General features: G+C 41.4%; 4 protein-coding genes and 1 long non-coding RNA gene across 5 annotated transcripts in view; 3 read left to right on the top strand and 2 right to left on the bottom strand.

Annotated features, from left to right (window-relative positions):
- Positions 1-9,120, top strand: part of LOC133468688 (uncharacterized) — a 13,018-nt gene extending 3,898 nt beyond the window's left edge. Inside the window, exons 2-3 of the long non-coding RNA XR_009785549.1 lie at positions 3,878-3,987; positions 8,229-9,120. This is a non-coding gene — a long non-coding RNA (uncharacterized LOC133468688). The remainder of the gene's footprint in view (positions 1-3,877; positions 3,988-8,228) is intronic.
- An 8,167-nt stretch (positions 9,121-17,287) lies between these two features.
- stmn4 (stathmin-like 4) lies at positions 17,288-28,620 on the top strand. The gene is made up of 6 exons (XM_061754655.1): positions 17,288-17,436; positions 22,324-22,386; positions 22,474-22,569; positions 22,638-22,843; positions 25,713-25,904; positions 27,220-28,620. The coding sequence occupies exons 2-6, from the start codon at positions 22,374-22,376 to the stop codon at positions 27,277-27,279; spliced, it is 567 nt and encodes a 188-aa protein (XP_061610639.1). The 5' UTR covers positions 17,288-17,436; positions 22,324-22,373; the 3' UTR covers positions 27,280-28,620.
- A 4,369-nt stretch (positions 28,621-32,989) lies between these two features.
- il17a/f3 (interleukin 17a/f3) lies at positions 32,990-34,652 on the bottom strand. Its single transcript, XM_061754673.1, has 4 exons — positions 34,571-34,652; positions 34,260-34,471; positions 33,282-33,425; positions 32,990-33,199 (listed from the first exon to the last, which is right to left on the bottom strand). Exons 1-4 carry the CDS (start codon positions 34,643-34,645, stop codon positions 33,088-33,090), a joined length of 543 nt encoding a protein of 180 aa, XP_061610657.1. The 5' UTR covers positions 34,646-34,652; the 3' UTR covers positions 32,990-33,087.
- Positions 34,653-36,082: 1,430 nt separating this feature from the next.
- On the bottom strand, positions 36,083-47,978 carry mcm3 (minichromosome maintenance complex component 3). The gene is made up of 17 exons (XM_061754750.1): positions 47,765-47,978; positions 47,441-47,553; positions 45,201-45,409; positions 44,981-45,111; positions 44,514-44,752; positions 44,237-44,345; positions 43,450-43,603; positions 42,312-42,443; positions 42,034-42,242; positions 41,785-41,959; positions 41,570-41,696; positions 39,732-39,882; positions 38,920-39,060; positions 38,722-38,840; positions 38,566-38,639; positions 36,689-36,788; positions 36,083-36,602 (listed from the first exon to the last, which is right to left on the bottom strand). The coding sequence occupies exons 1-17, from the start codon at positions 47,837-47,839 to the stop codon at positions 36,404-36,406; spliced, it is 2,457 nt and encodes an 818-aa protein (XP_061610734.1). The 5' UTR covers positions 47,840-47,978; the 3' UTR covers positions 36,083-36,403.
- Positions 47,979-50,286: 2,308 nt separating this feature from the next.
- Positions 50,287-53,231, top strand: paqr8 (progestin and adipoQ receptor family member VIII). Its single transcript, XM_061754902.1, has 2 exons — positions 50,287-50,302; positions 51,015-53,231. Exons 1-2 carry the CDS (start codon positions 50,287-50,289, stop codon positions 51,875-51,877), a joined length of 879 nt encoding a protein of 292 aa, XP_061610886.1. The 3' UTR covers positions 51,878-53,231.
- Positions 53,232-71,865: the final 18,634 nt, after the last annotated feature.

Genomic DNA, 71,865 nt, shown 5'->3' with positions numbered 1-71,865 from the left:
CCCAGTCCCTCTAGTGCAATATCATCATTCTACACTTTCTCAATGCTGCTAAAGTGACAAGCAGCCACATAGTATTTATGGGTGCTATACGGTGAAAGCCTGGAATCTTCCATAGTAAATATTTCAAGACCAAAAGGTTTTTTTGCTAACATGTGCCCTGTGTAATGTGAGATCATGGAAAAAAAATTAAAGAGGTCAGTATTCATACAACATAGGGGGTAGCACTTTAGCAGGGCATTACATTGCACCCCCATCCACTAGACACAAATTTGGAATTGATACTGGTTCATCTTCAGAAGTTTGCATTTAGTAATGCCATCCATCCATTTCCTGAGCCGCTTACCCTCACAAGGGTCAGTGCTGGAGCCTGTCCCAGCTATCATCGGGCAGGAGGCGGGGTAGCCTAGGTTGCGCTTTTGCTCTGTTAGCATTGTTTTTAAGTATAAACGTCCCAAGTTCATAGAACAAACTCACAGCTCTCTAGACCAGGGAAGGGCAACTTAAATGATGGTGTGGGCCACAATTTTTTTTTTTCAGCGACACCGGGGGGCCACATGGGACTGCAATTTTCTTGGTCAAGTCTACTCTTACGGCAGCTTTTCACCATTATGTCATTACTCTCTCTTTCTGCTGATTTTCATCAAGGCATCACCAATCATCGGGCCCTATAAGAAGTGATTTCTGCTATCTTGTGGTGAATGGTATTATTACAACTTAAAACTGCTTACGGTAAAAGAAACGTAAAGTATTTATTGTCACATGTGGGGAGTAGCTGGACCCAAGAGCAGGCGGAGGCAGATGTAAAATGATTAACAGTTTATTGAGGAAAGGTTATGGAGGTGGTCCTGGATGTGTTGGCAGGCGGCAGCGTGGACAGAACAGGCAGCTGGCTTGGTGGCAGGAATGATGTGGGTCAGGAACACAGGGGAGCACTGGGAACAAGGAGACACAAGAGTTAACAAGGGAAGACAGGAACAGTATAGCTTACTTGACAAGGTGGGCCGTGGTACCGCTAGGAGAGGCTGCAATACTTTGGCAAGAATTTCCAGGAACAGGCAGGCTTATATACACCGGTGGTGATGAGGCTGATTGAAGACAGGTGCTGAAAACAGCGAGGGGAGGGGGGAGAGAGAGGACACAAAGCGCCCCTCCCGGCTCCAATAATGGAACTGCAGGGCAGTATATGACATTTATAATTTTTAAAAAACTAATTTGGGGGCCCCTATGAGTGTGGGCCACATGTTTCCTTCACCCCGTTTTAAAAAAAATAAAAATAAAAAATAATTACTCCCCCGCCCCCAAATTATTGAGGGACCACTCCAAGTGTGCTTATAGACCGCATCGCTGATCTAAACAGTGAATTTGTGGATGCAGTGGCTATGAGGTGCGTGTTTGTGGTTGTTTTCCAAGCTGTTTTATAGGAAATTTGCAGTCGCTTTTTCGATTCAAGACTCGAAGCACAGCCACCTCAAGCGCTGACCCTTGTCATCATGGTAACAATATCTATACTGTACTCATCACTGGTCCCGCAGTAAATGGGATGGGGTGAGGGCTGGCTCACTTGCAAGAGATAGGACTGCTTGCTCAAATTGGGCTAAATTGAGCAAGACAAAAACAGGGTGTGCAAAGTATGGCATAATTCTTAACCCTCTTAATGAAAGCATGTCACACATGTTAAGACACCTTTTTGGGATGTGGGAGGAAACCAGAGTGCCCAGAGAAAACCCACGCAGGCACGGGGAGAACATGCAAACTCCACACAGGCGGGGCCGGGGATTGAACCCAGGTACACAGAACTGTAAGGCTGACGCTCTAACTAGTCGGCCACCGTGCTGGTTTTGTCATACTAAGGTCCGGAAAAGGCCACTCTGACAGCTACTTCTGAACCAGTTGTCCATATTTGGCTAAGTCTGCCCCCTTTCCTGTGATTGGTTGACGTCGTGTAGAAGACCCACTTGTGAGAGTGAGTGAGTTATGTTGACAGCGCTGGCTCGGAAGTAAAGAGGTAGGCGGAGATCTTCGCGAGTGACATAGGTAAGCTAGAGAAATTCAAAAGACCTCTCAGGCCTCTCAGCTGAAAAATGTCTGGAACTCAGGAATGCGTGGACGATTTTAATTCCTATTTCACATGTTTACTAAGGTACCATAGAGCCAATACAACAATCCAAATACTATAAAAAGTTGGTTTGGTAAAATATGGGACCTTTAAGGTACAGCAAATACAGTAAGTATATATTTTTAAAAACAATAGTGGCTGAGCAAAGTTTAATTATGATTTTCACTTATTTTGCTTTCACTACATAAAGTACCTGAATAGCTCAGTATACAAAAAAAAAGCTACAAATAATTATTTTTTAATCTTCATAAAACTCTGGTAAAAAGTGATCTTTCCCTGGGAGTCAATTTTGAGGAGGTCTGCAAACAATTTCTCACAGGAAGACAAATGCTGTTTTTCAATAATATGTGACAACGGGTGGCCAAGGTGTTGAGGTCCAATGTTAAATCATTTTCTGGCACCACAGACGGTTCCATCGTGACTCTACCAGTAAAAACTGAACGTATATTGACTATAATTAACTAACTCTTTTATCCAGATCACCAAAATGTGTGTCATGTGCCACCCCTTCACAAAGTTTCATGCAAATTATGCAGTTACAGAGGCCCTTGGTTTACCATGCATTCTGATGCCTCTGATAAACCTGAATGTACCAACACTCTCTATTGCTAGCTTATGATAATGCAATAGCGGACATGATTACAGTAAATATTTGTATAAAAACACATATACTGTATGCTATGAACATAAATGTAATCAAAGGAAAAATGGAGAACAATTTCTTAACCCTACTCCTGTGGTTGGCTTGCTCACCAGAAGTGATGCAAGCTAGTTATTTGCATACCGTTCACAACCGAGGACCATGTATAATATATGATATCAGAAGAATTTGCTTTATTGGCCAAGTACTGTATGTAAAATGAAATATATATATATAAGTACTGTATGTACAAAGAAATACAGGAGGCGTCTTGAAGCTGTCATTGCAAACAAAGGCTTTTGTACAAAGTATTAAATAAATACCAGATGGCGTGTTCAATACTTTTTCCCTTTGTCATTTCACATTATTAGACACAACTTAATTTCTGAGTTTATTTGTTTTACTTTCTTTGTATGTATGGATTACTTGGGTTGTTCCCAACATCTGGTGAAATTTTCATGTTAATAGCACATTTGGAAATATATTTAATGAGAAAATGGTGACGTGTTAAATACTTATTTTAGCCACTGTATATACTAGTTTTTGGGTAATCCTGTTGACGAAATAACAAAACAATAAATTGAATCAAAAGTTACAAAACTATCATTAGTTACAAAAACGTTACAAAATGTATCCATCCATTTTCTGTACCGCTTATCCTCACTAGGGTCGGGGGCGTGCTGGAGCCTATCCCAGCTATTTTCTGGTATACCCTGAACTGGTCGCCAGCCAATATATATATATATATATATATATATATATATATCTTTTTTTAAACTTGCCAGAAATCTCTTCTGAATACCTTGGTGACTTTTACTGGACTGAAAGTAGTTGCGCCATTACAACTCTTTGTTGTTGCCTAATCCATGATATGACCTTTTTACCCACATAACAGCAGACGCACCTAATACGTCTAGAAATATAGTTCATGGAACACATTTGGCAAGTGTGCAAACCTCACTTTTGCCCTTTTTCCCCTGCACATCACTGAGTCTGCACGGGCGGACATTTGGTAGAGGCTATACGTTTCCAAGTCATGCATCAATCAACTTATCTGTGTGTTTTCACAGAGCAGGTCTGTCACTAATGCAGTATTTCATCTCCCCCGCTCCCCCCTGCAGATCCAGCTACTGTGATGTAGAGCCAGAGAAGGAGGGAGGGGCAGGAGGAAGGCTTGAGTCCTTCCTGCCCATAAACGGCACCGCTGGGGAAACACCAGGGAACTGTAAAGGTAAAAAGTAAGCTACAAAGGGAAACACCTAAGAATTTTTACTGACAAACTGACTGTATTTTTTTTTAGGGTACTTTCACAGTTCATGGTCAAGCTTATTCTCTTACTGATTTGTTAACAATCTCACTAATGCCTAGATCAGACTACAAGATTTTAGCCCCGATATTGACTCGCGGGCGATTTCCCATCCCGACATATTATGTCAGGAACAACAAAACTTCTTGTAGTGTGACATAATCCACGACCAACGATTTGGCCCTACGATACCCTTATGACGGCAAAATAAAAAGTCAAGCATTAGGATAAGCGGTACGTGACATATCAACGACAACTCTCCGACAACGCACCTTGACGTCGACCAATAGGATTGCGCATTGTGACCGGCGCGTCGCCACCCGTGCTTGCTGTTGTCAACGTACATGACAACATTCCTTCACGCGTACAAACCAATGTTTACCGAAACTTTAGAGCATGATTCGACACGACGCGCGCATGTTTACATACAACCGTTAGTGCTAGCACTAGCTTGCTAGGCTACATAACGTTTTGCTTCCTGCTGCGAGCTGTATCTTATTACAAGTAAAAGTATGTGAACATACCTCAAGCAACCCTTGAATGAACATCCTCTCCCCAGCACTGGTGACGACCCCCAAACGTTTTCCCCAGTTTTGTTCTTTTTTTCCCCATACAATACACTAGCGCAATCCATTGTTGTTCACGTCGCCATGGTAGCGGGTGTATGTGGTCGCATTGACCGGTGACACATTTTCTGGTTCTGCCTCTCCGACAGTGTTTGATTTGACAAGATAAAGCCCAGTGATCGTAAAAGTAGGGATGCGGTGGTATCGGAATACTTGTCGTGTAGTGTTGACACTGTCTACCCGAGATACGGCAACATTTTATGCCAGTAGTCTGACATAATGCAATCGTGAAAGACCAAATTTGTCTTGTAGTCTAATCCAGGCATTATACTGTATGTCTGTCATGACAGCTGCATATATTTTTATATCAACAGTGAAAAAAAGAGTAAGAGACTGATAAAGTGCCTTTTTATCAAATGATCATCCGATATTCTCCATATAATAAGCCGATGTATCATCAAAATTATTTCAAAGATGTCATTTTAAAATTATAAGTAAATATTGTTACTTTTAAATATGTAGTGAAGAGTACTGACATTTAAAAGTGCTTGTTATTCATTGATAATTTCACAATAGGAAGTCAAAACTCGACATTTGTAACTGCTGATGCAACCACTGTGACAATCGTAGCCACCCTGACAAAACAATTAGCGTCACTCAGCATCGTAATGTTACTGTCATGTTACTTTATACTGTATTTACCAATTCAGCATTGACATGTTAGTCCCACTACATATCTCCCAACTGTATTGGGCAGATGTGAGGAACGTAGCGCATCATCTGATCACTGAGCACCTCTTTAAAGCAATGATTCATGGGAAGCACTCTTTCAAAGTGAAAGGTGATCAAAGGCGTGGTAGAGGTCTGTTTTCGCTTTATGATTTTGTGCGTGTGTGTGTGTGTCTGTGTGTGTTGTCGAATGGCAGGCCCCGTGATCCGATGGTGGAATTCTATTTTCCACAAGCCCACATCTGTGTTTGTTAATGGGCCGAACTAATGCAAAATAATCTCTTCAGAATGTTTTACCAAATAAATGTGGAGTATAGGTAGCATAACCGTTATCAGTGACATATATAATTACTTTCGCTATGCTTGAATGATTTGATTGCTGTTCTGTTCAGTATAAATATACCAAAATGTTAAATGTACCTGGCTTTATGCCTGGGGTAGGAAATATTTTCTCATTTTAGAAGCTTACACACCAATTGAATTTGTAAAGCACATGTTTGCTATTTACGTATCTTGTCCTTTTTAAAATATAAGCACACTCTTGATTACTGCAAAGATTCAATTATTGTACAAATATGGTACAGTTATTTTGTTACAGGTTAATATGTCCCAATAATAGAAAATAATAGAAAACAAATATTCAGAATATATGGCTAAACTGATGGGTTTTGTTTGGCTTTGTTTTGTTTTTACTCAAGTAGACATTACTTTACACATTACACTGCGTGTACACATCGATAACTTCACCGAGCAGTTAAGTACCGTATGTGCCGGTTATCAGAAGCTAGCACTGTTAGCTAACACTAAAATGTGCTTCTAATAAAACTCAGTGCATACCTTTTGGTGTGGCTCATTTAAAGAAGCATCTTCAGAAACAAGTATTTGTTTAATGTCAGCGGGCAGGCACCCAACTATTTGTATTGAAGCCGTTAAAAAGTTCAGTGTTCTACAATACTGTATTTACTATCATATTTTTAAAGCCCGCTGTCCAGCATTAATATACATTGTCACCGATAAAAGTTTGCTTTAAGAGTTTGTGTTTTTAGATTTTTTGTAAATATCAAATTCATCTTTCCATTATTCGACCACCCACCAAAGCGTCCATCCTTATATTCACTCAGTGACCAAATTCTTTCATCCAAATACAAAAGAAGAAAATCCATTGACCTACGCATTCACTCACTTACCATACCATCCATTCATCCATTTAATAATCCACCTATCAAATCATCTACTCATCCATTCACCGAGCTATCCAACCATCCATTTGTCTTTCCGTCAATTTACCCACCGACTAAACCACCCGTAATCCTTCCGCCTACAAAATTATCTATTCACCTGCTTACCACATCATCCCGAATACTTCTGTCCATTGTCGCAAATTGAGATTTTCAAGCTCGGAGTTACATTGCGGAAGCCACTTTAAGTTATAATTTGCCCTTAAATCAGCCTTTTCGTTTTGATTTATTCTTGGCGTTATAGTTTGACTCCGTCCTTACCGAAGAACTACTGGACCAGAGGTCACCAGAAGCCTTAAATGGAAGATACATTTTGTTAAAGGACCATGACGGTTCCACCAAACGAAGTTGATCTGAAAAAAGGAAGCCCTAGTCCATCCCCTGGAGAAACGTTCACCCTTTCGCCCAGAGAGGTCAAATGTCAGTTCAGTCCTACCCAGGCGCTTGTTTGTTCAGTGGGTCACCACCTGGATCTGTTTTTAATGCTCGATGGCAACCTCAAATGTGCCTTTGTTACAACAGGGGGAGGTTGACACCATTTATCAAAGATGTGAGAGGAAAACAAAGTTACTTTTTGTCAGTTTAATCATGATTGTGGGTTCTTTAATTGTTTGATTTGCTCATTATTCTTTATATTAGCTCTAGCTTTGTATTTATTTCCTATCCACCCATCCAGAGAGGTACGACTAATGTCAATGGTTAGCCTGCAGTACAACTACTCGTTCAACTTAAACTAACATGTCACGTCACTGGCAGAGTGCTGTTTATTTAACAGAGTTTGGACTGTTTACTTTGCCATGTGAACTGAGAAGAGTACTTAAGGAGTTTCGATCTCTGCCAAGGCCTATAGTCTGCTTCTTATTGAGTGACAAAACCACCACTAAACACAATACAATTGTAGGGGTTGATTTTCAAAATAAAGAAAGTGGAAGAACAAATCCTTCACTTAAAGTGAAACCACTGATACAGTAAACATATTACAATAATCCTAAAATTAGCACAGGTGAAAATGATGTTTCTAGAAAGATAAGATTAAAGAAATAACTACTAGATGGAAAGGGTTTTTGGCATTTGGCAGACAAAAGGTGAAGTATGAATAAAGTCAGTTCGTACAGTCAATGTAGTGAGATGACAACCGACTCCATTGGATGCGAGACAGTATTGTTTCATTCTGTCCACGTCAAGTGAACAGTCCCTCTGCAACAGTGCCCCCTTGTGTCCAGGCGACACTTACCACATCATTGCATCTCCCCTTTTCCTTCCAATCGCAGTGTCTGGAAACTGCATATCTATTTAGGTATGGACACCGATACCAAGTAAATACAGTGTCAGTATCGCCGATACTGACACCGATACCGATATTTAAGGTAGATCCATCATCGAATTGCTCAATCTCAATTCATTTTTGTGTCCTTTAAGTTTTAGTGATGGTTCCTTTGTTATTATTAAATGCCGTATTTTCACGACCGTAAGGCGCACTTAAAAGTCTTAGATTTTCTCCAAAATGGACGGGGCGCCTTATAATGCGGCGCGCCTTATGTGTGTACCGAGTTCCAACATCTATGAATGTTGTCGTGTGATGAACGCTAAGCTTGACTTTTTTTTTTTTTTTTTTGTGACTTTTTTTTTTTAGCACTTGACTGACTGGGAGCATTTCCTGCCGACACGCTGCTTATAAGAGGAAAAGCGGACATGGCTGAGGACAGCATTCGGACGTAAAGGGGGAAGTGTGGGTGAAGGAGGACGCTAAAGCCACGCTCCCAGTAGGTATATAGCGCCGGGGTGTGCATTGTGCAAAACATCGGTTTCGGAACCGCCCGAAAATGACACCTACGAAGAGACACGCTTACGAAGCACAGTTTAAACTGCAAGCTGTCAGTTACGCGGAGGAACATGGGAATCGAGCAGCCGCAGCCGCGAGAGAATTCAAGATCAACGAATCCATGGTTCGCAAGTGGAGGAAGCAGGAAAACGAGCTTCGCCAAGTCAAGAAGACGAAGCTGAGTTTCCGCGGAAACAAGTCGAGGTGGCCCGAGCTGGAAGACCAACTCGGGCAATGGATTAATGGGCAAAGAACAGCCAGGAGAAGCGTCTATACAGTCACCATTCGACTGAGGGCAATAACGCTTGCAGAAGAAATGAAAATCGAACATTTTCAAGGAGGTCCGTCTTGGTGCTTTCGTTTTATGAAACGGCACAATTTATCCACCCGGGCAAGGACTACCGTGGCGCAGCAACTTCCGGCAGATTACAAGGAAAAGCTGGCGTGGGAGCGATGGATGACAGATGGCGAACACAGCTTTACTAAGACCGGGAGGCAACGCCGGGCGAGTTACGCCACCATATGTGAATTTATTGTGTATGCTTGGGCTAACGTGTCTGCTTGCACTGTTGTTCGAGCTTTCGTAAAAGCCGGCATAATTTCTGAGGAGCCGCACGGCAACGAGATTGACTCCGACGAGTACGAGAGGGAACCTGGCGTCTTTGATTGAGAACTTGCCTAGCTGTTAATTTTGGATACAGAACATGAGGACTTTGATGGATTTGTGGATGAGGATTGATAAAAAAAATAACGAGAGTACATTGTTGAATACTTCAATAAAGTACAACTGAACTCAGTTTTGCTCCCGCTGCCTTTTTAAAAACATTGTTTTAGCGTGCATGCTAGCGTATGTTTTAAGCTAGCGTAGGTTTTACCATGCCTGCGCCCAATAATACGGTGCGGTGTGCCTTATGTATGTGTTAAATACAGAAATAGACCCCGTAACTGAGACTGCACCTTTTAATATGGTGCGCCTTATGGTCGTGAAAATACAGTAGTTAAAACCCAGGAGAGAATAAGGACAAAGGTTTTTGGTAAATAGAAAATATTATCAAAATATTTTCTTTTGTATAATTTTTCACGTGCTTATATGAATTTGAGGATTTACCACTGTACCTTGAAGCCTTTTTACAAATTGTACAGCTTGCCGTTTGCGTTGCACTGCTAAGTCACGTAACAGCACAACATAGAAACACAAGAGGGGGGGAAGAAGAGCAAAGTGTGCCTGCTCAGCGCTGAGACTGTCGCCTGCTTGATAAAACCGAAGCGGTGCATACAAGAGCAAAACTGAAACTACTGTATCAATATTTTCACGCTAGTATTGATCTGATACTGACTATCTATATTTGGATCGATCGAGTGTCTGATGCTTTTAATCCATTCATGTTGGCAAAGATTTGTCCTTTCTCACACCATGTGATGAAATGACAGCCAATTCCGTTGGATGCTAGACAGTAACAGGCCGTTGAACAGGGGGGAACAAGTGGACAACTGTCCAGGGGCCCTAAGCATCTGAGGCCCCAACCCCCACCATTGACAAAGAATTTCTAGAAGGAAATATTAAATCCGCCCCCGGTCACCAACTACTTCTGTAAGGAAATATACGTTATATTTTGCGCTATGTTGCAGTAATATTAGTAATGGGTAATACAAGTCCAATAATAACAGTGTTTTTTTTTTGTTTTTTTGGGGGTTTTTTTTTATGCTCCTGAGTAGTTAAAGTAGCACTTTTTTGGTATTAAGCAAAATACACTCTCATGTCTCATGGGCATAAACAGGAACTGAATAGTAGTCACCTTTCAGCGAAGTCTGCTGTTGACTCAGACATCTGCTATGACTCTCTTCATATTTCCTACTTTGCACTTAGATGAATATGTGTTCCTGCAAATGAAACAAAGTGCAGTTTAGCATCTTTGGAACACAGTTTGATGAAACTGTGCTGCAGTTATATGGAAGTCATGACTCAGTCATTGCACTGTTGCAGTGGATGCTGAAACTGCAGAAGAACATTGAAAGGAGAACAGAGTGTCAAGTGTGCATTTGTGTTCCAAACACCAGAGGGTGACTGAGAGATAACAGTGTGTTCATCATAAATCACAACAGGTGGAAAAACGCCTGTGTTCCAGAATTGAATGTAAAGGTCACATTGCTGATAGTGTTTATTCAATAAAGCTGCAGCACAAATTAGAGTGCTTCCACACCAATGTGGTACGTACAAAGACATGAAATAAAATAAATGGTTGTGCTTTAAGAGTAACAATATGTAGTAGGTTTAACTTTAAATGGCAACTTAATTGTTTGATGTTACACTGGTTTGTATTATGAAGAATAAAATAGCTTTAGTCGTCTGTAATCATGGACCAGGAGGAGCACCTCTCATGTTGTGTTAGTTATTGTTGAGAGTATTTGTACAAACAAGAATCATACTTTTTTTACTTTAAGCCATAATGTTATTTTTCAAGATGAAGAACCACTTAAAACATACTGTACTTAAGAACTTGGTTCTCAAATTGTTAATATCAGGCATGAAATGTACTGTAAATGTTCTATAAATTAATATACAACCACAACACTAAGATGTGTACATTCACTCCCTCTCACTACATAACAGCATTGCAGACAATCAATTCTGGCCCCAGTGGGAGTCCCAGGCTATACTTTGTCATGTTGGGAGAAAACCGTAAATATGTCTTGAAAGAATGCCTCCTCCTCGTTGACCTGTACATCCTGTTCTTCGCACTGGAGACTTGTAACTGTTCTAAACTTCACATCACTGCAAAAGGCCTCCGACACCTGCAGCACACACTTTTGTGTCTTTACATACAGTGGGTACGGAAAGTTTTCAGATCCCCTTAAATTTTTCGCTCTTTGTTATATTGCAGCCATTTGTTAAAATCATTTAAGTTCATTTTTTTCTTCATTAATGTACACACAGCACCCCATATTGATAGAAAAAAAACATAATTGTTGAAAGTTTTGCTGATTTATTAAAAAAAGAAAAACTGAAATATCACACAGCCTTAAGTATTCAGACCATTTGCTGCGACACTCATATGTTGAACTCGGGTGCTGTCCATTTCTTCTGATCATCGTTGAGATGGTTCTACACCTTGATTGGAGTCCAGCTGTGTTTGATTGCACTGATTGGACTTGATTAGGAAAGCCACACGCCTGTCGATGTAAGACCTTACAGCTCACAGTGCATGTCAGAGCAAATGAGAATCATGAGGTCATAGGAACTGCCTGAAGAGCTCAGAGACTGAATTGTGGCAAGGCACAGATCTGGCCAAGGTTAAAAAAAAATTTCTGCTGCACTTAGGTTCCTAAGAGCACAGTGGCCTCCATAATCCTTAAATGAAAGACGCTTGGGACGACCAGAACCCTTCCTAGTGCTGGCCGTCCGGCCAAACTGAGCAATCAGGGCCAAGAACCTTGGTGAGAGAGGTAAAGAAGAACCCAAAGATCTCTGTGGCTGAGCTCCGGAGATGTGAGAAGGTTCTAGAAAGTCAACCATCACTGCAGCCCTCCACCAGTTGGGGCTTTATGGCAGAGTAGCTCGACAGAAGCCTCTCCTCAAAGCAAGACACATGAAAGCCCACATGGAGTTTGCTAAAAAGACCTCAAGAACTCCAAGATGGTAAGAAATGAGATTCTCTGGTCTGATGAGACCAAGATAGAAATTGGTGGCCTTAATTCTAAGTGGCACGTGTGGAGAAAACCCGGCAATGCTCATCACCTGTCCAATACAGTCCCAACAGTGAAGCATGGTGGTGGCAGCATCATGCTGTGGAGGTGTTTTTCAGCTGCAGGGACAGGACGACTGGTTGCAATCAAAGAAAAGATGAATGCAGCCAAGTACAGGGATATCCTGGACAAAAACCTTCTCTAGAGTGCTCAGAACCTCAGACTGGGCCGAAGGTTCACCTTCAAAAAAGACAATGACCCTAAGCACACAGCTAAAATACCGAAGGAGTGGCTTCAGAACAACTCTGTGACTGTTCTTGAATGGCCCAGCCAGAGCCCTGACTTAAACCCAATTGCGCATCTCTGGAAAGACCTGAAAATGGCTGAACTCCAACATTCACAATCCAACCTGACAGAAGAGAAGAAGATCTGCAAGGAGGAATGGCAGAGGATCCCAAAATCCAGGTGTGAAAAACTTGTTGCATCATTCCCAAAAAGACTCATGGCTGTGTTAGCTCAAAAGGTTTCTTCTACTAAATACTGAGCAAAGGGTCTGAATACCTATGGCTCTGTGATATTTAAGTGTTTCTTTTTTAATAAATCTGCAAAAAATTCAACAATTCTGTTTTTTTCTGTCAATATGGGGTGCTGTGTGTACATTAATGTGGAAAAAATGAACTTAAATTGTTTTAGCAAATGGCTGCAATATAAAAAAAAGAGTGAACATTTTAAGGGGGTCTGAATACTTTCCGTACCCACTGTATGTGTGGCATCTGCACTACATTAGGATTCAATGCATTAAATAGGAACACATAACCCTACACGTCCAAAAGTTACAAAGTACAAAAAGAAAAACCATAGTTATACTACCCATCACGAAACTTGGCTTTCAGGATGCAAGTACTGGCATAGGATGAAATATTGTATATTAAAAGTGGTACAATATTACCCTCAAAGGCCCTGCTTTTGTACTCTTGACACTTGAACAACATGTAAATATACAAGTACCGTTTGGTCTCTGTAAAGGTAGAAGCACTTTCCTTGGACTCGTTTTTTTTTTTTACATTTTTTTTTTTAGTTGGATTGGTTACATTAGTGCAGTAGTACCTTTAACGACAGCGATGAATTCCAACTGCATCCCTAAGCCTAACAGTGATATAAGCAGGGTCTTGAAACACATTAGAAGCGCTTAAATCAAACGGCTCGGACTTTGATGAAGTTTTTCATACTTAAGTCAATCAAAATTCCGGAGCCCGAATTGACCATAAATTGTCTTGTCAAGATTTTCTCTATGTGAATTTTTTATTCACAAACGTACCAGTGATGATAGCAATTTGGAAAAATGTGATGACAACAGCGGCACGGTGGCCGACTGGTTAGAGCGTCAGCCTCACAGTTCTGAGGTGCGGGGTTCTATCCCCGTCCCCGCCTGTGTGGAGTTTGCTCCAGTTTGTTCATTGTTAAATGTCTTTAGTGCTTACAATGACAAAATAGAGTCTTCACTTACAGGCTGTGGAACATATGGAACACATGTTTTTAGAATGCAGGAGGAAGGCGGAGAAAAGAACATGTAGGGCCCGTGCAAAGATGCAAACCCAGAACCTCTCAAAAGCGACGCAGACGTGCTGACCACTTGATCTCTGTACTGCCTTTGCGGTGACAAAAGATGGCTAAATTCAGACAAATCTCAGCTCAGCCAGCATTCAACAAACTGTGTTTCGACTTTGGATTGCCGATTGTATTTGTCATTGCAGTAAGCCGTTTGTAATACACTTTCACTGAGTGGCACATTATTCACTTTCAGTGGGAGAGGGATTCAAGTTCACTTGAGTAGTAGTCAGTGAACTTGTCTCCCCTTGACACCAGAACCTGACTCTCCAAATCAATTCTGGTAAAAGCCTTTCGCTTTCAATTAGATCACACCAGTATTTAACGAATAATCTGTCTTGACTGCAATGCTTAGCCTGCATATGTGTATAAACTTTACATTTACTATCACATTTTAACATTTGTTAAAATTGTTAACTCAAGCAGATTCACACGACATACTGCACAAGAAGAACAAGCACGCGCGGCGCACGGACAAACACAGACACACACGCACTAGTAACACTGATGATCTCATCCTGAGATCTCCTCCTGAGACACAAAGCGATGATGTCAGACTTTAGATTAGGCCTTTCGCTACTGTAACCGTTTTCGGAATTTGTAAACCAGCAGGCCTTTCAGCGCAGGCTTTCCAGATAGTCACTTTTATTGTTCATGTATAATCAAAATCGTTCAAGCTAATCCGTGCAGACACTTGAAAAGTGAGCAACTCAGCATGTTATCTTGAGTTGTGTTTTGAATTGTGTTTTTCTGAAGATACAGCACTTAACCTCTTTTGCTGTTGGGGGTCTGCATTTCCTACACAGCATTTTACTCCTGAAGGTTTCGTCTTCGCTTTTTTTCGTCATCATTTCACTGTTCATCTCCTTGCATTTTCGGTAAAGTGTGTGATTCTTCGTTCTGCATCTCCAGTGCTTTATTTTGAGGACTCCCTCTCCCCTGAGCATCTTTTCTCTCCTGGGTGTTCCCTGACTAGCTTCCCTGCTTCAATGGCCATTTCCTTCCTTTCTCTCTCTCTCTCTCTCTCTCTCTCTCTCTCATCTCACCACGAATCTCTGAGACAATCTTTTTTTGATCTTATTTCCTCCCTCCCTTCCTGCCTCCATCCTTCTCTACTCCCTGCTCGCTCAGTATTCACCCCCCCCTCATTGGCGGTGAGCTCATTTCCAGGACGTGCACGCTGGCTCGTGTCACATGTGCACTTCCCATCAGTGTCGGCGACTCGCGAGGGGGAGAAGAGAGAAGGGAGACGGCGACAGGGCACACCCTTTTGTGACCTGCTGCCTTTCTCTCTCTCTCTCTCTCTTTCTCACACTCTCTCTCTCTCTCTCTCTCTCTCTGCGTCTCTCGCCCTCTCACATGCAGCTGTTTCATCATGTGTGCCAGTGCATGGTGTGGTGACATCATGTAGCTTGTGAGCTGCATACAGCATCAAAGGGTGTGACAGCCCCCCTGCTTTCTTTCCCTACACCCTCATAATCGATTTTAGTTGTTTCCATTTTTTTTTTTTGTGACAATTTCCACCACAGATGGGGTGTGTAGGTGAAGGAATGGAATGGGAAATACTTATCAGAAACATAAATGGTATGACATCATAGATAATTTAACAAGAAAGTGTAGTTTAACAGCACTAATAAAGGGGTGGGGGTGAAGAAAATCTGTCATGATGTATTTTATTTCTTGGAATTTCAACTCAATTCATATCATCGACTGGGAATAAAAGGCACAAAAGTAGCACACATCAATATACAGACATGATCATTCTAACACAGATAATAAGATGATTGGGTAAAAATGCATTCTTTTGGTAATGCATGTTTGACTGAGGTTTGACTATTGGCATAATCTTGGTAACAATTAAGTTTAAAAAATCAAAGACATTCAGGATACAAGTGTCTCATTAAAAGTTTGGTGTTTCCTACCATGCGCAACTTGTAAATTGATGTTGTATTAATGATAAATGATAATAAAAAGATTTTAATATCTACACCATCATTAATTGTTGTAGCTCAATGGCTGTTAAGTGATTTGTCTGTTACATTAATGTAGCTGTGATGGAGAATTATTTATTAATCTTACTTTGCCCTGTCTTGTAAACACAAATCCACATTGGTGGACAAGGATTTGTTGATAGTCAAAGATAATGTCTGAAGTCAATTAATCTAACTTTTACGTGCATCAACTGCTAACAAATTGTAACTGACAACATTTCTCATTGAGATAAACATCAATCATTTTAGTATCCAGTAAAGCGACAGTGAAAAAAAGGTAGCACCAATGCTAGCGCTACGGCAATAAGAGAGGTGTCCTGGCTGCTCACCTTTATGAAACACTAAAATAGGTGATCTGAGGTTGCCATGGTAATAAAAGATGCGTTATTATTTTTTAAAAAAAATAATAATAATAAAATAAAAACAAAAAAGGTGCTGACTGAATGATTTTAAACACTGCAAATAAGGAAAACCTACCTCGTGAATTTATCTTATTTCTTGTGAAAACATCGTCGTGTGCTTATTTTAAGACCGTTTTGACTGTTTTCTAAATTTTTAGCAAAACAAAAAGATTTGTGGCGGCACGGTGGCCGACTGGTTAGAGCGTCAGCCTCACAGTTCTGAGGTGCGGGGTTCAATCCCCATCCCCGCCTGTGTGGAGTTTGCATGTTCTCCCCGTGCCTGCGTGGGTTTTCTCCGGGCACTCCGGTTTCCTCCCACATCCCAAAAACATGCATTAATTGGAGACTCTAAATTGCCCGTAGGCATGACTGTGAGTGCGAATGGTTGTTTGTTTCGATGTGCCCAGCGATTGGCTGGCAACCAGTTCAGGGTGTACCCCGCCTCCTGCCCGATGACAGCTGGGATAGGCTCCAGCACGCCCGCGACCCTAGTGAGGAGAAGCGGCTCAGAAAATGGATGGATGGAAAAAGACTTGTTCTAAGATACAAGATCTTATTTTTATGAATCTTGTCAAGTCAATTGATGCAGATGTTTTTTTTCACATAAATTAATGTATGAATTGACTTGATAAGTTTCTTAAAACAACCTTTTTGTCTTGCTGAAAATTTAGGGGGGGGGGGAATCAAAACTCTTAAAATAAACTAGTAATAAGATACATTTACTCGGTAAGATTTGAGTTTTTGCAGTGAAGTTGTAATTTTAGGGCCAAACTTGAACATGTTGATGCTTTAATACAACATTAAGTTTTTGTCTTGATGTTGTAAGAAACCAAATGGTGGAAGTAGCCAACAACAACAACAACAACATGTGTTTCCCATTGCAAACCCCTCCTACTTGCTCCTGTATTTACAGTTAGGAGTAAAATAATTGAGCATCCTGTGTGCATGTTTAGTGGGCCCCTCACTGACACGCGCACAAACACACATCCCAGCTTCAACAATTTCCGCCACGCCGCCACCCAAGTGCATCCGTACAGCCCTAAAAATGCGCACACCCCTGCGCTAGACGATAAAAACCTGATTGTGCCACCCACCCTGCATGACTACACAAAGAGTCGAGGGCCCTCCCCCCATATCCTTTCTCTCCGCTCCTATTGGCCGGGAGCCCTGGATGCTGGCAGAGTCTCTGACCAATGAGACGTCTCCAAGGTGATGTCATGGAGGCAGCAGTGATGCTGCTGCTGATGCTGTTGCCCGGTGCCTGAATCTGTGCTGCCAGACGGGGATAACCAAAGTCGCCAGTCCAGCATCAACAAGAAGAGACTGCCAGAGGGGGTGAGTCTCACATCTTCCATCATAATGGGCTAGATCTTCATTTCCATTACGGTAGTTTATTGAAGACTTTTGAGATGTGTTTTCATCTATGTGATTGAATTGGGGTGCGGGTGGGGAGAGTGACGTTCTTGTTCCTTCTACCGAGAGAGCTCAGCGTACCCACAAAGTGTGCGTCATTTATTATTGATCATCCATATGTGGAGATGCGGCTTTGTTTCTGATTTTGGGGAGTAAAGGTAGTATGAGGGGGAACCAGGGGTTATGTGATGTATGTTTTCAGCAAAATGGGTGTGTGTATGTTTCTATGCTCATTTGATATTTTAGCCGGCTTGTGAATAATAATAATAATAATAATAATAATAAGTAATCATCAGCATGGTTCATGGAGCTTTTGTGGGTGTATATTTACTTGGCAAGGGACGTACTATGCAATAATTAAAAAAAAGGCTGCGCTGACGTTAAATGGTCCAACTTTATGAGTGTTATTGGCTGTATTTTCATAAAGGTTCATAATGACTGGACTATGAGCACTTGGGAACTTATATATGATGTTGTATATTGTCATCAATTCATTGGAGGGTTTAAAAAATAGACTACTGCCATTCAGTGTGATAAACTACAAGTACACAACGCACCACATAACAACAGAACAGAAAAGTACTGAATGAACAATGGCATTGACCAGTGGTCTCAAACGTATGGCCCGCGGTTCATAACCGGCCCATCAGGAGGTCCAGTCCAGTCTTTGGGGAGAAGAGAACACATTAACTGAAATGTTTCAATAAAAGCAACTATTGTTGCAAATTCTGTCCACTGGAGGTCGCAATGATGACCACTTAAGTGACTGCTCCCAAATTTTACCAAACCAACTTTTTCTAGTATTTGGGAAGTAATATTGCCTCTATGGTGCCTCAGTAAACATGTGAAATATAAATTAAAATCATCCCCTTATTCCTGAGTCCCAGACGTTTTTCTGCCGAGAGGCCTGAAATCAGGTCAATTAAATTTCTCAAGTTTATCTACGTCACTGGCGAAGATCTCTGCCTACCTCTCCGCTCCCGAGCCAGTGCTGTCAACATTACAAACACAGAGGCAACCAACCAGGACAAAGCGGATAAAAAAAACTGGGTCAAAAAGAAGTAGCCATCAGTGGAGCCTTTTCTGGACACTCGTATGACAAAACCAAGGTGTTTTTTGAAATTAGATTGACACTTGACCTTTAAATAACCAGTTAAATGAAATTGGCTGCTACTCAGGATTTTACACCTGAAGCTAAAAGATGCCAAGTTTCAGAAGCAAAGTAAGCCTACTTCATATAAAATCCTGTGCCACCTTTGCACAAATTCGGATGAATGCAGCCCCTGAACTAAAATGAGTGACACCCTTGATCTACACTGTTGAAATAGAGCACAAATACTAACTAATCTACTGGCTCATTGGGGTTAACTTAAGGGAACACTATATCAAGTATGTTTTTCCAGTTGCTATTGCCTGCCATGAATGAAAGTCTCACATACAGTAACTCCCGGAAAACTCTTTTTTTTTTATAGGAGCCCATTTTTGAAAGATGTTTACACCACACAAGTCACTGATGGTGTGGTGGTCCACTTGCCTGATTTCCACATGTGCAGCGTGTGGTTCAGTTCCCACACATTGATTATGTAAATGGTTTTCTGCCATTATGTTCCGTCCCTGTGATTGACTGGCAACCAGTCCAGCGTGTAGTGTGTCTTTGGCCTGTCGGCTGGGCGAGGCTCCAGCACAAGCTGGAGAGAAAATGGATGGATGTTTACACCACAATAGCCTACAGCATGATTCCTGGTGTGTCAGTCTTAAACAAGACACTTCTATAGGTGGACAAACAGTAGAGATCCAATACGAGCGCTGCATCATAAATCTCACCTTTTACCTGCGTTAAATTATATTGGGCTAGCATGGTGGACGGCGGTTATCGGTTCTGGATTCAAATCTTGCATCGAGCCTTCCTGTGTGGAGTTTGTATGTGAATGGATATTTGATTATGATGGCTAGATTGCATTGTCAAAGTGTACCTAATGAAGTGCCTTTTGTGTTTATTGGCAAATAGGAGATGAATCACTCCTTGTCCACCACTAAGCGAGGTATTGATCTGAAACGTGGGAGCTTACATCCGAGAGAAGCAGCTGTGTGCACGTGCGAGCACTCCAAATGGGCAGTGTGATTCGTTTCTACATGTGCTAGCGACTCTAATTTTAGTTTTAACTGGACACATTCCACGTGGACTATGAACATGTTGGGGGTTCAGTGAATAAAGTTCAAACAAAATCCTTCATTTATCCAGAAACATGAATGACGGTACACCTGTAGGAGTCCAGTTTGTTCGTAAATGCGGCCATTGTGCAGCTGAAAAAAAATACTCTATTTTTAAATTATTTTGATGCAGCAAGAGTTATATACACTATATTGCTAAAAGTATTCGCTCACCTGCCTTGACTCAGATACGGTCCACTCTCTGCGGTTATAACAGCTGAAACTCTTCCGTGAAGGTTTGCCACAAGGTTTAGGAGTGTGTTTATGGGAATTTATGATTCAGAAGCACATTTGTGAGGTTACACACTGATGTTAAGAAGGCCCGGCTCTCAGCCTCCGCTCTAATTCATCCATCCAAAAGTGTTCTATCGGGTTGAGGTCAGGATTGTGCAGGCCAGTCAAGGTCATCCACATCAAACTCTCTCATCCGTGCCATGATGAACCTTGATTTGTGCTTCAGCGTGTGACCTCACAAACGCGCTTCTGGAAGAAAATGCAAAATGCAAAAATGCACAAAAAATTAACTCACTCCTAAACGTTGTTGAAAGCCTTCCCACAAGAGTTGAAGCTCTTACAGCTGGAAAGGTTAGACCAACATCATATTAAACCATATGGATTAAGAATGCGATATCACTTAAAATCATGTGAGTCAAGGCAGGTCAGCGAATACTTTTGGCGATATATTTTATTTAGCCAATAACGAATCGCTATGATCACAACAGTTTGTAAGTACTGTAATGAAAAAAGAAAAAAAAAAACACACAAAGGATAAATTGCAGTGTGGTATTTGTTGTTATAAATGAATATTGAGAACAGGTTATATATCATCTCGCTTATGAATTATTTCCTTGGAGTAGATGGAAGCACAGATGGCTCGATGGGGCATTTAAGCTGTCTGCATAAAAAAAAAATAAAAGTGGGGGGGGGGTGGTCTCATCACAGATTCAATTAAACTGCCACTGTGATGTCTGAAACACGTTCAACTGACTTCTGTCGCATATCTGTCTTTCTTTTTAATGACGGAAGGGATCACTGAGAAACGCCACCGTCATGGGCGTGTGCACTCTTCTATGGGAAGGTCCACTTGGCTGTACTGTGGAAACACGACATTTGAATGCCGCGAGAGGGGTACCATTCAGATGTTGACCAATATTTTGAGTGATTGATTGAGCTTTTTATTTCGAAGATGCAGTACCAAAAAAAAAGTGTGAATAAGAGTAGGAAAAACTTCAAACTTTCTGGAAATAATATATGTTACATAAGTATGTATGAATGAGTTCATGCAAGACTTCAATATTTCTCTCAGTCTCGCTTTTTCTTTGGCTCTTAATGTTTTTGTCCTTCTTTTGTGATGCAGCACAGATTGGTGCCAGTGATTGCAAAGCGGTAAAGGCAGCGATAACCAGAAAACCATAAATGGAAGTTATTGCATTGTCGAGGTAGCATAGACGTCGCATAGCATCAGATGCTATGAATGTCAGAATCAGAATCGATGTTATTCCATCGTCAGTGAAAGGTATCACAACTAAGAATTGTGTTTTCGGTCTGAATATGTACATACATCTACAACATTACAGCACATTGGCAATCATCGTCATCATCATCATAATAATAATAATAGAAACTCACTACATCCGATCGCCGTCATCAAAGAGTGAGTCATTTAAAAGGAAATCAATGTTTAATTTAGCTGTATTTCCTGATATAGTCAGTCTTCTCCAATAGATGTTAGGTCTCCATCAACTGTACAGTGTGAACATATAAATGCTTCTACCCAACATGTTTTTCCTTTTGAAAATGAATGTAATTGTATCTCTTATCTCTGATTACATTTGAATAAATTGTAATCTACAAAGTGATCATGTCTACTGTATCACTCCTATCTGTTTCACTCTTATCTGTTACACCCCTTCCACCTGCAGTTAAGTAACTAAATGCTCCTACCACCATCCGGCCATCCATTCCCTTGACCTCTTAATTGTCCTCAGTATGGTTACGGAAAAGCTGGAGCCTATCCCACATGGTTTTGGGTGAGATGCGGCGTAACCAAATTAACCCTTAACATGCATGCTTTTTTTGGGGGGGGGGGGGGGACCTCTGTGAGGGAGTTGGAGTACCCAGGGGGGAAAAAACACGCAATGACAAGGGGTCCGAAGCCCACACCTCAGAATTGTGATGCAGAAGTGCTCACTAATGTGCTGGTGCATCACTGCTGGGATAGAAATGTACAAATCATTTCCTTTCATTGCTCCTGGGAGTGCCCAGGTGATGATAACTCAATATTTACCCTAAAAAAAAACCAAAAAAAACATTTCTCTAGTCTCTTGCCAATAATTAGGTGTGTGCGTGTGTGTGTGTGTGGTTGTAAGTACAATTCCTTATTCATTGTCACTTCCTCGGTTGGCTTCTCTGTCTTTGATTAAACCTTCAGAAACTTCCTGGCTGGAGAATGAATTGATCTCCCCTTTCCTTTGTCTTTCACTTGCAAGATTTCTCTCCTGTTCATTCTTTTCATAATTTTTTTTTTTTTTTTTTTTTATGATTCATAATGTGACCTTTGGGACTGCTTCGTTGAATTATCCCTGTGTTTCTATGCAGACTGAGAAGGATCTTAGACATCCTTGGAAAGTAACAGAACCACTGAGAAGATGACTCTTGCAGGTAAATTAAAGAGTGTAATTTTATCATGCTAACCATAAATCTTGTTCTTCCTATTATAATGAATTGTGCTTGCTACTACGTACCCAGCCTACAAGGAGAAGGTGAAAGAGCTCCCTCTGGTGTCTCTGTTTTGCGCCTGCCTGAGGCCACAGACTGTAGAGAAGGCTACATACAAAGCAGAAGGTAAAAGAGATCTTTTAAGCATAATCTAACATTAAATATGGAGGAAAGTAACAATCTATACATCTCAGACGCGGTGGACCTGGGATGGAGTGCCATAAAGGACGTGGAGGTCAAAGAGCTGAATAAGAGGGCGTCGGGTCAGGCGTTCGAGGTCATCCTGAAGCCGCCGTCGTTTGACAGCTTGCCAGAGCTCAATACATCCATGCCTCAGCGCAGAGACCCCTCCCTGGAGGAGATCCAGAAGAAGCTCGAGGCTGCCGAGGAGAGGCGAAAGGTGGGATAGGCAAATCCTGGCCTCAGCAGAGGTTGCTTTTTTTTTTTTTTTTCCCAATACAAAGGTTTTTTAAATTCTGACCTGGAATGTGGGAAGGCCAAACCTGCTTCCATGGGTTTTATCCAGGTATTAGCTCCTCCCACATTCCCAAAAATATGAACATTAGGTTAAATGAAGACTCTGAAATTCACTGGTGTCAAACTGGTGGCCCATGGGCCAAATCTGGCCCGCAAAAGAGATTTGTGTGTGTGTGTGTGTTACCAATCCCCATTTGCAAAGAAATGTAATAGTTGGAAAAAAAATGTGTTATGTTTTTAGGAAAGCACATTCTTACCAGAGCATCACAACAGCTGCCCCAATGCTGGATTATTCGCAGAGGGTCACTCCTGTCAATTCAACTCGGAGTCACTATGCAAGACAAAGTTAGAACAACAACACAATTTCAATAAACACATTATATTGTGCACACACACAACATAACTTGCAGCATGCTCAACTATTTACATAAAGGGAACTAAGTCCATAAAGTCAAAATTAGCCAGTCCCATGATGCATTGATGCATTCATTTTATTCAATGTTTAGTAGCATGACTATAAAATTGACTGTAGCGGCAAAGTCAAAAATAATTATTATTATTCTACAGTATATTATGTTTAGTTTCTCAGCTAGAATATCGATGCCTCATATGCATGTGGCATATAGGATGTGGCAGAAGGATGAGCGTCGATATGAGCTATAAATTCAACATATACAGTACAACTGTTAATGATATTTTCAGACTAAAGAAGCTACAGCTATTAAGTTTTCAATTACACTCTCAGTTGTGATAGGCTCCCAAGGGCCTTCCCCAAATTGTTCCCATAAAGTTGAACATATAGAATATTCCTAAATATCTTGAAAATCTGCAAAATTGCTGACCACTACTTGAATGTTGAATTAATTTCTGAAGACGTACAGTACATCTCAAAATGTTTGTTTTGGATTTTCTTTAGGATTATTATTGAGTAAAATATAAATTATAATTACTTAATTGTGAAAGAGATCTACAGCGATATCGCACTGGGCTTGTCTGTGACGACAGCTTCAACAAAGCCAGATGGACAAACCCAAACACTAAAACGGAACCTTGAGGCCTTTGTGTGTTGACTGATTTATAAAGGGAAACGTTTGGGAACAGATAAGAGGAAATAGGGAGGGTGGATGGAAATAAAGGCAGGAAAAGGGGAGAAAGGAACGATGAAAAGATGGACATAAAAAGGGCAATCGCCCAAGGACACACAGATGTACATGGCGGCTCATTTCAATGAGCAAATTGGACCTGGAGGTGACATAAATTACAGCCTGTCCATTTCTTGTCTTCTTTTTTTGGTAACGTGTTATGCAGCAGGACATTCATTTCTGCTTAATGTTCTATTTTACTCACCACGCAGCTGGTCACAGGCACAGTGTACCAGTCACCGACAGTCCCGAAACAACAAAATAAGCTTACTACTTTTAATTCAATTAATTGAATTCTACTTGGGCGCGGTGCACTTATTAATGACGACGCCCACCTTGCTTAACAGAAACAAAGAGAATGACTCAAAACAAACTGCAGGTACAGAGTAAAGAAAAGTTGCAGTACTGTGGTGTTGAATTATGCGGGGGGGTATGTATGTAGGGGAAATTAAAAGTACAGTATATGCACATCCTGTATATAGTGGCAGGGTGGGTGAGTGGTTATTAAATCCGCCTCACATTTCTTAGGTTCAAATGTTAGGTTCATATAAAACACTAAATTGTCCTTAGGTGTGAATGAGAGTGCGAACAGTTGTTTGTCTATACAGTATGTCTGCAATCGGGTGGTGACCAGTTCAGGGTTTACCGCGCCTCTCGCACACTGTCAGCTGGGATAGGCTGAGCCATAAGACCCCAAGTCACTGTACTTTCTGCTATTCAGTAAATACAGTAAATGGGGAAATATGGTGTAGTAGTGCAATGATTCTCAGAGTGAGGTACTCGTACTACTTGTAATACGTGAGTTCCCTCTACTGGTATGCGAAAGAATCGCTGCCTAAGTACACTTCGGTTGTATCCAACTTTTTAGTACAATGCATTTTTGCATTTAATCTTTAAGAACTGTTAGATGTTAAACTTTTATTTGGATACGATTTTCATCTAACGTTTTATGTGCAATGCAACCAATAATTGAATCATTATTGAAGTACAGTTTTTTTCCCCCCCTATAATTTCAGCGCAGTGTTCATATTCAAACTGCATAATGTTACAGTGACATGCAATAATATTAAATATATATTAAATTTTATTTTTTTAATTCCACGCCTAGGCCTACTACACTACTGTATTTTAGTGTTTGTCAAGACGGTGGTACTTAGAGAGCTAAGTTTGGGAACCACTGGTCTAGTGTTATGATCCTCGCTAATTTCAACAGATGTGGGAGCCGATTTGACATAAGACTTGTATCCTTTACTTTATAAGATACTGGAAAAAGCATTGGCATTCACAGTTTTGCTGAATATGTTTTGTGGGGGCAGCATGGTGTGCTAGTGGTTACCAGGTTCCCCCAGCTTCCAATCACAAGTCCTGTGTGGAATTTTTGTCATGCTTGCTTTTTTTTTTTAACTTTAAATTCCTCCCGCATTCCCAAAACATGCATGTTAGGTTTACTGACGAGCCAAAATTTTCTGTGGGTGTGGATGTGAGTGCGAGTGGCAGCCAGTCTCGAGTGTACCCCACCTCTCGCCCAAAGTCAGCTGGGATAGACCCGAATGAGGAGAAGCGTTATAAAATGGATGGATGGATGGATGGATGGATATTTTGTGGCACGGCCTGTTGATTGCACCTCAATAGTTGTTCATGCGCCTGCAGTGTCAGGAGGCCGAGCTGCTGAAGCACCTGGCAGAGAAGAGGGAGCACGAGCGAGAGGTGATCCAGAAGGCCTTTGAGGAGAACAACAACTTCATCAAAAACGCCAAGGAGAAGCTGGAGCAGAAGATGGAGGCCAACAAGGAGAACAAGGAGGCCTTGTTGGCCGCCATGCTGGAGAGGCTGCAGGAGAAGGTACCGTTGACACCATTATTTTAAAATTGAGCATTTGTACAAATATACTGCAACAGGCAAATAGGCCGAAGAACATCGACCACTTAGCTTCACATATAGTAACTGTCCAATGGAAAGCATGTATCTACAAAGGTACACACACACGTACCGATTTTCAACATCCTACCTTATTTTTCAAATGGGAGAGGCCCAACACATGATGAGGAAAAAAAAAAAACATTGGCAAATATGTTTTTACTGCCATGGCAGTCTTTTGCTAAACTCGAGATGACCAACACGGCACACCGCAGGCGTACGATGTCACCAGTGAAGAGTGCTAGTCTCCTCCACCAAACTAGATGTCTGTCGTAGTATGAAACTGGCCGGTGAGTAAAGACGCCGCAACGGGCCAGGCAACCCAGGCAACTGCCCCGAACTGAAGACAGCTGTCATTGGCCCATATCGACGACAAAGCACTGTGTTAGATACTGCAGCAGCAACGTGTCGCTGTCTGCAATGCTTACTCGCTGTTGCTGGCCGGTGGCTAGCAGGGCGCCCAGAGAGACGGCAGCTCGTGGGCCGAATACACGTCACAACTGGAACCAATAATTTACCAAATAGGACCTAAAAGTGCCAGGGCCAGTGACCCGGCCAAATTGGATGTTGACCCTACACATAAGGATGAGATTGTAAATATTGAACAGGTTTAACATTTACATTTGTCACACCGGCACTTCTGACCCGATGAACAAACCCCACACCGCATACGTGTGGCACAGACTTATTGAAGCACATACAGTACATGGCCATGAACACATGGATGCTTTATCTTGCACTGCTACTATTTTTTTTTTTATTTGGGTTCATCACAGCGGATTAAAGTAAATAGTCATAGCGTTCGGAAACTTGGAAACACAAAACAACAGTTCATTTGTTAACCTTAGCTCTACTTTAATTCAATTCTACCGGGAAATGGTGCAACGCTTCATCTTGATCATACTGTGGATGCTGCCTGTCGATGAATGTGTTACAATGGTGTCATATTATTTATGTTATGTTCAGAAGGTACAGAGAGTAACAGCCAATTAGTGTAATTTCGGTGTCAAGTTTAGTGCACCAGTAGCCAGTTGAGTTTTCACCGAGACGTTGTTATTATCATAAACTGGACTGGTATGGTGAATATTGGAAGAGAATGACAAATGCAGTACTTTCTGTTCCTCTAGACTCTGTTTCCGTTTCCTCTTCATATATTCATGAAGGCAAGCTGAGACTTTAATGTGTTCGTGAATGCAAATGGCTCTATAACACCGCCATTATCCCCCTGTTTGCTCGGCAGGACAAACATGCAGAAGAGGTGAGGAAGAACAAGGAGCTGAAGGAGGAGGCCTGCCGATAGATGACTGCAGATGGAGGGAAAGAGAGAGTGACAAGAGAAGGACGAGGCCCATAAAGCGTAGATAAGAGTTTGTGGTTTTTTTTTTTAATGAGTGCAAAGCAATGCAGGGGCAAATAAGAACTCATAAAGACGAGAGAAGGCTTTCATGTTGATGTATGCCAGAACGAGCCGTACTAAGCTTAACTAACTCTTGATGTTGAACAAAAGAAATCTTTTTGATTTTTTATTTTTTTTAACAAGGCAAATGGGTGACAGTGGGCGTGGCATTGCCAGAAACATTTCATATATCGAACAGAGGATGGAACATCCAAATTATTAGTCACTGCATTTTTTATTTATTTTTTTTTGAAAGAAATCACATTACCATACATCATAAACAAATTTGCTGCAGGCCTATGAATTGTTATAACATGAATCAGTGTCTTAGTGATACTTCCTGATGATATTGTCACTGTATGCTACTTATTTTAGGCATTAAAATGTTTTTTTCTGAGATTAGAGTAGATCCAGAGAAGGGCCTTCTACATTTGATGTACCCGTAAATAAAACAACAAATGGGGAGAGGATGATGAAGTTTATGGGTCTTTTCCTTCTGAAAATTATTGAAAAATAAATGTAAAAACAAAAAGAATCAAATAATTGAAGACGGGTAAATGGATCAAAATCAATTAAAAGTCTTCTTGCTTTTTATAATTGCTCTGCTTGGTTTTTTTCCAATAGCAAAATTCAATAATTAGTCCAGCTTGAGGCAAACTGCCCATTTAGTGAGTAGCAGGGTAAATGAAATTAGCAAGCACACATTCAGCTTCTCCTCCTTCTGTATATAAATTAAAAGCATTCTTACCAGGGATAAAAATGTGGAAATGACTAATTTCATGTTAGGGTTAGTCACCATTTACTGTTTAGGTACATGTTGAACAGAAGTTGGGTCAGGGGAGTTTAAACGGGGGAATTTTCAGGGTCTTATAGGTCATTCAATGTAGTGTAGTTGTTAATTCTCTTAGATTTAGAGCACGAATTGCACTCTTATTTTATCAAGCACAACTCTGAAGCACACATGCATACGTGATGGACACAATAAACATGTTGAAGATGATTTGTAGACAAAGTGCTTGGGTTTGCTGGTGTTCAGCTTTGGCATGTGTCACAGTTTGTGAGAGATAAAAAAAAAAAAAAAAAAAAAAAAAAGAAAAGATTGATGTCGTTTGCTTGAGTTGTCGAGTCATACTGCCTTTTCTTGAAACGCTGATAATGTTTGCGCTGTAATTTTGAAAAATGTGTCGATTCGAGTGTATCCATTTGGCATGTTGAGTAAAAAAAATAACAGCTTGACTGAACTTTCATGTGGCTGCGGTTGTCATTATTTCTTTTCGTATAATCATGCAATATGTGGAGTACAACTGCACCAGTGATTGAAATCATGTTATGAGAAAAAAGTTGGATTTTTACAAGGGGAAAAAAAAAAAATGTTACAAGAACATGGGCATACTTTTTTTTTGGGGGGGGGGGGGGGGGGGGGGGGGGGGGGGGGGGATTAAAAAAAGTTCAACTAAAGCCATTATTTTACATCAACTGCTAAAAAAGAAAAGGAAGCTGGCACCAGAAAGAATAGCAGAAAAATATAGAGATGCGCATTTACATTGCAGGTGTTCCATTGCAGGTGTTCCATTGGAAAGCACAACACTGGTAAATGTGAAGGAGTGTACGTAGCCAGTATGAGATTGTTTGCTATGTGCTGATGGAATGAATACAGGGCTTATACAGTTTAAACGAAAGAAGAACATTGACAACAATGCAAAAAAGAAATTGAATTTTCTTGGGGCTGCAGCAACAATCAAAATTCTGTTAAATACTGATTAAAAAGAAAAAAAAAGATTAATGAGTAGGATATAGGTCTAGCAAGGCATTTTTATTGTGTGTGTTTGTTTCTGATTGTTTTTCTTACTAAGTTTTATTGCTTGCCTTATTACTGATCCTCACTCCGGTACAATAGGTGCTGTTAATGTACTTAAAGGTTAATAAATAAAACAAAGAAGAAAAAGAATCGACGCAGGCCAGGCTCGTACTGACACTCTTTTACTCGGAAGCCACGCTGCTGTAACACATACAGAATGGGGCTTGGCATTGTCATGCTAAAATAAGCAGGACATCCCTAAAAGATGCTGCTTGGATGGCAGCACATGTTGCTCCAAAATCTGTAAATACCTGTGTACATTAATGGTGCTTTCACAGATGTACAAGTTACTCATCCCATGAGCACTAACACACACCCATACCATCACAGATGCTGGCTTTTGAACTTTGAGCTGATAACAGTCCAGATGGTCCTTTTCCTTTTTGGCCCGGAGCACACGATGTCCATGATTTCCCAAAACAATTTGAAATGTGGACTTGCCAAGACCGCAGCACATGTTTCCACAATATAAGGGCGCCAGAATAAAAGATATCGTGACCACATCGTGCATATCACTCTCTACAAACTGAGTTTTAAAGTAAAGACGCAACTGTAGTTCTCCAATAGCCGATAGTTTGTCCGCATTGGCGACTCTTGGCGAGTAACACACACGGAGAAAGAATGGTTCGAGTCCCATTTAGTCATCTCTTTTGCTTCACTTTACTTTCAAATGCCAACTCTCTTTCCTCTCCACATCTCCTCCATGACGCACTGGGGTCATCAGGTTGTAGTTAATTTAATGAAGTATAAGGACTCCAATCTGTGTGCCTGTACGTTGGTATTACGTGAATTAAATAGTGATCAGATAAGACCAAAGCTGCATGGGGTATAGTGCGACTCCTTCTGTAAGTAAGTCGCGTAATATCACCTAAAACGAACGAAAAAGACAAAACAAGGACAATACTAATCTCCGCATCCTGGCCCCATGCAGCCACGAAGAAGCTGACAGTCGTATGTCACGGCCACGGCTACCACCAGACCGGTTTTGAGGTTTTACAGTCGCTGTGTTTGATATTTGTCAGAGTTACCAAGGTAGATGTAGATTTGGAAGTGGTAATGATGGAAGGCCATTTTTATTCAATATCCTTGATATGCACTTTAAGGTCCATGTCCTAGTATGCGCTTGATCCTCACTCGTAAGACAATTCAGCGCACCCGTAAAACAGCTAGGGCACCTATAATAGGCCTACGCAATTAAACCTTACCAGTATGATACTGTGCTCTGCTAGTAACACTACTAGGCCCAACTATTAGGCATGTATCATGCACTGGTAGCCTCATGGACACTTCAAATACAACCAAAATGCCTACTAGTAGTTTTGCCTCACTAGTACCATACTGGAGGTTTTCCTACTAGTATGCCAAAGTTCAAGAAGGCCATTAGAGTATTTATTCAGTATCCTTGATATCCAGTTTAAGGTACATATACTAGTATGCAGCGGCACGGTGGCCGACTGGTTAGAGCGTCAGCCTCACAGTTCTGAGGTGCGGGGTTCAATCCCCGTCCCCGCCTGTGTGGAGTTTGCATGTTCTCCCCGTGCCTGCGTGGGTTTTCTCCGGGCACTCCGGTTTCCTCCCACATCCCAAAAACATGCATTAATTGGAGACTCTAAATTGCCCGTAGGCATGACTGTGAGTGCGAATGGTTGTTAGTTTCTATGTGCCCTGCGATTGGCTGGCAACCAGTTCAGGGTGTACCCCGCCTCCTGCCCGATGACAGCTGGGATAGGCTCCGGCACGCCCGCGACCCTAGTGAGGAGAAGCGGCTCAGAAAATGGATGGATGGATACTAGTATGCTCATTGTCCTCACTTGTAAGACAACTTTAGCAAAGTAGTAGGACTAGTAGGCAAAACTGTGCATTAGTTGGTAACTGTATGCCACTTGTACTTCTTGTGCCATAAATAAAATAGCCTTGATAAGAGGCTACTAGTGTATGACACATACAGTAGCTAATAATACCAGTAAGGCTTAATTGTGTACTAGTAGGCCAAAGTGGCTAGCAGTGCAAAAACCTTACTAGTAAGACACACTTGTTCTACTATTGCGGCAAATTGTCTTACCAATGAGGACAAAGAGCGTACGAGTAAATGCAGCTTGAGCCGGATATCAAGGATATCGAATGAATGCTAAAATGTCTTTGCAAAGGCAAGCAAGAACTTTCGCGACCTGGCATCCCACCAACTGGCTGTCGCATCCCTCAGAGGAGAGGACATCTTGTTCCTGGGCTTCCAAAGTTCCATGCTTTGTCAGCTTGTGACATCGTATCCGGCTCAGAATGTCGTGAGTTGACCTTCTATCATTGACGCGAGCTACAAGATCAGTGTTTGATTTATTTTTGTACGTTCAGCGTACTGGAAATAATGAGTGTAACGAATGACATTTGTGAAGAGTATCGTCTCTTATTAAATAGTAACACAATTTCCATTCATAACGACCCGATGAATAACAATAATTCAGTTGCAGCAGCAAATAGCATGAAAAGCAACGTGTTTGCATTACTTTCTGCTCCGTGTCGAGGTCCGCTTAATTTTGCTTCTGAATGTGGACGTGTGATTCTGCTGCTGCTCAGTGCAGGGTTGGAGCTATTCTAGGGGGAAACTGGTCTGCCGGCCACCCCAAAATCATGAAACATCTGACTTTCCCTGACTTCATACTTTATCATCTAGCTGGTTTTTTGTTTGTTGTTGTTTTTTTTTTTTGTTTTTTTTATGAATACTCCCAAAAAACTGCCAGTCAAAAGTTTGGACACAGTTTCTCATTCAATCGGATGAGAAAGTGAAGCTATTGACAACTTTTATGTTATGTTTCTGCATTTGCCAGGTTGGTGACGCAGACGTCGGTACGCCATGTGCTGCGGAACTTCGGCAAAAGCTGGCATGTCCCGCCGAAAGTGTGCCAGATCTTACACTATCCCGCAACAGCTCCACGTGGAAAGCTTGCATCAAACACTGAAACTTATTTTTCGTGCTAAGTGGAAGACCACCACAGGAGATCATCTCAAGTCTTTGTTAGAAGCTACTTTTTGTTCCAGATATCCACAGGGTTGTTTTTTTTTTTTTATGAAGATAAAATAAAATGAGAAATTGCTCATTGACATACTGCCTGAAATGCGGAGCACAAAGTGAAAGAATAGTTCTGCTTGTCCTCAGCGAGGCATGCAATTTACCTGCCAGAGAGTACTCACGCAATACAAATTGATCAGCAAACGTTTCCCACTTAAATTTGGCAGACAGTTCATAATTTGAATGATTAAAAACAACTGCAAATTAGATAAAATGAGGCCTCCAAATCGTGAAAAATCAAGACGTTGCTTCCGCTCTCAAACGCGGTAGGCTTGAATGTGCGGAAACCACGGCCCACTCAAATGTCAACTCTCCATCAAACACCATTACTACAACCTGAAAAATGGATGCTACTTCCTGCTCGCAACTTTCTTATGCTTCCACATTCCTTCGTGTTTGAGCCACGAAAATATATACGCTTACCGCTTCCGGTGGCTAAAATATAAGAATAAAGTAGTACTTCTAGTGAGTGAATGTCGAAATGCCCACACAAACCTAAACACAACAGCAACTGCTGCAGTGAGTTTTGTTTAGCATATTCCATTCATCTTCCAGCCCTCACAAATGCATGTTGATACCTGTCCATCTATTTTTACTACTACTTAAAAGTAAGTTACAATGGAATAACTGTGAGGGGACAAAACACAAAAACGGTACTCAATCTTATGCTACTGTATTTTAATCCACAATTTCTTACTACTAAGGGCTCAAAGGTGACGTTTTCTACTCATACTAACGTTCAGAAATGCTTGTTCATCTCGCACAAAAAGAGCACCAAAAAAAAAAAAGGTCAAACACTGCGCCTTATGCATGTACAGCCCACTGTGATCGTCTGCATTTGCAGTCTGAACTTCATCCTCCTCTTCTTCCTCGCGTTGGTATTTGGCCTTTGGTTTTGGACTCTGCAGTAAGTTGGAGCAAAATGCTGTCAAATGAATACTATATCTACAGTCTCCCGTGTGCACCACACACACAATTGCCCACCTGTGCAGAACCAGGACCTGCTGCTTTATAGGTTTGACCTCCAAGGTCGCATCCTCCCCTCCACTTGGGTGGCTGAGACAAGCAGAAGTCAGGCAGCGCGCACTGGAGAGCACCCGAGGGAGACGAGATGCCACACAGGACTCGCTGGAGAAAAGAATACAACATGGGGCAGACCTGGAGCATATACTGTACATGGTTGCAGTTTTCAATCTATTTCACTATTCATACATCTCATTTATCATTCAGAATTTTAATAATGTTCTATGTATTTAGTTATACAAATTATTATGATTATTATTATTATTATATTGTCTAATAGTTGACAGTAGGGCCTGACCGATGAATCGGCCGATATTAACCCTTTTCAAAGAGGCAAAAATCGGCAAATTTTTTTGCCGATTTATTTATTTATTTTACACATTAATACATTACAACATCAGGCAAATATTAATGACATTCAAACAACCAATTTGTCTCTATATATTAAGTTTAATAGTAAAGGACAAAGTATTGAAAAACTGTCAAATGTTCTGCCTATAATTCATATCTTTATTGTTGTAAGCGTTTAAGGAACCGAGTTAGTTGATCAATTATATAGTTCTTAAATTAATCGGTCGATGAATTGTTTATCGGAATTTTATTTTGCCAAATATTAGCATTCGCCTCCAAAAAAATTAAAATCCATATCGGTGGGGCTTTGTATTACATTCGAGTACTGCTAGTGATATAATAATATAATTAAGGGGCAGAATGAAAATACTTTATAATAATACTTCTTTTATCATTTTTATATTTGAACAATCTTCTCACAAAATAATCTCTACTTCATAGTTTTTCCTGTTTCTATTCAAACATGTACATTGGATGAAGCCGGAAGAGACTTGCTTCTTTCTTTTCCATTCAGAATCAGAATCAGAATCAGAATCAGAATCATTTCTCCCTTTCTTGAATGATTTTGAATAAATGTGTTTCCCTCACTTGTAAGTCCAGGGTGAGAGAGACATGCTGGCAATATTTGGGGCAGAAGTGGTGACCATCAGATCACCTGATCCATGCAACACATTTTCCACCACCAGTCTCACTATCCTTCTCTTAAGTCCACCTCTACGGTCCCCGCGGACTTTGTCCACTGGGCCCCCACTGGTGGCGTGCAGCACAGGAGCCAGGCCCAGCAGCAACACAACTCTTAACTGAAAAATATCATCAAAAATGAGCTTTCTCATTTTTCGATTGGGGCTCCATAACAAGAAGATAATAGAGAGAAGAAAACAAAAAAACGTTTGACTCACCACGAACCTGATCATGACATCCAACTTCACAGCAGATGTGTCTATAAAGTTTCTACAGTACTTTTCTGCTTTCATTAGCTGCCCCCCCCCCACCCCCCACCTCACACACACACACATTTTAAAGACACTCACTTGATGTACTAACAAGATTAAACTTTGTTTGTTCTTCCTCCATCGCAACAGCAACTTCGTCCACACGCTACCGCTAAAGTATGTTGCGGTTGTGGTAATGAATCAGCAGAACTAGTTCAAAGACAAAATGACATAATTATCAGTGCATCTCGAAACAGAGGAAGCTGTAAAAGGGAGCAGTGCAATGAGATGATCTCGATAAGCTTAAGTTGCTGAGTCAAGAACGATTCAAATTATATAAAGATGTAGGTGTAGATGTAGATATCGGTGGAATAGTCGCACGTGTGCCTCACAGTCAAAAGGTTCTGGGTTCAAAAATCGGCTCGGGAACCTCCCGTGCGGAATTTCCATGTTCTCGCCTCCGTCATCCCAATTAATCTCTTAACAGAACTTCTTTTTGTCACTGTTTTGAATCATTTCCAGCTAAAAGATCACATCAAAGCTAATGAAGTTTCACTTGAACTCAAAATTTGGCCAGGAAATGAACAATTTTGTATTGCACAAAAGTGCCAAGAAGTTGTACAGTAGGCATGAGATCGTTTTAGCATGGAGATGTCCAAATATTTTCCCTTGAGGCCCACATATAGGAAAATGGAAGGAATATGGGAGAACCAAATATAAATTATTATTATGGGCGGGTTCATGTATTAGCTGTGTGAAACAAAGTATCAATTTTTGTCCCCAAATAAAAAAAAATTAAAAAAAGTGTTAAGTGGTTCAGTTGGGGAATTCATATGAATATCAATATCACCCATGATTATTATATTATCTGCATGGGTCATCAGGTCAAACAAATTCAGAGAATGTTTAATGGTAAAATTGTATTTGGTTTTAACATTTACTGTACTTTTAAAGATTAAGAAAGAAGTTGTGCAGTTAAGGACACAGTACACTACTTCGGAGAGGGAAGGTCAACATGCCAATGCTCCTCCATCAACATTGAACACTATTAAAAATAAAAACTGTATTACAAGAACACTATATTTGATGAATGGGCCAAGGAGGTTGATATCAGAATAGCAATCGCTGATAATGGGAAAGCACAATATGACTTGATTGACTTGGTTTGGGAGACTTGATCAAACACAAAGCATTCTGGGATAGCGAGCGGACCCGTTGATCCACAGTATCTTCGATAGCACCGGGGTCGCGGGTGAGTTGGAGCGTATCGCAGCTCATTTTGGGTGAGATGCGGGGTGCATCCTGGCAGTGGCGTCGCTAGGCCTATTGTTAGGGGGCTTCAGCCCCCCCCCCCCCAAAATGATTTGGTTGCTTGTGGTTAGGCTAATTTTATGGCTGTCTTAGCCATAAAAACAAAACAAAACTATAATGCTTATCTTATGTACAATATTGGAATAGCATTTCACTGTAACAACCCAGTCATGGTGCACCAAAGTATTTTATTTTTGTAACAAGTACTGTCATATACGTTTTACAAATTGCTTCTACTCTATTTACAGAATTTGTAGGAACATGTTTTTGACTCCAGATAATGTATGACAATGTATAACAATGTATGTAACCATTATTACAGTTTAATAGATACACAGATGCAGAATGACTCATAATTTCAATGACTGTAACTGCAAAAAGTATGAGTTGCATGTAAAACTGTAAAAAGATGGAGAAAACCCTATAAAATGTACAGTGATTCTTTTGAAGTCCATGGAACGGAATTGTCAGATGACCTTTCACCTCCTCTCAGATGAGGAAGATGATGTCATCAGCCACCATGACCTGGTTGTCGTCCTGCATGCGAGTCAATGCGGCGCGGACCTCCGCCTCCGTGAATGGCACCTGACACTCTTTGTTGACGCCGTCCATCAGGGCCGGCATCTTGACCGACTGAGCGTGAGCAGATTGGAACACGGCGAACAGGGACGACTTGAACTCCTTCAGCCTAGTGGGAGAAAATCAAAACTAAAATAATGACCTGTTCTTTGGGAGTTAATGTTATGTTTCAAAATGTGGAAATTAGATGCCCACCTTTCAGGAGAGAGCTCAGCGCCGTCAGCCAGTGAGGAGGCGTCCATTTTTTCCTCCTCCACCGGCTTGGACTTGGCTTTTTTCACAGTGGCAGCCTGTACTGAAGAGCACAATGACAATGTGAGACTTGCAAAAAGGGCTCTGCGGTAGAGGGGGGTAAAGAAAGGTAAAAAAAATACATAAAATAAATAAATAAATAAAAAAAGAGACCACAAAAAATTGGTCAGCACAAAAATGTATGCCTCGAGGGAATAAAAAAATATTAACTGAAGCATATTTGCACCGACCAGAAACAATTTACGCTGCATGGAACCACGGTGGTTAAAAAGCTCCTCGGTGGCAGGGCCCCCGGGGGTGGATGAGATTCGCCCGGAGTTCGTAAAGCCTCTGGATGTTGTGGGTCTGTCCTGGTTGACACGCCTCTGCAACATCGCGTGGACATCGGGGACAGTGCCTCTGGATTGGCAGACCGGGGTGGTGGTCCCCCTTTATAAGAAGGGGGACCAGAGGGTGTGTTCCAACTACAAGGGGGAATCACACTCCTCAGCCTCCCTGGGAAGGTCTATTCAGGGGTGCTGGAGAGGAGGGTCCATCAGGAAGTCAAATCTCAGATTCAGGAGGAGCAGTGTGGTTTTCGTCCTGGCCGTGGAACAGCTGACCAGCTCTACATCCTTGGCAGGGTCCTCGAGGGTGCATGGGAGTTTGCCCAACCAGTCTACATGTGTTTTGTGGACTTGGACTAGGCGTTCGACCGTGTCCCTCGGGGAGGCCTGTGGGGGGTGCTTCGGGAGTATGGGGTACCGAACCCCCTGATACGGGCTGTTCGGTCCCTGTACGACCAGTGTCAGAATTTTGTCCGCATATCAGGCAGTAAGTCAGACTCGTTTCCGGTGAGGGTTGGACTCCGCCAAGGCTGCCCTTTGTCGCCGATTCTGTTCATAACATTTATGGACAGAATTTCAAGGCGCAGCCGAGGCGGAGAGGGGGTCCGGTTTGGTGGCTTCAGTATTCAGTCTCTGCTTTTTGCAGATGTAGTGGTTCTGTTGGCTAAATCTAGCCGTGATCTCCAACTCTCAGGAGAAGCTCTCAATTTACCGGTCGATCTACATATCTACCCTCACCTATGGTCACGAGCTGTGGGTCGTGACCGTAAGAACAAGATCTCTGATACAAGCGGCCGAAATGAATTTCCTCCGCGGGGTGTCCGGGCTCTCCCTTAGAGATTGGGTGAGGAGCTCGGTTATCCGGGAGGATCTCAGAGTAGAGCCGCTTGCTCTTCCACATCGAGAGGAGCCAGATGAGGTGGCTGGGGATGCCTCCCGGGTGAGGTGTTCCGGGGACATCCCACTGGGAGGAGACCCCGGGGACGACCCAGGACACACAGGCTAGACTACGTCTTTCGGCTGGCCTGGGAACGTGTCGGGATCCCCGCGGAAGAGCTGGACGAAGTGGGTGGGGAGAGGGAAGTCTGGGCCAACTTTCTCCCATTTCTTGACCCAAGCGACTTAGAACAGGCGCTACGGAATACTTTTAAGTGTGTTTCAATAAGTTTAAATGACTATCAAGTGTGTGGGAGGGGGTTAAAACTACAACTCAAACTATACAGTAGCATTTTCACCTATAGAGGGTGGGTCTGGAAAATTTGCATTGCGTTAAAAGGGGGTTTCACCGTAGTTGCAAATGTGCTATTGTAATAGAGATTACTTTTGGAACAGTTTTAAAAGTAGATTTTTGTTTTGTTTTTTTTGTTCTAGGTATTGTCTTTGATCTCAGTACAGTGCACATGTAGAAAAATTGTGTCAGCAAGTTAATGAAGTAACCACTGAAAATCCATTTGCGGTGAGAATATGAACAAACGAGTGCGATAAATGTCTTACTCTCAGGCACATCCTGCTCTTCACTGAAGTCGTAGGGACTGTAGGGCTCGCTGCTCTGAGACCCACGGCGCCCCCTTCAGGACACACAGGTTATTGTTGCGCCCGAAAAGATGAATTCTCGAACTAGCGTGTCAAAATACTGGTATTCATGTATACCTCTTTCTCTGAGATCTCTGCGACTGCTGTGTAGATGTTTCCTCTTCTACGTCCCCCTCCTCATCATCCGATCCAGAAGCATGCTCCTTTCTGGAACGCTTCTTCTCTTTCTCGAGAACCTGCGCGAAAAGCACTCATTTGTCACCTGCTGTTCAAGCATTCCAACTTGCTCTCCGTGCTCACTTCATCAACACAAACCTTCTTAAAGTAGGCGAACTGGACGAGCTCAACCGCAACCTCGGAGTCCTCCATCTCCACCACTTTGCTCATGCGCGCCTTGGCGTGAGCCGTGGACAGACGGATCAGAGTCTCGAGCGTTCGGGCCGTCACTGGGGACGTCTGAGGCAGAGGCAACATTTAAACAAGGCTGCCGAGCTCCTTGCTGACCTTTTATTCGCAACACATTTTCATTGAATCGTTACTTTTTAGGTACAATTTATTGGCTAAAATTCTGGAGTTTTTCTATAACTGACTTTATTACCATCAAATTACATGTTTTTTATTTTTATGTAAATTACAACTTTTTTTTCATGTAATAACTTTATCCTCTTATTGTAAAATGTTTTGACATTTCTTGTAGTATTCAGTCTTTGATCATTTTTTTCTCGTGATATTTCGACTTTATACCAGTAAACGTTGGGGGTGGCATTTTTCCCCATAGCATCACATCTTGGTTTTATCAGTTTTTGTTTCTCGTAATATTATCATTTGGGTAATTTGACATTTTTCATGCAAGACTGACTTTATTCTTGGAAAATTGTCATTTTCTTGTAATATAACTTCAGGAATAAAACCATTTTTTTCTAAATATTTAGGTCTACTACACTCCTGTATTTTAATGGTGGTCTAGTACACTCCTGTATTTTAATGGTGGTCATTATAGTGGTACTTTTTTTTTGGGGGGGGGGGGGTAGTACTTAGCGTAAGAAGTTTGAGAACGACTGGTGTAGAAGATTACAGCATATGCTTTACTTTTATAAAAAGGAGTGCATGTGCGCATCCCTGCTCACCCTGGCAATATCTGCGCCGAGCTGCTCCTGACTCCTCAGCCTCGAGTACTCTTCTGCGATGTGATTGGCCGCCTCCTCCGTCAGCACCGGCGTCACCCCCTTGGCAATATGGATGTACTTCCTCATGAATTCCTTGCTCACGATCTTGTCTCTGAAACATTCGGAATGCGTCACATCAAGCCATCCATCCAACGACTTGAGACACAAATGTGACTGCTAAGAGACTTAAGACCAAAATGGCAAAAAAAAATAAAAATAAAGATTAGATGTGATTGTTTACTCAACAACGAGGAAGCATAATCTGGGGACTCTGATCAGGGTGGGCCCCTTCTATGGCTGGGGTCGAGGTTGCTGAAAGGTTCCTTGGTTGTTCGCAGTGATATTAGAGCAACTTAAACCTGCCATCCACAACTTTTTTTGTTTCAAAAAAGTAATTTTAACCCAAGGCACGACTAAAGGAGATGACACAATTGCTGATTAAGCTTGTCAGCTCCTCTAACATTTTGCAGTATCAGTCAGTATTTGATTTTCTTTTAATGGAGTCTACCATATACATTCCCGCAGTGGCCCAGTTCGTGGCGCACAGTAAGGGGGCGACAGAAATCGTGGTCTCCAGCTTTAATTGATTTGTACATTTCCAGTGATTCAATGCTCTACCGTAAATATTTTTCAAAAACACAACTGTCTTCCAATTAGGTCAGCTGAAGTGAAACTGTCCATTGTCAAACGACATAACATTGACAAGAAAAAAGTTATAACTACATAAAAATTAAAAAAAATTAAAACAGTAAGTACGACTATAAAACCGAGTCTGCCTTCCTGTGCCACCTGGCGACGTATTATTACGCCAACAAGCAAACTAATTCATTCCGCGCCGTTTGTAAGCTCGAAACGCCGCATGTCGGGACTGGTGTAAACCGAGGAGCCCCTGTACAAAGTTTGGCCCATGCTGAGATCAAGTACCATTAAAAAAAAAAAAAAAAAAAAACATGACTGGAAGGTTAGCCAAATAAAAAGATGTGATCTATGTTTTACCTCCTAAAATCTGTGGCAGATAAATACAGGATACAATAACTGGAGGACTAACATTTAGGTTAATACATTAGCTGCATAAAACTTTTGCTCGTTTCAGCATTCACATACACCAGTACCTTGATTTAAGCATTTTATTCTTCCCTGATCAAGCGCCTTACTCAATTTATTTGTATATCAAGTTAATTTTCCGCATTATAATGAATTGATGTGGCATTTCGGAGTTGGTGGATTAAAGACACCATTTTTAAAAATAATGAAAAAAAAGCACTGCTATTGTGTAAAAAAATAAATAAAATAAAAAAAGAATGTAAAGAAAATGGTTTTATACAGTGTAATTACTCTACATTGGGACAAACCCAAAGGTACAACAACTGTAGTGTTGTACGTGTGCCTTAAAAGGGGTGTGGCAAAGCAAGTAACATCAGCTCAATCAGCTGAAGTCCGTTCAACAAACAGTGAAAGTGCACTGTGGATTCCCCCCCCCCTTCATTTGAGAGGTGGCATATCTGCAAGCTCATTTCAGCCTCTAACAGGAAATATTGTCAGATTTCTGTAGTGCTCAATGAAAGCAATCTGATTATCTTTGTGTTTAATCAAAATAAAACCTTTGCAAACAACTGCTTTTACTTTGGACAACATTCCATCCATCCATTTTCCATTGCAGGCCACATGTAAACAAACAACCATTCGCACTCACCTTCACACCTACGGGCATGTTTTTGGGATGTGGAACGAGCAATATTTTTGCAGCCCGAGTCCACTGTATTTGTTTTTGTCAGCGTCATGGCAGGTGGCGGGTATACCTCTTTTTTTTGTTTCCGTGCAGTAGGTTGTTGTGTTTCTCGTAGACCTGCAGCTCTTCGTGCTCCTGTGCGATAGCGTCCGGGTCGTCTGTAGCTAGGACGTCGACTGAGCCACCCAGAGCCATCGCTAAAAAAAAATCATCATATTAAAAAAGAAAATCAGTGACATCTCAAATCAAACTGTTGAATTTCTGGATGAAGATGAGCCACAGTACCTGTGCCCTCCTGCTCACGGGGGTCACGGTAGCGGTGCATCCTGAGGACGTGGTCCGAGATCTCCCGGTCCTGCTCCGGGTCCATCTGATCCAGCACGATGAAGAGGAGGTCGAAACGTGACAGCAAAGAGTCCTGCAGTCCGATGTTCTCCATGGGGGTTTTGTACTGGTCGTACTACAGGCACAAAAGGGCACACGGTTAGCACGTCAAGTACCGGGTGGTGCCGTGAGCTTCTTCCTGCAACGCACTCTGCCATAGACGGGGTTAGCGGCCGCCAGAACGGAGCAGCGGGCGTTCAGGCGGGCGTGGATGCCGGCTTTGGCGATGGTGACTCGACCCTGCTCCATGACCTCGTGGATGGCGGTGCGGTCCATATCGGACATCTTGTCGAACTCGTCGATGCATACCACGCCGCGGTCGGCCAGCACCATGGCGCCGGCCTCCAGACGCCGCTCCCCTTGGGGCGGATGGAAAGATTAAGCGATCTGATTGGACAAGAAGGAATATACAGCACATGATTTCCTACCAGTTTCCTGGTCGGTGGTGACGGCAGCGGTCAGCCCCACCCCAGTGGAGCCCCGCCCAGTGGTGGGGATGGCTCTGGGTGCGGTGTGGAGAACATAACGCAGAAGCTGAGACTTGGCAACGGAAGGGTCACCTGAAAGACATGAATGCACATTCGGTCATTTTTACTTGAGCTTTTGAGGAATAAACAGATTGTACAACGGAAGCGGAGAGCACACCAAGGACGTTATAGTGAATGAAAAGGAACAAATACAAATTGAAGGGGAAAAAAATTACTTTTGAAATCTACTTCGGTTTTGCCAGTTGTATGGCACGCAAGATCCTTGACATAATGTGTTGACAATCTGACCGAATGGGTTCAAATGTAATGTAGCAGCAATGTACAGCAAAGCAAACAGCAAGGTTAGGAGAAATTGGAATTTCTTTGACAATGAATGTCACAGATTTAAGCAATATGTGGAATACTTGAATACTTTTTTTTTGTGCACAATACCCGTCTTCTTTTTTTATTCTCGCACCTGAAAAATACCTCATATTACCCCCCCAAAAAAAAAAAAATGCATTTTCCATCAAAATAAATTGGCAAACTCACTCTAAAAACCAAAGTCAACTCAGTTTGAAAAAGGATGAATGCACCAAGGCTAGATAAGAATGCTCTACTTTCTCTCTCAAGTATTTACCCTTCAAATTGCGGCACGCTTCTAACTGAGAGGAGCAAATGGTTGTGTCGAGTTTTTCCTGCAATGTCACCGAACACACGCAAAGTCGTTCACCTCAATAAAAATGACAAGTTTGCAACCGCAACGTAGTTACCAAGTAAGCTGACAATTAGCCTCGCTTGCTCTACTACTCTTTGTATTTTCAGGCACCATGCTGCCCCTCACGGGTCAGTCTTGGTCACACAAAAGAAGTGATAAAAAAACAAATGATGGTCAACGGGTAGAACACACACTGTAGAGCAATAGGAACACGGTGATATTTTTCCCTCATCGTGTGTGTGTGTGTGTGTGGGGGGGGGGGGGGGGGGGGAGAAACATTTTCTACATCTGAATCTGGTTAGAATGTCTAAAAAAAATTTATTAATGAATTTAAATAAAAGCTATGCATGTACGCTAGTGAAGCAAGGCTAGATCTCGTACCAATGAGCAGGATGTTAATGTCTCCTCTGATGCGTGAGCCGTTTTCCAGGACCTTCTCCACACCACCAAGCAGCATGCAGAGAATTGCCTTTTTGATGTACTCATGGCCGTGGATGCTTGGGGCCAGCGAGCGAGACAGCTGATCAAACACGTTCTGCATGGCAACAGAAAGACGAGCATGTTAAGGGAGGCAAACTACACCATATCGTCCCACTGTAGAGAGCATCCTCACTGAAGATTCCAATTGGTTTTCCTTGTTGATACAGAACTAGTTCTAAACATTTATGCTAAAGCAAGGCCTACTGTATCGTAGATCATTTCACACTCGAGACTATCGGCGTACCGGGATGCATACACTGCATGCCATGGAAACAATAAGTCTCCACCCGGGAACAATGAGTCCCTGCAACTTATTATCACGGAATACAGATACAGTAATCTTCCGCTGTATCATGGTTCTTGCTTCATGGTCCCGCAACATTGCAGATTATTAACAGTTTTCACAAAAAAATTTTTACTTTTTTTTTATCCTGCTTGTATAATATTTTGTCTTATCCATTGCTCTCGCTCTCAACATATTATATGTGTTTAGGCCTCTCACAATAGCAAATTGACGGTGAAAATTTCCCCCCAAAACTACCACGACAAACTGTAGAATCGTATGGGCAACATATGGGCGAAAAATAAATCAAAACAAAACCGAATTGACCTGCACTGTGAGCGTAGCCTAAGTCGGCTAACAAACGTTTCTCATTTCGAGTGGTTCGTAGCAACAGTGCAAACTCACGACAGAACGACTGCGACAGAAGTTTCTAATTTTGCTGATGTCGTCAGCATTGAAGGACGGGGACGCTTCCTTGCTCAGCTGTTTGACGTGACATGCGATCATGATGGTCCTGAGAGGGGGGGGGGGGGGGGGGGAATAAAAAGAATTTAAACAAAAAAGTAAATTAAGAGTAAATAAATGCCTAATGCCGTAAAGTCCGTATGACCATGAAAATGTTTCAAAGTAAGAAATTGGTCCCCATAATAGTGTTAGCAAAGAAAATTAGATCCAGTTTCACCTGAATGTTCCAGAAGTGAAGCCTCCCTTCTTTCCCGGCAGGCAGCGGTACGTTCCGATGACCTGCACTCGGTCTCCTGGTTTAACCACGTCCACTAGGTCATCGTCCAAAATGATGTCCACAGAGCGAGGCAACTGGCCCGCGGGGGCTTTCTCCGGCATCTCCTGCACCGTGATGGTCTGGTGGTCCTTGTAGATGGACAGGCCAAACTCTGTTTCCAGAGGGTTGTTTTCTTCGTCCTGTTAGGAAAGACACAAAAGGGAAGAAGCTTAACCGTGGGGTGCTGTGTTTGTGTTTTGTTTTTTCATTTCGAGTACACCACACACTGTAAGAGCAGTAGGCATACTTGATTTATTTTTATTTTTTTTGGCCCTCTCACACATTAGAAATCAGTTAAGATGTTGATTGGCGATCGGTTTATGTTTGCCCATCTTAAAAAGACCAAAAACGTGCACGTGTTTAGTTACCTTGGTGGGGTAGATGGCACTGGAAGGGAAAGCGTCCAAAGAAGTCATGTCTGTGTACTTCCTCTCCATGGTCTTGTTGGTGGCAGGGCAGTAGTGGACGCTGCGCACAACTTTGGGGCGCACAAGAGAACCTGAGGCAAATCAAGGCGATGTTATATTTTTTAAAATGTATTTCCATTGTATGCTTCAAACTTGACAACGACGTCACAAACATACTCACACTTGGTGATGATGCCCTCCACACAGACCATGCTGCCCAGCAGCCTTGAGGTGAGCGTCCTGGGGGTGACGTGCTTGGAGCCGAAGCTTCCCTCCAGGCCGATGTGGAACTCCTCGTGCTGTTTGGCGTAGGTGGCGTCCACCGAGGCCACCGAGTCCTTCAGGGCCAGCTGGAAGGCCATCAGCTCTTCAAACGCATTGCTCATCAACCTGGAAGACAGCGCGGAACACTGAGCCAGCTGACATCCTAGCTTGTAAGCATTAGTGTTGGAACACTTCCATTACACACATATGAAGGGAAACTCAAATCAATTCAATTCGGACTGAATGCAGCTTCCACTCTTGTGGAAATAGTTTCTCAAAGATTTTGAAATGATGTCTTCGTCCATTCATCTAAAACCGATTTACTAACTAATTCAACACTACAGTGTATACATGTTGCAGTTCAGTTCTACACCACTGCAAACTACAAGCCATCTCGCCATTTTCTTTTAACGCTTGTCCTCCTCAGGGTTTAGGCTGAGATGTAGTCTATCCCAGCTCAGGGCACCACTTCAGTTTTAACTTAATACATTTGTGACTTGGATTATAAAAACCTCCTAAATTCCTCTACTTGCACTCTTATTATTAGTAGTAGTATTTTTATTCAGTCACCATACAGTAACATATTTACAGACAGCATCAAACAACGGTCATATACTGAGTGCGCTATTATATTTTACATCTCTAAGATACAAGCCTTAGTCTTCATATTTATACTATATTTTATATCTTCCTAGGAGAATATCTACAGTAATATATTGTATTATATCATATTTTTATAACCATACCTAAAACACAATATCTAAGGCAGAGGTGTCAAACATTTGGTCCACAGGTCAAAACCGGCCAGGGAGGGGGTACAATCCGGCCCGCAGGATGAATTTGAAAGTGACAAAATACAGAAGACATCGTGGCGGTGGGGACTAAGAATAACTTTGGGAAGTATTATGCTCCTGCAAAAAAAATGGAATGTAATAATTCCTATGTCTTCACAAGTTTTAAAGTGCACTACTATATTTTACTGTTCCAAATACTTGTGACTTAAAGTTTTGTGCCTGAAAATAAAATCACTGTGATCAGTTATTATGCACACATTGTAGATGACAAACTGAAGGAAAAAAATTGTGAAATTATTTAAAAAAAATAAAAATTAAATATACACCTTTTCCTAATTGATTTGTTTTGCATTCGAAACAAAGGGGGAAAAAATTAGTTTATTATTATATGAGGTATGTTGAGATTTTCGTGGCCTGCCCCTTTGACATCAATTTAGGTTTTATGCGGCCCCTGAACTACAATGAGTTTGACACCCTTGATCTAAGGCATCTTTGAAATGTTTCTGTTTCCAATTCACGTAAAGCACCTTGTTTTTCACTTTCCTCTGTCAGATCCATTTTAACCGCTTTTAATTGTTGTGCAACATTGACAATACAATTGGAAGGATCATTTGTGAGGTCATTGTCGGACAATTTCTTTTCAAATTCATTTTGCTCTTCCTAACTTTCATCCTACATTGGACGAAGACACGGTGTAACATGAAAAGATGATTCCCCATACAGAGTTGGAAGAGTAGAATTGTCAAAAATGTCTTTAAAAGACCCTTTTAATACCATTAGTGGATTAAAGCTTGACCTTTTAGTTCAGGGGCCACATTCACCCGAGTTTGATCTGAAGAGCGCCAGACCTGTATATTTGTGGCATAATAAGCTATAAATAGCAATTCCTAATTTTTGGTGCACATAATTTACCTTTACAGTTGGAAAACATTCACATTCATTTATGTTACACCACACAAACTAAAGTGGGAACTGTTCAGAATGACACTGCAGTTGTCCCCCTGCTTTGTAAAAGTAAACCTCAAAACACGTACAAGTTGTGGCAGTGCATGGGGGGAAAAAAACAAATCCTGAGTAACAGCCAATTTCACAATGTCATTTAAGTGGTCACAAGTGCGCCCTCCGGTGGACAAAACTAGCAACAAGTTAATTTTAATGACAAATGGCAGTCAATGTGTTCTTTCCATCAATGTGTCGAATTGGACCCTCTGATAGGTTGTGTACAACTAACAAAGTCCCTAATTATGTGTATGTGACACCCAATCAAACACACACACACACACACACACACACACAACAAGCTGACAGTTTTTGTGATACCACATCTGCTTTTTGTTTGTCGCATTTCAAGAGGTTTGCTCACTTTGCAGCCCTCGCGTCGTTGCGTCTCCTCAGGTCGTTCATGTTGACGATGAGACGAGACTTATTCTCGCTGATCATGTCGCGGACTTTGCTCTGGTAAATGCCCTGATCTTGCTGAAATTGATTTTTTTGAAAAAGAATAAATGCACACTTCAATTTCATCACAAAAAAACATTTCCAGACAACAATATAGACAGTATAAGATACGGCATGGTATTATTTGTGGCCTGGTAATAGAAGAGATACAGTAATACGTGCTCAAGTGATTTCTTTGGGTTGGGACCGCATGTGTTTAACAAACAATTCGTAGTATAATGAAATTTACATCATCATCCAGGAAGTCCAGGTAATCCCTCTGCGCCTCCCTCATCAACCGGTCGTCTACAACGTCGGTATCCATAATGTAAGAGTTTGTGTACAAAAAAACAAACAAAACGAATGAAGGCGACACAACTCGGATAGATGTGCAAGCTTGTGTAGCCTGCCCACACAATGAAGACTTTTCGCGCCACGGCTTCCCGACGCAAAGAGGAACGTAACACGCGATTGGTCGAAGCGTTGCCTCCTTCGCCGCGTGACATTGTAGCTGTGCCAATGAGAGGGCTTTGTATGTCCACGTGACCCAGCCCCTCGAAGAACTCCCGCGAAAATAAAGCAGGAAGAGACCCCCTACTGGAGAAGTGCAACTTGAAATCAGACAATGTCTCTGTTGTCCAGCAGATGGCGACGTACATTTTTTCCACATTTTCAGACTGGATCTATGACGCTATGGGAGAAGCCCAGCTACGGACCAAATTTGCTATATTCTTGACATTATAACACGATTAACGGAATGGATTGATTTGGTAGAAAATGTACAAATAAATGTTCTGGAATATACTATAGCTATAACAGTGGTTGTCATATCTTTTACACCAAGTACCATCTAAAAACGAATTTGGTTTTAAAGTACCATTAATGACTAACATGAAATTACAGTTTAAATTCATCAAAAATGAATTTGAGCATTAATTCTTAGCTTAAATATAGGAAAATGACGATACTTAAAAAAATATTCAATGAAACAGTCCTACATATAAAAATTCTACCTAAATAAATGAAAACAAACTGTTTGAAAAGATTATATGTAATTAAGGTATTGTATTTAAAAGTTAAATACAACTGAACTCTACTTACAAAATGTAGTGTTATTATTATTATTATCATTATTATTATTATTCTATTTTTGTTCGGTGATATGCCCTGAGATTTTTTTCCAATGTAAACTAAATGCCTTAGCTCAATGGCTGGGGAAATACTTCATGTCTCCGCCCCTACAGGGCTTATGGGTAATGTAGTGAATTCGTTTATTGGTTGACCACTTTGTGTCGTCACCACACCCACTTAATTATGAGTATTAGTTTCATATTGGGTCTTATGTGTGCATTGGTGTAGAACTTCACTGTTTAATAGTGAGCGCTGTGTCTAATAACTCATTTGATAAGAGAACGTAACCAAAATATTGGCAGTAACTCACATAATATAGTGCAGAACCAAATGAATATGCATGTTGCAATACCTCCCTGGCAGTGTTTATCTAAATTGAGCATTATTATCATCCATCCATCCATCCATCCATCCACCCTGAACTGCCAGCCAATCGCAGGCATTATTATCAGTGAAGGCAAAATTAAATGGGGGGGGGGCGTTCCTGACCACTTGAACTCCGCCCACAAACTTCCAACTCAGCTGTGTTGTAACCCTTTTCCCTTCCTCTCCCAAATCAAACTTCCACATCACGTCATCATGTTTCCAGGCTGTGCAGCTCCTGTGAGAGGCGAGCAAGAGTAGTTTTATGCTTGCAGAGACGTGCTGCTCCAGGGGTGGGCAAACGGGTTCCATCCACACACAGGTGCGCTCAGCTCAATCGTTCAGTTTCGTCACGGCGAAAATCAAGTGTTTCTGAGTGGTTTGGGATTGCTTCATATTTAGGTCACGCTGTATACTTGTATAGGCCATGCGTTTGTTACTATGCAGCTCGGTTGGCTTGTAGAAAGTATGTCCAATGTTACTTTGCATCAGCAACAATTGAAAAGTTTTGACAATTCCACAGGTGCATGAACCTTATTGGCATCAGTAGTCTACATCATTTTGTGCTTATCTGTGATGCTCCCAGGTTTGTCTGCATATCTTCTTTGGTGAAGGAATGTCGCTGCTATTGTGACTTGCGACTGTTGTTTATTGTTGGAATAAGAATGTTTTGTTGTTGGTTATCCTGGCTTGGGAATGCCTCGTGCAGTCGACTTGCTGGCCAGCCTTCCTTTGCTCTTCAATCCCATTCATAAATTCTTCGTCAAACCAAAAAATGGAATTGAGTTCATATTGTTTCAAGTTTAAGTTATCAATCCAGAAAGCAAGTGAGGGGTTACAACCTGTTATGATAAAGGGTCATGCATTTGGTTACTTTGCCATTCATCCATCTGTTTTCTACATCAATTATGCTCGGGTTCAGTGATTTCCAACCTTTATGGAGCCAAGGCACATATTTTACAATTGAAAAATGTCACAAAAAGTGGATACATGAATTACTGTATGTACTTCCCGCCATCAAATAGAAGAGCATGTGTTTGTTCTGTCTGTCACTATGCCTCACTGCCATAAATAGATATGTGATTTCTTATAAATATAATATGATGATACAAATGAGACTATACCCAACACACTGGACATTTTAACAGCTGTAACTTAACTGTTTTTCCAAAGTCCATACATACAGTAAATACTGTAAACAGTATTTTGCCACCCCCCAAAAAAAAAAAACCAGGCTTCATTTACCACATCAGTCAGAATGAGATGTCAAAAAGCATAATGGAGGGCAACGAAGGTCTTCTGTATTTACTTCTTGAAAGAGTATATTGAGGGCAACAAGAAAAACGGACCCCTGGGGGGGGGGGGCACAAATGGAAAGCGGTGGGGGGGGGGGGGCCGAGGTAGATCATGGGAGGGGGGTGGGAACAGGAAGCAATCTAGAGGTGGGGAAATAGTGTTGGCTAGTTGGTAATTGTGAGTCTGGGGTGGGGTGAGGCATAATATATATGAGAGAAAAAAGGAAAGAAGGATTGATTGTGTAAATTGAGGAGGAAATTGGAGGGTGGTTGTGTAGGATTTTGTTGAATAAAGAAGGGATGGTGAGGTGGAAGGTAGTGTAAGGGGGTGGAGGTGATGGGGGGAGGGGTTGTGAATGGTTTAAGTGTGGTTTTGGGAAAAGATGGGGTTTGTATGGGGGTTGGGTTAAGGTGAATTGGGGGGGGGGGGAGTTGGGGGGTGGGGGTGGGGATTAATGGGGGGGAAGAATGGGAATGGATGTGGATTAATTAGGATATTAGATTTGTAATATAGGTAGGATGAGTAGAGGAGATTAATTAAATTAGATAAGATTAGTAAAATATAAAATTAGTGAAAAAGGTGTTATTAAGAAAGGAAAGTAGGACGAAAAAAAGGTAGGTTAATATATATGTAAAAAATGATTGTTTTAGGAAAAGTATGAGTGTAGGTAAAGGTAAAGGAATGATGTATGATAGGTTAATATTGGGAAGGCAGTAATATAAGCTACGAATCCCTCAATGTGTGGACTCACTTGCTGGCGGCTCTCGTGCTTGTACGCCGGTGGTGGGCTAACATAGGCACCCTGGGGTACACCTTTGCTGCAGCCTTTCTGCCTTTATGCCTCTTTTTTGTGTCTTCGCTTACATATTTGTTCCTCAGTGCGGCAGCTCACCTCTTTCAATCTCATTCTGAGCACGCACACTATTTCTTCTTTTTCATGGACTACGTGGGTGTGGCTGTTTATCAGTACGGATGTTCCCTCGGACATTATTTTTACACATCCGAGCCAGCGTGGAGAGACAGCTGCGTCGGCTCCCTGTTCCTGCCCGGCGCTGCTTTTTTGGGGTGGCTTTCCTGCGCTGGCTGTTGTTTCGCCAAGTCCAGATATCGGCGGCCGTATCCCGTGGGTCGTAAAATCTGTCAGCTGATCCCCACCGCTCTCGCGTACGTGCTGGGCATCAGTCCTGTGATTCACCGGCTTTCAACTTCGACCTGGTTGGAGGAGCCCTCGCTGCCTTTCCATGCCCTCCAGATAGCCTCTTTCCTTTTGAGCGCCATCTTCTTCTCTTGCCCCATACCCGAGCGCTTCTTCCCAGGCCGCTGTGACTTTCTGGGCCAAGGTCATCAGATATTTCACGTGTTTTTGTCTATGTGCACACTGTTTCAACTTGAGGCTCTCTTCCAGGACTATGTCAGGCAGAGGGATACAGTGGTGGAGGCATTTGGGGAGAGGCAGCTGTGGTGTGCCTGTATATCCTTCCCCGCCCTGTTCCTGTGTTGCATTTTGACAGCACTTGTAACAATGAGGCACAAACAGAAACAACTGCAGGGTCAGAAAGACCGTGACAGTTAAGTCGTGTGTTTGTGTGTGTGTGTGTGTGTATAACTAGAGTCGGCAAACAAGTGATATGAAAACCAGCAACTAAATGCTAAGTATCACAACATAGTTCCAGGCGTGTCGATGTTAATTTGACATATCCCAAATGTTTCACAGCAGATTCAAGGAAGAAATATTTGGCTTATTGCACTGCAGACTTGCAGAAGACTCACTAAAGTTTTCCTCAATGAATCATTGCTGCTGCTGCTGCTGTAGGAATCCAAGCGGAGCGAGCTAAAAGTAACAGTGACTTTGTTGCTGTATAAAACCAACTGCCATATATGTTTGATGAATTTTAGAGAATCCATTAAAAAAAAAATAATAATAATAATAATAATTCATCAATTGCCCACCAAAAAAATAAAAGGTAGCATTGGAGTTTTCCTATTTTTTTATTTTTTTTTTTAAGTGGGATTTTGGACCATGAAAAACTGGAATGTTGTGGAGGGCCACACCAACATGCTAACCTCAGTCGTGTTCAGTATTATTTGACAAAAATAAGCAGTCATAGCATCACAGTGTATAGTGGTTAGCACATCCGCTTCACATTTCTGAGGTTGGAGGTTCGAATCCGGGCTGCAGCCTTCTTGTGTGGAGTTTGCATGTTCTCGCTGTACTTGCGCGGGTTTTCTTTGAGTACTCTCATTTCTTCCCACATTCCAAAAAAACGTGTGGTAGGTTCATTGAAAACTCAAAATGGCCCTTGGGTGTGAATGTGAGTATGAACGTTTGTATACGTGCGGTACAGTGGCTGAGACGGGCCACAACAAATTTTGGTGGTAATAAGTGCTGTTGTACTGTGTTAACTTATAGAAGCTCTCAAGTCAAAAGCAATTCAATCTGGTAGACTGGTCAGCCTTGGATAGAGTGCAAAATATTTATTCATTCAATTTCCTATAGGACAAATTGTATTTGAAAGGTCAGACTGTCATCATCAACTCAAAAGCAATGTATTGTTTGATGTTACAATATGTTTAGTTTGCTGTTGTGTGGTCTTTGTCAAAAAAAAAAAAATTCCCCCCTTGGCATCACTAGTACCTTATTGTGGTGACCACACACAAAAAGCCAAAGAAATAGCTAACATACTTGAGTGTTTATCTTTTAGATCATGGGTTCCCAACCACAGGACTAATACAACCACTTCTGAAAGAGGACATGTCTACATGTAACGATAGCTTACTATGATGAATGCATTTTTGTTCAACTCAACCACAATCGTAGTTTAATTGTGTGTGTGTCAATCAGACAAATTTTTTTCTCAGTGTTCTGCACAAATGTTCATTACCCAAGGTTATTAACACTTGGTTTAATAAAACGCAATGTGGCAAAACTTGGCTTTCCTCTTTATTGTCTGCGATCTAATATAAAAGAACATGCTTTATACAATTTGAACTGTAGCAACGAACAGTTTGGGTTAAAAATCATATATATGGGCTAAAAGGGAATAGGTAGCATTCAATGACTATTAAAAGCTGGAAAAACATTAGATAGCCTGATGTAAATAGAACAACTAATCAAAGGTAGATTAGGCCAACAGATAGCAACTGAGTAGGTTTAATCTACACAAATGAACAATTACAGGGAATGCACCCAGCTGCAGAAATATAAAACCGGTGATTTGGTATGGTATTATTATTTGCAGTAATATTAATTTTAATTTATTCATTTCAAGGTGGCACGGTGACGACTGGTTCGCACATCCGCCTCACAGTTCCGAGGACGCGGGTTCAAATCCTGTGTGGAGTTTGCATGTTCTCCCCCGTGCCTGCGTGAGTCTTTCTCCGGGTACTCCGGTTTCCCCCCACATCCCAAAAACGTGTGGTACGTCAATTGAAGACTCTAAATTGCCCTGAGGTGTGCATGTGACTCTGAATGATTGTTTGTTTGTATGTCACCTGCGATTGGCTGGCGACCAGTTCAGGCTGGCAGTCGTTCCGGACGGATGGCAGTCATTTCAATCTATGTTAGCGTTTCCATTTCAAGTACCAATTTTTAATATAATGATATTGAATTCCCTTCTGCATCCTGGTTCGTGTCGATTAACATAATGAACAAACCAACTACTCCAATCATTATATAAGCTCTCAGTCAGATTTAGTAAGCAGTGAACATTCTAACCACCATGAAATAGGATCTATTACATTGTCGACTATCTACCTTTATCTTGGCGCACCTAAAACATGCAAGGGTGTGTCAGAACAAATGAGAGGCCCATTATCGTCTCCTATGACACCACATATGAACAATGTTAAAGATTCTGGTTGCGGGTAAACTCATACTTCACCTCCTGTACATTGAATTATTTAGTAGCAAATGTCTGTCCCATATCCAATATTTAACACCTTGGTCATCTTCTTATCAACAAATCTCTGAATTTACTTTACTGGGTCTTTAACGCAACCTTTAAGTTGGTGAGAATCAGAATGAAGCGGAATGTAAAAATAAGTATTTCATATTCCATTGTTACAGTCCACTAGCATTGGGGCCCGAGTATGGCAACGACCAACCTTAGCCAGCAGATGGCACTCACCTACAGGGCATGAATGGCTTTAATATTATAAATTTACATCCCAACAAGTCAGACAGACATCTTTCATCTTGTTTTGCCTTGGCAGAGGTCTTCGCTCTACTGTGTGCTGTTCTAGTTTATGAATGCAGTGATTTGACTTTCCAAATGTAAAACTTGTTCTCTGGAAAAAACTGAGATGACAATAATACTGCATCGCTCATATATACTCAAGTATTATGGGATGGCACAGCTGAGAGAGAGGTGGGAGTGACATTTACTCTGCCTGCAATCAACAAACAATTTGCAGCATTACTGTGAACTTGATTGCAATTGCGTGTAAAGTAATATAAATAACTATTATACAGTACATACACAGTTGGATTGGGTACTACTGTATTGTAAATGTAATGATACAGTATATGAATGGCACAAGCTTATGGGCGCAATTGAAATAGCAGTGTAACAACTTGGAAAGCGTATGCAGCAAGTGCGAGCACAATGGGCTGGTTATCAGCTCGCGGGAGCACCTCCTTCAAAACAGGAAGGACACCAATGAAAATGAATCCCTCCTTCAAGCACCTGCCTGCCGGAGCGCATAATAATGTGACTCGAGCTGAATGACTGGCAGCAGTTGGTGACACAACAGCAGTGAGTCAAGTGGCACACACTGGTAAGTGATCAATATTGCACAGTGTGTATGACACTTCATTTGTGTGACATGTCTGACAAAATGATCATCTTCTCACGATTTATTGTTGGCAGATCATTTCTGTTTGACCACATCGCAGATCCACAATGGCTCCGATTGCAATGTTCGACATGATGTCTTCTTTTTCGTCCGCTGAAGTGGGCATCATCTCCCTCATCGTCTTCCTCATCATCAGCATTAGTCTGGTGGCCCTCTGCAATGACTGTCAGAAGTAAGTTCGATCATCAACGGTGATCCCTATTTGAAGGAACACTGGCTGCTAAATGTATGAAATAATCTTTACCCCCAAATATCAACTATACATGTCATCTGATTCTTTTTTTAATTTTCCATTCTAAAATGGGAGACCGGCATGGCAATTCATTTCCTTTCAACACCACCAAACTGAGACTTGTCAGACTTGATAGGTGAATTTTGTGGAAAGGTGTTGGCTGTTCAAAAACGAGGAAGCAGGCACGTTTAAAGAGTTGAAATGGCTCTAAGTGTAAAAAAAAAAAAAAAAAAAAGATGCTAAATAAGACAACATGGAGCAACTGTTCGAACTCACTGTCTCGTCTACATGAGCGGACAAATGACCCAATTGGACATGAACATATTTTGGAACACACCTATGTACGTGTCAGCGAGTTTCCACACCCACTGCTGCCAAACATACCAGGCATAGAGGCCCGGTCAAACCGAGGCAATGAAAATACACTCTTATCTGCTGCTTAGCGCATTCCTCGAGTTGTTTGTCACCCACAGGAATGAAACTGCAGTGGGACAGCAGTGAGAGATGGGAGTCATTTGAGTTGTTATCTACCACCCCAATTCCAATGAAGTTGGGACGTTGTGTTAAACATAAATAAAAACAGAATACAATGATTCTCAAGTCATGCTCAACCTATCTTTAATTGAATACACTACAAAGACGAGATATTTAATGTTCAAACTGATAAACTTTATTTTTTTTTTAGCAAATAATCATTAATTTAGAATTTTATGGCTGCAAAAAGCTGGGACAGGTGGCAAAAAAGACTGAGAAAGTTGAGGAATGCTCATCAAACACCTGTTTGGAACATCCCACAGGTGAACAGGCTAATTGGGAACAGTTGGGTGCCATGATTGGGTATAAAAGGAGCTTCCTTGAATTGTTCAGTCATTCACAAGCAAAGATGGGGCGAGGTTCACCTCTTTGTAAACAAATGCGTGAGAAAACAGTCGAACAGTTTAAGGACAATGTTCCTCAACGTACAATTGCAAGGAATTTAGGGATTTTATCATCTACAGTCAATAATATCATCAAAAGGTTCAGAGAATCTGGAGATATCACTGCATGTAAGCGGCAAGGCCGAAAACCAACATTGAATGCCCGTGACCTTCGATCCCCCAGGCGGCACTGCATGAAAAACTGACATCAATGTGTAAAGGATATCACCACATGGGCTCAGGAACACTTCAGAAAACCAATGTCAGTAAATACAGTTCGGCGCTACATCCGTAAGTGTGACTTGAAACTCTACTATGCAAAGCAAAAGCCATTTATCAACAACACCCAGAAACCGCCGGCTTCTCTGGGCCCGAGCTCATCTAAGATGGACTGATGCAAAGTGGAAAAGTATTCTGTGGTCCGACGAGTCCACATTTCAAATTGTTTTGGGAAATTGTGGACGTCGTGTCCTCTGGGCCAAAGAGGAAAAGAACCATCCGGACTGTTATGGACGCAAAGTTCAAAAGCCAGCATCTGCGGTGGTATGGGGCTGTGTTAGTACCAATGGCATGGGTAACTTACACATCTGTGAAGGCACCATTAATGCTGAAAGGTACATACAGGTTTTGGAGAAACATATGCTGCCATCCAAGCAACGTGTCTTTCATCGACGCCCCTGTTTATTTCAGCAAAACAATGCCAAACCACATTCTGCACGTGTTACAACAGCGTGGCTTCGTAGTGAAAGAGTGAGGGTATTAGACTGGTCTGCCTGCAGTCCAGACCTGTCTCCCATTGAAATTGTGTACCGCATTATGAAGCGTAAAATACGACAACGGAGACCCCGGACTGTTGAACAGCTGAAGCTTTAGATCGAGCAAGAATGGGAAAGAATTCCACCTACAAAGCTTCAACAATTAGTGTCGTCAGTTCCCAAACGTTTATTGAATGTTGTTAAAAGAAAAGTTGATGTAACACAGTGGTAAACATGACCCTCTCCAAGCTTTTTTGAAACGTGTTGCACCCATAAAATTCTAAGTTAATGATTATTTGCTAAAAACAATAAAGTTTCTCAGTTTGAACATTAAATATCTTGTATTTGTAGTGTATTTAATTGAATGTAGGTTGAACATGATTTGCAAATCATTGTATTCTGTTTTTATTTACGTCCCAACTTCATTGGAATTGGGGTTGTAGTTCATTAAGCAAAATGACTGGGAGATAACACAGGATCAAGAATGTGTATTACATTTCACACCGCTGTGGTGGAGTCATTACAATAAACATAGGAGTTAATGACTCAATAAATGAGTTACTAAAACTATGTTGATCGAAGTGAGACTATATTTTGAAGTCCTTCAAAGGACAAGGAACCATATATAGTACCAAATACCAGTACAAACAATTTGGTACTATATCTGGTACATTATATATGATGAGTTCCACACCTCCCGATAAGCAAGTAGGACTGTGATTTCAATCAGCCCATCAGCCAAGCAAAGCAAATTCGTTTCTACAATATAGTGCATTTCATACACAAGGTAACTCACCATGCTTCACATGATTCAAAGCATTTAAAATAAAGGGAAAAAACAGCTTTAAAACATTAAGAAAGAAAGGTATTGAAGTAAACTATGTCACACATCTCGCTGGCGTCGGGGAGAATATTTGTATTTCCAAAACCATCACTTTTCAAACATAAAAAATGGCTTGATGTTTGAGCCATAACATTGCATCATCAAAGAGAGGCTTGCCTTTTTCTGCACTTCACGTTGGTCAAGAATTTGTGAAACTAATGTGGCAACTGACTGATAGTATCGATTTGTGAAAGAAAAATACAAAATTGACCACATTTGGACACAAGGCATTTCTGTGCCTATCTGTATATATCTGATGTTATATTTCTAATGTTTTTTATGATAATGATGATGATGATAATTTGTATTTTATTTTAGTAAATGTTTGCAATATAAGTTTTGTACTCACATCGTGCTAAAAAAAATATTGTTTTGATATACAATACGCCCTGCGACTGACTGGCGACCAGTTCAGGGTGTAGTCCGCCTTTCGCCCGAAGTCAGCTGGGATAGGCTCCAGCACCCCGCGACCCTAACCAGGATAAGCGGTGTTGTAAATGGATGGATATACAATACAATCATATCACATCACAATCATATACAGTACATTCAAGTCTCGCCAAAAGTAGAGCACTTAGGGAATCTGCGTTTTGAAAATGTTAACCCCAGGAAAATGTAAATAAAGGACTGTATGTACATTTGTCCCCGGACACACACGTACACACACACTGTCACACCCTCAGAACAAGGTACTAACTTTTATTTGTTGTCATCCTCAGGAGCTCCGGCAATGCGTACGATGTGAACGGAGGAGGCACGGTATGAACTGACTCATTCTTCCTCTTCCTCTCACGTGTCATTCCGAATTCCATTCATGAAGCAGCACCCTTTAAATTAGCAAGCTGTCACTCTGGAATTGCAGCTGGCCTGATTTGGTCCAGAGCATGCAAACTCAAAATATGTGGTCTATGTGACATTTTGTACAAACATTACTGGAAAGCAGGATTAATTAGTATTAACACATTCACTGCCATTGACGGCTTGAGAAGTCTAATATCCATGTTAACGGGGAAGGCTGGCACTGAATGAGTTAATATGAATTAGTAGACACCCTCCATCCATCCATCCATCCATTTTCTGAGCCGCTTCTCCTCACTAGGGTCGCGGGCGTGCTGGAGCCTATCCCAGCTGTCATCGGGCAGGAGGCGGGGTACACCCTGAACTGGTTGCCAGCCAATCGCAGGGCACATAGAAACAAACAACCATTCGCACTCACAGTCATGCCTACGGGCAATTTAGAGTCTCCAATTAATGCATGTTTTTGGGATGTGGGAGGAAACCGGAGTGCCCGGAGAAAACCCACGCTGGCACGGGGAGAACATGCAAACTCCACACAGGCGGGGCCGGGGATTGAACCCGGGTCCTCAGAACTGTGAAGCTGACGCTCTAACCAGTTGTTCACCGTGCCACCCATTAGTAGACACTGTAAGCTTTAAAAAAAAAAAAAAAAAAAGATTAAATGTTGGAAACGAACTAAAATATTAGCCAGCACAATATGCCCTCCATTCAAACACTTTATGAGCACATACACACAAAATATGTGAAAGCAGCGCTTCAAGAGAATCAACCTCCGCCGAAGCTTAACGTGTCAAACAGGTGAAGTAATTTCTGAATTGATCAACATATGAAATTGAAATAACATTTCAATTAAATTCAATTAAAAACATCATAATAAAGGAAGTTGCACCAAACCCGTGTTGCTGAAAACACAAATAGTTTGGTGAATTGAAATGCAGAATATGTATAGATAACAACAACAACAACAACAAATCATTTTGAATCATAGCAAGTTTACAACATCACTCCAGATTGAAAAATACAAAGTCTCAAATCAAAATTGCATAGAAGCATCTGAATACATATAAATCATGTGATCATTATGATGAGTATTGACTGTCATTGTGGATGCGTTTGGTCAAGTGATGCAACACACAAGGAGCCTCTCGATGTCCATACTGAAAGCGCCGGCCTGTGAAGTTACTTGGAAGTAGTTGAGAGTATGTGGCAACCAAATCAGCCAACAATAATTGTAATAGATTTTGGAAGGAGATCAATCGGAACTGGATATAAATTGGATATACTGTAGTGCAGAGAGGAATGAAACATTATAGACTTTACACCCATCCGATCAGCTTGATCTGTATCAGCCGATAATTCCTTGTAGCATTTTATGCTGATTGGCTGATCGGCTTTAATGTCATAATTCGCCGATCCGATCAATGACGTCATTGATCGGCTCTGCAAAAGACATTTACTCCGCGTTGCCGTCGTGTACAGTATATTTGAATACAAAAGCTAGCTTATTTTTAGCCTAGTCGTGTGTCTTTTGATGTAGTACTGTAAATATCTGACCGCCAAAAAAGTTTTTTTTTTTTTTTTTTTTAAAAACATGTCGGTGGTGTGGGACAGACAACACGTCTGAGACAAACAAGGCGTAATGCCTGGATCAGACTACAAGACAAATTTGCTCTTTCGCAATTGGACTTTGTCAGACTACTGCAATAAAATCTTGTATTCCGATACCGCCGTATCCCGTTTTTTATGATCACTGGGCTTTATCTTGTCAACTCAAACGTGACCGGATACACTCGTTACCATCAGGAATTGCTTGAGGTATATGTGCACAAGTATATACAGTAAATGAACAAGTCATTTAAATAGACACATTGCTCCATCTTGTGATCGGATCGGTGATCGGTTATCGTTTTTTTAACCTTGCTGATCGATGATCGGTAATCGGCCCCAAAAATCCTGATCGTGTAAAGCCTATGAAACAATGGCCCTTATGAAGCAATAATACTGCTGTATCTTATCAAGCCAAACATTTTACAACAGCAACTAAGAAAATGTAGCTCTTTTTTCTTCCTGCAGAAAGCAAAGCCACTTGCTGCTCCAAGTCCAGGAATGATGCCAAACATTTTTTCCCCAGTAGATCAGAGTTGTTTTCAGAACTTTATTTGCTCTTATTTCCCGCTCGTGCCAAAATTATTGCTTTGTCATTTTTTCATGATGTGCAGGCCATCCATGACTTGACACCGTCATACAGTCAGGAGGCATCCAATGGTTTTTAGGTGGCAATGTTCAGAATGGAAACAGTGAAGAATCGTATAACTTGTTTTAGCAGCATCACAGACAATAGCAAAGCGGTGCAAACAGGAAATACCGCGCTTAAGGCATACACTATTTTGCTCAGTGTTGGATGCTTATCTACACAGGCAGTTTCTGTGGTGAACTAAAAAATGAAAGTTTAAGAGAATAAATGGTCACATATGACAAGGGATAGATAAAGATTCAGATTGCTTTTGTGGTTATATTTCAAATGTAACGAAAATTGTAATCACGAAAATGTTCCAAGAGCAACTGTAATCTAATTCCACATTTTCTCCCAGTAATGTAATGGATTACAGTTACATACATTTTGTTATTAAATCATGTACAGTAATCTTGTTAAATGTAATTAATAATGGGACAACTAGTAAAGGGGAACAAGCCATTCCCCAGCAAGATTTTGAACAACTTTTCAGCCCACGCAAGCAATGCTTTTGTGTTCTAATTTGTAGCTGTCCATAGAGATGATTGCAAAGCATTCCCTCCTCTTGTTGTTTTTAAAGACGTCACCAGTGACTAGTCGACTTTCATCGCATTACTGTTGACTTTAAAAAAAAAAAAATTAAAATGAAGTTGTGCAAGTCCTGGAACAGCGGCTATGAGTTGGCGTGAAGGAAGCAGAAGAGAGGCCATGACAGGGACAACTATATTCAGAGGCCACTATTTTTTTACAAGCTTGAATCCAAAACAGTAGTAGTCCGACACTTGTCACACTCTATAGCAGGGGTGTGCAATTCATTTCCCAAAAGGGCCTTGTGAGAAACTGGAAGGTTTGTCAAGGGCCAAGCCAAAATGCTAACCTTAGTTGTGTTCCATATTAATATAATGTAGTTATATAAACAGGGGTACACATCATTTTGGTCTGGTTCTCAAAGGAGCACAAGAGTTTGTTGCTTGGGGCTCTTTTTTTTTTTTCTTTTCTTTTTTCTTAAATAGTTCCTCGAGTGGTTGGGAAAGTCATAGTTGCTAAGTTGACACAAGTTGTTGCTTTTGCTCGCTTGCGCTGCCTCACATGTGTGCACATCAAAATAGAAGCACTCCATATTTTGTGTTTTGTTTCGGCTTGATAAAGACACCGAGGGCCGGGCAGAGACTGGACGGGCCGATGTGCCCCGTTGTCCGTATTTTGCGCAGGACTGCTCTATCGTAATCGACCCCATTGGGTTAATGATTGAACTCCAACGTACTGTATATGTTTGTAATTCCTTTTTAAGTGCAGGTATACTTTAAAGTGTTAAATAAAGTGATTATAGTATTACGGATTAGAGTGATGTATTGTATTGTTGTCTGACACAATGCAGTATTATTACACCAGCACCAAATACGGATACGGTCTGATCAAAACCAAGTATGCAAACCATGTGTAATCTCCCCAAATCCATGTCAACACTGATCAACGGAAACCGTTTTATTTTTTTTATTTTTTTTACTTTGCTCCTGAGAAATGTTTTTATTTGTTAATCTGACAATACTTTTATAGTAAAATTCTGAGAAAAAAAATCTTGAGGTTATTGCTTAATATCCAAGAAGACCACTTTCCTTCTTCAGTTACATTGATGATGTGCTCATAGATATCTTGACGGCACTTTGAACTCTGATGCTTCGTTAAACTTTTGAGACATTTTTGAAAAGCCAAAGATTCCAAATGTTACAACTTTTTGTGCGTTTGACTTTGGACGTTCCACTATATCTAATTCAAAGTAGGCAAACAGAGCTGTCGCTAGTTAGCAGAAGGTGGGTCTCACGTGGCTGTGTGCACGGCAACACAATGCATTCATTGTGCATTGATTGTTCTTCTCTATCTTTACGACAGGTTGACGGCAGAGGTAAGTTATCTCATGAAATCAAGCGTTTTATCAAGTGTATTTTCTAACTTGCTTACATTCTCTTGACAATTTCCAGACTCAAACTATGCAACATGGAGGGACCATAAAAACATGCCAAAAAGTACTCTGGAAAGATCGACCCACATAACCCACTAAGCCCCCGCTCACAATCCTCCTTTACACTAACCCCCAATGTTGTTGAAAGGAAGCACCGATTTTCAAGAGGCATAAATAAGGACAAATAACACTGAGCATTCCTTTACAATGAAATCCAGTTTTCCAACGGTTGGCTTTGTCCAAAATGGAGGCAGTTTCAGCTTTACAAGACTGACTTCACCATGTCAGGCTTTTAGCTAAATGGCAAACCTCAAGAAAAAAAAAAAAAAAAAAAAACTTTAAAACCTAATGTCGCATCAAAACACATTATTGAGAGAGTTAGATTGTAAGACTGCAGCAAAAAGTGCCATAAATTTGCCCAAATTAGCTAAATATTCAATAATTCCATCTGCACAATTGTTTTGTGGGCCCATAAAAGCAAGTTTACATTGAAACAACACTAATGGAACTGTGCCAAATTTTGAATTGGGAAAATAAAAACGTGTTATAAAAACAGCAGACAGCTTCTAATCAGTTTGACTGAGAGGAAGTTATGATTATTTTATTTTCATTTGGGATATAGAAGATGTTTAGTCATGAAGCATTCTGACACCATCCAAAATCATCTACTTGCATGTTCATGAAGGTGACACAGATTTTACAGTGACAAAATAGGCCACAGGTGTCAAACTCATGGCCCGGGGGCCAGATTTGGCCCACCACATCATTTTATGTGGCCCGCAAAAGCAAATGATGTGCGTCGACTTCATGTTTCTTGGGAAAATATCCAAATTGTAAATTGTCTTGTAATATTGTTTAAATATTGCGAGCATTTATTTTTTTTTTTTACCAATCACCCCTTTTAAAAGAAATGTAATAGTTGAAAACATTTATATTCTGATTTCAAAAGTTGTTATCCATCAATTTGATGTGTACATATAAATATATGAGGCAATAATTCATTTATATGGGTTCATAGTCTAGGTTAATTGACAACTCTCAATTGCCCGTAGGTGTGAATGTGAGTGCGAATGGTTGTTTGTTTGTATGTGCCCTGCGATTGGCTGGCAACCAGTTCGGGGTGTACCCCGCCTCCTGCCCGATGACAGCTGGGATAGGCTCCAGCACAGCCGCGACCCTCGTGAGGAGAAGCGGCTCAGAAAATGGATGGATGGATGGATGGGTTCATAGTCATAACGGCCCTCAGAAGGAAGTCATGACTACAAAATGAGTTTGACACCGCTGAAATAGGCCATCAAATCAAATATTTAATGTTCATTCATACACATGGCTACTTTCAGCAAGAAACTTTTTGTTGTTGTTATTGTTTCCCATTTTCTATTCCATTATTTTTTTTTTTTTTTTTGTGGAGGAACATCAGAGTGATAGCCATGCAATAATTCAGTGTTTTCCCCCCCACAATGTTGAAGTAGATTTTAAGGTGCATACTGCAGAGCTTAAACGCTCAGATTATTATTATTTTTTAAATATCACAGTTCATACTAAGTAAATACAATCAGACAGGCCAATTGAATGCAAATACTGTGATTTATATATATTAAGTATATATGTTAATTGAGTTTGTGTTGTGCAAAAATTGTTGCACATGAATTAATTGTGGTATGAGAAAAGAAATCATGAGACATTTGTAAAATGGTAGTGCAAATTTGATGAAAAAAAAGAGATTTTTGCCCTGGTGGTCTGGTTTAAAAGTAAAAAAATAGTGTATATTGTCTGTCATTTTTTTATTTCTACTGTGAGTGTTATTTTTCTGCTAACCATAAAAGAATTAGATTTTGGATATGTTACGCATGTGTTCCATTGTCTTAAGAGGGGACATTTGAAACATTTGTTGCAAGCTTGCTTTCTTTCCAGGGATACTGTACCTCTGTTTGTGCTTGTATTATTTTGTTATCATTTATCTAATATAATAAATTCTACTTTGATATTCATACGTGGCCCAGTCTGTTGATGAAAGTGTGGTCAGATTATGCAAATTAATTTATAGTATTCATTTTCTTCAGGCCTTTTTAGGCTCCGAGTCGACAAACAATCGAGAAAGTGTCGTCGATGCCTCCTTTTAATTGTTAAAACTTCACTTATTATGACTTGGGAGTGGGAACTTACTTTGATGAGAATTCAAAGTGAACCAAAAGACATTCAAAGTAGGGTGGGGTTGTTATTCTTGCAATGCCAGTTTTCATACCATGTGTGGTAGACATACTACTCCGCTCACACCCAAGTGACTATCCTGAGGGCTATGGTATGCCTCTGCACGAACAGTGCTAACTCCTGCAATGTTATTTATGGCCCTTAGGGGGCAGCACAAACATGCATCACATTACAAATAGACTGCGGTCACACGTGGCTAGATTAATCTATAGGGAATTGAATGGAATGAACGTTTGTAGGTTACATATTTAGTAAAATTGGCTTCTTAATTATTTATATTCAAAATTGGGTCTATTTCTGAAAATGTCTGTCTGAGCCACAGTGCTTGGTTAGGTGAAGAGCTGCCATTTTGAAGCGAGGACCGGACTAAAAGGAAACACTACCATGTCAAAGCCAAAAGCGACGACAGTTAAGACGGAATCAGAATCAGAATCATCTTTATTTGCCAAGTACGTCAAAAACAGACAAAGAATTTGTCTCCGGTAGTTGGAGCCGCTCTAGTACGACAACGGACAGTCAATTGACAGTGAATACTTTTGAGACATAAAAACATAAAAACACAGTCACTGAGCAATAAGAGGTTACCAGTAATGTGGTAATGCCGATCAATTTTTTGTCTCTATTTTTTTTATTTTTATTTTTTTTTTGACAATTGTGCAAACTATGCTGAGTCCTCGAGCAATGTAGTGCAGTTTGAAATCACTAAAAGGACAATAGTCTGGTGCAGTCACCGTTGTGTAAATGGCGCAAAGGCTTCAAGAAATTATGCAGTTTAGAAATAGTTAAAGGATGTATATCATACAGATAGCCTACATTTCCCTAACAAGTTGATTTTAGGAATGTTTTGCTCAGGAAAATGAAACTGGCAGTCATTTCCAATAATATCAATCTATTTAACAGTAATAGGTAAAAAAAAAATAAAAATAAAAAAATAAATCAAAACTAACGGCACTGGGTACACCCCTTTTTCATCGGCAACATGGATACGTCACCATGTCTTGGTGTGATCTCGGTGATGGAGCTGGAGACCAAATTCACTGCATAACCAGTATGGACAAAGGAATGTACTATAATATAATGTGGAAGTATTTATCTTATATTATATATAACATAATATATCCATTCATTTTCCACACCACCCATCCTCACTATGGTCACGGGCGATCCTAGTTGACTCTGGGCGATATATATTTATTATTCTATATTTATATTTATATACAGCATCGTTGCTCTCGGGTGGAATCCCGTCCACTCCCGAAATGACAACTTTTCAGCAAAGGTTTCCAAACACCACTTTGTTCAAGTTGGTATTATACCTTATATTGCTATCATATACCATTGTACATCAGCACAACAGCACCCCAAAATTATGTTAAACTGCTAATTGAATATGCTAAAAAAAAAGCTGCAAATTTATAACGCTGTCATTGATTAAAATGGTACGAACATGGCGCCGTGCCGGCTGGTGTTTGCTGTGTTGACGGTTGTGCCCGTCAAAGTCTACGATTTAATGCTAACGACCGTAGCTAACGTCGCAAAAGCAAACCTCTGCGTTACGTCATCTTCACAAACTCTTTTTCAAAGGTGAGTGATGCAATCAAAATACTCAATAACGAGCCTACTCAAATGTATCTAACCTCACTATTTTCACTTTTTAGTGTTGAAAAAAAAACACTGATAACACTTCTCAGACATTTATGAGCATTCAAGAGCGTTTATAGATTTTTTTTCAAACTATTTTCACCACTTTAAATTGGTTAATATTGCATAAAAATAACAGACGAACTATCGTTTTGTCAAGCAACGGACTAGAATAAGGAAATGTGCTCATCTTCTGTCGCTGACATTAGCAGGTGAAAGCAGGTTTCAACCTTAATGTGGGTGGGCCAAAATATGGCTGAAAATCAAATATGTCATTAGAAAACAACCCTAAAATTACTGCAAGTTCTATTTTGGGAGATTTTTTTTCTGCAGACATCATTTTTAACAATGGAATAAGTGCCAATGTTCACAGGATTAGAGAGGTCTTTTAATATAAAGGAACAGGTGTTTTCAGTTGTGGGAAAAAAAATGCTTTATATCTAAATTCACATATGTGGTAGAGAAAAAGTTGGCCGGATAATTGCAATCAAATACAGTGTAACCTTTAAGGTCAAACAACATTTCGAGGACACTGGTGGACCTCAGATTTGTTGGGATTTCAAAACAATATTTACCATAGAAAATACGAGAAATATAAATCATCAGTAGCAGTGCAAAAGAATAAAACACTTCCGCTTTAATGATAGCCCATTTTACACTACCAGCAAAATCTGTTGCTGGTCTGGTATGAACAGATCCGATTTGGAATGGGTTGGGTTGTAACAGAGGCGGGACGGTGTTTGTGTGTAAGGGAAACCCGGAAAGGTGGGACATGGGTGTGAATTTTGGCACGTCAAAACAGACGTCTCCCGCCCTGCTGCGTTTTTAGCACTTGTCGTTATCCAACAAGTACCTCTTTCAATGACGTCCACACACATCCAATTATCTTATTGCGAGACCACAACATTATCCTGCTTTTCAGGATTCTGTATACAAGGCAAAGGGGAATGAACGTTGGCTCTACAGTTGTTATTTTGGGGGATTTGTCTGTGTGAGAGCCTGCTCGTCACAATGACACAATGAAAAAAACCGATCACAGCAAACACACTATTAGAGGCACACACTGGAGCAGGGAGAGACCTTGCACATGGGGAGCAGTTGAGGGTCTTGGACAAGGACACCACATCCATGAGACCATGGGTATGTTAGGGTGTGGATGTTCCTTTGCCTCTGGGTTTGAACCTTTGGCTCGCTGACCTGCTGCATTTAAAGTGCTTTGAAGTAACTGCGAATTGCTTGTATGCAAAAGTTAGGTTTCTGGACTGCCTTCCCACCAATCAAGTGTGAGTTTAAAAAGGAAGTATCTCCTGTTGTCTGTCTATTATCAATAATGTACTTTTAAAGTTTGCCCCTCTGTGACGTAAATGTGGGGCTCATGTACATAAGACTGCCCCAAATTGAGTTTTTCCGCCCATGACTTGGCAACAAGGCAGAGGGAAGAGCTGCAATTTTCAGGCGCCTGCTGTGGGACTACACAGAAGCACGATCATGTGAAAGCCGAAGGGTGAGCAGATTAGCATTGTCTACAGGGCCTTCGAATCCTGTTCTTCTGGGGGGCTTAAGCAAGACAAGTCTGGGTCCACAAATATGCAAGTGTACAGAGCAGGATCGACTAGATCTGGTTGAGCCTGAGTGGAGTTTCCTGAGCTGGCTGCTCTTTATCTCAAGTCCTCATTGTCGCTCGTGTCGAAAATATTTTCAATACATTTGAAGCAAAATACACAGTTTAATAAGAGACTATACTTTTTCTAATAGTATAATTTTAACCAGTTTTGTCACTAGCACATATATAATTAAAACAAATATTGTGAATTGACTGTTTAATATTGTTCAATCTTAAATATACACAAAAAATGACCAGTATCTCCTCCTGCCTGACCTGTCACCCTACAGTGGTGGAGGGGTTTGTGTGTCCCGATGACCCTAGGAGCAAAGCTGTCAGAGAGCTTTATCCTCAGGCCAATGACGCAGCCAGTGTGTTGGCGAGGTCGGGACTGTGCTGAATCTGACTCTTGATTTGTTCACTGCAAAACGACGACATGTACTGTATCACTCGGTGAACGACCACACCCACTGATTGTGCACTGAGTGATGAGTACGATGCAATGCATGACATGTTAGTAGTATGCACAAAACGAGTCTGCCTCGAGTGAGTCATTCACTGTGAAAGAACGACATTTTTTGTCATCAGTGAACGATTCTGCCCTGAGTGATTCTAACTTTCTTAACTTTCTTTCATTGGCGTCTGTTCTTCCAAGCTAACTGCTCATGTTGAGACAAGCCACTTGAAAATAAACACACACACGATGGTTGCCATTGGGGTGTGTTTTCCATTATCTGAACAGACTTTACATAAAGTTGGGAGGAGAGGAGACGCGGAAGAGGGTAAATGGGAGTGTGTAGGGCAGGCAGCAACTTTGTAAGGTTTTTTTTTTTGTACATTTCAAATCATAACAAATGTACTGTATCGTCTTGTGATATTTTCATGTTCGACTTATATTAGAATATTTTTATACTAAATATGGATGACTGGTTAGCACATCTGCCTCACAGTTCTGAGGATCCGTGTTCAAATCCGGCGCCGCCTGTGTGGAGTTTGCATGTTCTCCCTGTGCCTGAGTGGGTTTTCTCCGGGTACTCCGGTTTCCTCCCACATCCCAAAAACATGCATGGTAGGTCAATTGAAGACTTTAAATTGCCCGTAGGTGTGAATGTGAGTGCGAATGGTTGTTTGTTTCTATGCGCCCTGCGATTGGCTGGCGACCAGTTGAGGGTGTACCCCACCTCTCGCCCAGAGTCAGCTGGGATAGACCCCAGCATGCCTGCGACCCAAGTGAGGATAAGAGGTACGGAAAATGGAGATTCTAAATATTTCAATGTTTATTGTAGCACTGTGGGGCCTTGAGGAAAGAACTTTCAATACTCCGTATATATTGCAGAATAGACAGTAAAAGTTACCTTGACCTTGATGTTGAAAAATTATTATCCCCCTTGTGCCTCGACTGCAAAAAATTAAGTGGGCTGTTCCCTCATTCTCATTCATGCATTGTTTCCCGAACCCCACCACCCACCCCCACCCCAAAAAAAAAGATACGCCAGTGGGAGGTAAACCCTGTATTAATTATATACAGCGTCTGAAATAAGTATTTAACACGTCACCATTTTTCTCACTAAATATACTACCAAAGGTACTATTGACCTGAACATTTCACCAGATGTTGGGAACAACCCAAGTAATCCATACATTCAAAGAAAGTACAACAAATAAGATCAGAAATTAAGTTGTGTGTAAAAATGTGAATTGACAGGAAAAACGTTTTAAAGACATGACGAAAGGGAGATGCAAAAAGCCATGTTAAATACTTATTTCAGCCGCTGTATTATTCAAACACAATGGAGCATTAGATAGATAAAGAAATCATAATAAATAATGGAGCAAAATCTTTTTTAGTTTTAGTTTTTTAAAAGGTGGGGGTGCTCGCTCATTGCGTGCCATGCCTCCTTCTAACGGCGTTGGTCAAAATAAATAAATAAATAAAAAGAGTGACAAAACACTGAGTGATTTGGTGAATGAATCTTTTTAATGAACTGATTCTAGAGATACAGTACAGTCAAAAGAAGTTATGTTCCCATCACTACAACAAACACCATGTTCAAACAAGTGTTTCCGTACTTGGCACTGGCACCGTAGGCTGGCATCCAATGATCGACTTTATGGTTGTGTCATTGGACTTGTGGCTCCATGTTTTTGACACTTGGGTGAAGAGAGGGGCAGAGCTGTCAACTGATCACCCGGTTGTGTGTTAGCTCCCACGGTGGGGGAGGATGCCAGTGCAATCTGGCAGAACCAAATGTTTTGTGGGGTCTGCTTGGAAAACCTGGAAGAGTTCCCTGTGAAAAACAATTTCAACTCCCACCTTTGACAGAAATTTGACCACGTCCCCGGGGAGCCAGCAGACATTAAAGGCCTCTTCATACTCCCGCGCTCGCGCGGCCGACAACACCCGCATGGCATCACGTGACCGACGAGTTGGCCCGCGCGGCCCCTATGCGTCACTTGACGTGCACGAGGCAAAAATTGTTGCTGCGCGTAGAACGCAGCGGAGATCATCTCTCATGCTGTGACGACGTACTCAGCGTGCCCCTTGGTTCTACATACCATCTACGCCGCCGCCTTCTCGATCGATTTTGCAGCATAATTATACGTATCATCTGGTCATCTATGTCCATTTGTTCTAGCAGACACTCTTCCACGGTCGCCATCGTTGTTGCTTTGTTCCTTGTTACTGAAAGGAAAGTAAAAACGGCTACTGGAAATGGCCCAAAAAAAATGCAGAGGAAACTCCACCCTGTGGCGTCCTAGCCAATACCAGCCGTAGCGACACCCCCGACGTGCAGTACATTTTCAAAACTGCGCGTGTGGGTTGCGCTCGAGTATAAAGGCAAACTACAGGCGGGATAGCTGCAGTGAGGTCAGTGCGGTCGCCGCCCGTGCGAGTATAAAGAAGCCTTTAGTCTGAGTGGACCATGTTCCGTGCCTCTATTGCTGATGTGGGCGACTGGAGTAGTAGTAGGAGCTGTGTAGGGTGGTCGTTGCTTGTTGGTGGGCACAAGTGGTAAGGGATGCCGTCAAGATGAAGGAGGAGTCTTATCAGGCCTTTTTGGTTTGTGGATTTCTGGAGACCCCTAATGGGTACCAGCAGGTACCTCAACACGTTGTTTGCTCCCACAACCACCGCCGCCACAGACAGAGAGGCTTTGAGGCTCCGAGCTTGAGAGTGAGGAAGCTGAACTCAGGAGAGCGCCTCAGTGATGGCAACACAAGCGGAGCAATGAGGGGGGGGTCCATGCCAGGCCAAAGGCTAGGGCTAGCCGCCCACCGCTGCCCAGCCTACTGCTCGCCATTATGCGATCACTGGAGAACAAATTGGACATGTTGAGAACCAGGATTACAACACAGGGGTAAATTAAAGAGTGTTGCTCTCTTATCTTCACTGAAACTTGGCTCTCAGACAAAGTTCAGCTCGTACTCACTCTGTACACTGAGGAGACCAGACTGCCTTCTGTCAGGCGATAG

Source organism: Phyllopteryx taeniolatus, chromosome 18 (assembly GCF_024500385.1).
Source record: "Phyllopteryx taeniolatus isolate TA_2022b chromosome 18, UOR_Ptae_1.2, whole genome shotgun sequence".
NCBI classification, from domain to species: Eukaryota; Metazoa; Chordata; class Actinopteri; order Syngnathiformes; family Syngnathidae; genus Phyllopteryx; species Phyllopteryx taeniolatus.
The sequence above is the reverse complement of the archived record's forward strand: the minus strand, read 5'-3'. Positions and strand labels throughout refer to the sequence as shown.

Excerpts from the sequence above, each read along its gene's own strand:
- stmn4 (XM_061754655.1), top strand. Across the intron at positions 22,570-22,637 it reads GGCTACATACAAAGCAGAAG|ACGCGGTGGACCTGGGATGG; the intron begins GTAAAAGAGATC and ends TATACATCTCAG. Across the intron at positions 22,844-25,712 it reads CTGCCGAGGAGAGGCGAAAG|TGTCAGGAGGCCGAGCTGCT; the intron begins GTGGGATAGGCA and ends ATGCGCCTGCAG.
- il17a/f3 (XM_061754673.1), bottom strand. The coding sequence starts at position 34,645 with ATGAAAGCAGAAAAGTACTGTAGAAACTTTATAGACACATCTGCTGTG. Across the intron at positions 34,472-34,570 it reads ATGTCATGATCAGGTTCGTG|TTAAGAGTTGTGTTGCTGCT; the intron begins GTGAGTCAAACG and ends GATATTTTTCAG. Across the intron at positions 33,200-33,281 it reads CAGGTCCTGGTTCTGCACAG|AGTCCAAAACCAAAGGCCAA; the intron begins GTGGGCAATTGT and ends AACTTACTGCAG.
- mcm3 (XM_061754750.1), bottom strand. The coding sequence starts at position 47,839 with ATGGATACCGACGTTGTAGACGACCGGTTGATGAGGGAGGCGCAGAGG. Across the intron at positions 38,640-38,721 it reads CAGAGATCTCAGAGAAAGAG|GGGGCGCCGTGGGTCTCAGA; the intron begins GTATACATGAAT and ends TGTGTCCTGAAG. Across the intron at positions 36,603-36,688 it reads GCTGAGCTCTCTCCTGAAAG|GCTGAAGGAGTTCAAGTCGT; the intron begins GTGGGCATCTAA and ends TTCTCCCACTAG.